Genomic DNA, 72089 nt, shown 5'->3' with positions numbered 1-72089 from the left:
CTAAAATAAACTCTAAATAATCGTAAGCACTCCTTAAAAAACGTTTGGAAAAATATATTCTAGTAAAGAGTGACTTCAAACGAAGAACATTGCTAATACACATTCGCAAAAAAAGTTCAGTCACGAGAAAAAAACAGTCAGACTGACTGAAACAATTTCTATAGAAAAATGCAAGAACTATGATGCCACTTCTAAACATTCCCATCATATTAAAGCCAAGGGTCAATTGACCCTATTGGTAATTTTGTTGCAAAAATCTTTTTAATTCTAGGGTTAAGACAAAAAAATTAATGGTAGCGCGTACTACTTTTAGTCCGAGCAACGGTAGCCTGCGTTATTTTGGATCCGAGTAGTGGTAGCGGTGATGCGCTATTTTCAAAGTAGCAGATGCCCACTTCTGACTGTATGAAGTGCCAAGTTTGCCTAAGCTTAAGCAATGTGAGAAACCGCGTTATTGCTCACCACAAAAAACATAATTCCGTTTGTCAAAGTGGTCTAACTTCATGTTTATAACAAGTAGTACAAAGAGATGAACCACTTTTCACAGTTTTGATAAAATTGTCCTATTTTGATACAAAATATAATTAAAACAATGTTACATTTTTAGATTCTGCACTTCTAAACAAAAGTTTGCTCATCTCCTCTATTTTTGTTGTTGTTATTTTATTGATTTCGTTTGTTGCTGTAGTGATACTTTTTCATGTCGAGCAGTCTTAAGTTTATGTGTAAAGTTTGTTATCATAAATATTTGCAGAGTATGATAGGCGTAGCCCATACCAGTGCCGGTCTTAGTGTATTTCGGGCCCTGTGCGGAAAATGATTTGCGGGCCCCAATGGCAATGATCCAATTCAGTAGCGTAGCTGGGGAGGCCTATTTTGAAAAGGGAGTGGGTGGTTTGACGGTCGGCGGCGAAGCCTGACGGCGTGATCGCCGAAGGTGACACCCAGCGGTGGGGGGTCTGGGGGGCCTTCCCCAGAAAATTTTGAAAAATTACTTTGAATTCGGGGCATTCTGAGAGCATGTTCAAAATTTGGGTATGAGTAGGCTATTACTGTAAAATGGTGCTGTCTGGTGGCATAGCAAAAGGATAAGATCATGCGTTCTTGGGCATTTTTTGGAAGTAAAGCTATGTTGAGTCTAGATGCAACCTATTTCATCCCCTGAAAAATTTGTACCCCGATTTCGCACCCTGAAATCGGAGTTAACAAAATCAAATTTCGTTCCCTGAAAAGATCGAGAGAAATTTGAAATGTTTGCGGCAACTCCGATCAGCAACTTCGGCTATGTTTTTTTTTCTCGATCTTTTCAGGGGACGAAATAGGTTGGACCCATTAAGTCTTTCTTGTTGCTAATTCCTTTGTTGAACTCACTTGTTGAATTTTTCCATTGGAAATGACAAAATTACTGCATTTTCTGAGTAAATTGCGGGCCCCCTGCGATCGCACGGTTTGCACACCCCAAAGACCGGCACTGCCCATACTGATTCCGAATCTAGTGCGAGGTACCCCTTGAAAAATTAACATATTGGCAGAACGTATGTGTTCATCAAAATTTAATTAGACATAAAAATTTAGCAAGCCCATCACGAAATAAATCGTACAAAAATACAAAAAGCTAAAAAAACAAACTTTGTATTTAGGCTATGCTGTAAACACCAAAAGATTCACCTTTGCTAATCAAACATTGCAAAACTAGCCTGATCTAAGTTATATGATAGCTTTAACTCGCAATACGACTAGATCCTGTACAAACAGAAGCAACGTTGACTAACACTAACAGTCGTGGTTTGTTTTGAAGAAATAAAAACTGAAGGGTCCAAATGCCTTCCTTCTTCACAGAAAGAAAGCGGAAACTCACAATATGGAGTCAATCATCTTACTGCGTCGTTACGAAGACAGAACAGTTTGTACCCAGTTAGAAATGTATTAATATCTTCGTGAACCCATTTATATCAAACGTTCACAACCTAAACTAACAAAACTCTGAGATTTCAATTATGAAAAATTGCAATCTAATATTAAACGTTTCTGTAGCGACACGGGGTTTTATGAGGACGCCCCACTCTAGTAGTGAAATATTTCACAGAAAGAAATATGCTAGAAATGTAAAATTTCTTGACTTTTAGTTTTTATTCTTTGCGAATTTTCTAAACCTACACTGGTCATTTTTCTACCTTCTTGCCCTTCATAATACGCATTTCGTCTCAGGTAGCTAGACATTTTCATGCAATGCTAGTTAGCCTATATGTTAATGTTAGTGCAATTAGGCTACTTTGAAATGTAAAAACACCCAAAAACGCAATATATTTATGAGCAAAAGTAATTGTTTGTTTAGTTTAGCATTACTTTATGTTATACTGTAATTAAAAAATTTCAATTTTGAAGCTATTTTTGACAAATTAGAATAAACACCGACTTTCTGACGTTTTTTCATCTCAAACACTATATTTCAATGAATTTGTTGGGTAAATATTTAATTCTAAATGCACAATACACATGTCTATTATCTTGAGAAAATTTTTGCCCTCTGTGATTTTCATAGCTCCCGTTATAGCGATTAATTAGCACGGGGCTAAGATAGCCCGTGACGTACTTTCCGCGTACGAAAACAGCTCGTACTAAGGTAGGGTTAAACCCATGTCTAGGACTGGTATCACAACCTTTTGCTGTAAGTGCCAAAAAACTGATGAACACAGGAGTAGATTTACAAAAAAAAAAAAAAAAAGTATAAAGACACATATGGGTTTCAACAAAGCCAAATGTCACGATTCTTTCTATCTCTTACTGGGAAAGAGACTTGGGAAAGATTAATGAAGTACGTACTTTGTTGGGATATCAAACATAAAACAGTCAAATAATTAGTCGAATAGTTCTAGTTGTGAGATGATAAATGAAAATTCTTGAAGGACTTTAACGAACGGTTCAGCCAACAAATAATCACAATTACTTTGAACAGCAATAGATTCCAACACCTGTAACTCTTGTAATTATTGACTGTAACGTAGTTCACTCACATCTTCTCATACAACTCTAATCTCGATCACAATTTCTAATAGCATCAACTCTCATCTACTCGTATTCAATAGTTTTAACTTCAATTCAATTCTCAATTTCAACAATAATCTCAGTAGGCTAATCATAATATTTACAGTATAGCCGGTTTGTTTTGACCAGTAACTTCGAGAAAATACGATACGTTAATTAAGTTATAAGAACTCATTGTTCTGGTCAAGTTTTACTACCCATAAACATCTTTGTGACGTCATAACAAGGTACTAGTACCTGACAAATTGCTCGATCTAGTCTAGTCAGAGAACCTTCGTCTTGTATGTATGCAAATTCTTCTAGAATCTAGATTCTAGAAGTACATTACAGAACAAGGATTTCGCCATCAAAGGTCACTATAGGACAGTAACCGATAATAACATTTCGTAAATTGAATACAATTAAAACAGTACGCTTGGTCAAGACCTATAATGTAGCCTACCGTGTGGGCTATAGCCTACCTATTGATTGTGACACCAAACTTTACACGAATATGGACAATGGAAAAGTTGATATCCATAGAAGCGATTAGGTTAGTTTGTTAAGGTGTCTGAGGACATCCCCGAAAACAAATAGAAAATTTTTAACGTATTCGTCATTATTTCAGCATTTTGATGCCAAATAATGATATGATGTTCAAAATGCCCGCTTTGTATTCATGGCGGTACGAGATCAAAACGTTTTGAAGGGGCAGAACATAAATTTGCCTAAATATGCATGCTTTTAAAGATAGGATTACCAAAATATAATGTATAGGCCTACAGTATAAGAAAAAGTGAGAACATAACAAGATTATCCGCTAGTAGGGCAACCAAAAGTCAATAAAGTCAAAAATTTTCTGCCTTGTTCAAAGTTTATAAAACGTCCATAAACTAAATTTCACGCTGACACGAAGAGAGGTTTCAAAGTTATTAAGTAAAAAAAAGTCAAATTTCATGGTTAGGTCAAAATTTTCTTTTAACCTAGTCTTTCTTCTCTCTATAGATACTGTTTTATTAAAGCTATACAGATAGTGATTTTTTGTTGCAATTTCTGTTGCTATTGTGACGTTATAATCTATTTGTTGCAATTTCTGAGGTAATAATATTGTTTCGCCCACTACTGTCGATTGAATATTAAGTAGGCTAGGCGTGGAAGACAAGGGCGTTGACAGGGGGGTCTAGTTGGTACTTTTGGACCCGGGCCCGGAATATTTAAGGGGCCCGGATTTAAAAAATTCCCCGCGACTTCAAACATTATCAAGATCTTGATATAATCATATCTAAAGGAAGTGCCATCAGAGGTTAAAACAGCCGTCAGATAGAAAAGTACCGGGCCCCCTTCTGGGTACCGGCCCACATCAGCTTTCTAGTGGTAAAATAGCCACTTCTGCCACCAAACAGTAAAATAAGAATTTAGTCTAGTATAGTAATTTTCCTAACCACGAATATTACCCGAAGCACGAATTTCAAAATAAACAGGCTAATATTTGTTCAAGTTCAAACACAAAAACTGAAATGCCACAAGTAAGAAGATTACTATCCCTATTTCGGCACTAAAACTTAGACCAAAACTGCTTTTCAGATTGCAGCCATCAGCAAATGTTTGACCTAGGCCCAAACACCTTTCTCAAATCAAATTGAAAACTTTTTGACAGTCTACAGCAGTGTTTCTCAAACTTTTTTAGTCCATCGCCCCTTTTTGTTATTGAAATAAAATTTCGCCCCCCTAAGTCTGTCAAGCAAAATAAACATTGATAATAGATTGATAGACAAATTTAGTTTTGGGAATTTAATCAACGAAATTGACAGTAACATGAATACCTACATGATAATGTTCAATGGGATGGATGAGCTTGGCGACTTTTACAAAGTTTTGAAACGTTTGGCGACATCTTCGTAAGATAGAGTCGAAGATCATCCCGTTTATAAACTAGCAAGCGATTTCTTTGCTTCGAAAGCATCAATGCCACAGAAAATCCCTTTTCAACCATATATGAAGTAGGAAGCGACAAAATCCACATTCTAGCCTCTTTCCAGAGAAGCTAATATTTGCCAGCAACCTGGCACCAAAACAAATCGTAGCCTATCGATCATTTCTGAATTTCACTCTGGACTCATCATCTGTTTGCATATCAATGAACTGCTTTTGAAGTTCCACTTCTACAGTATGTCTGTAGGTTCGGTAGAAAATGGTTGTACCACTCAGTTTGGAACATGGAGGTCCACGAGATCTGCAATGCGAAATTTCATGTATTTATAAAGCATGTCTAAATGTGAGCAGTATTTTTGCTGTTGTTCTTCTGTAATAACATTCTCGCTCAAATTGGGAAACTGAGTAAGACACTTTGACCTGCGCTTTTATCTTGTTGACGCATTTTATCACAATATTCAGTGATTCATGCAGTTCAGGACTGAGATTACGGGCAACCAAGTGCTGACGGTGAATTACACAATGTATCTAATAAGTTCAGGAATTGCTCTTTTCATCAGTGCAATGAACCCTCGATGCTTTCCAACCATTGTCGGAGCACCACCAGTTGCGCATTGTAGAATATTCTTCAGTGGAATCCCCTTCTCTTTGTAGAAGTTTTTCACTGCATTAGAGATGCTTGATGCCCGAATATCTGTAGGAAGACTGAGCACAAAAATCATTTCTTGTTCTCATATTATGAACAAAACGCACATATCCAAGCAGCAGCTATAGCCTACATTGTCGGTCAAGGTGGAATCATCTATTTGCAGTAAATGGTTTGCGCGTTGGACTGTTATTGGTGGTTTGATAAATTTGCCCCCGATCGCCCCTTTTGATTTTTTTGCCCCCCTGGCGCTCAAAATCGCCCCCAGGGGGGCGATTTCGCCCACTTTGAGAAACGATGGTCTACAGTGCTGTAAATTCTCTTCTGGTGAGCCTAGAATGACCAGTGAAACATCAATGGAATCGGGAAGTAATACTCTAGCGCCATGTGACAAATAAAAGTTCAAAAAACCAACCGCAAGATAGAGATAGTAAGTTTTGCGGTTCAAGAAATTTTAAGGTTGCGCAAGATTTGTTGAATGACCATGCTTAAACGACATCAATAAAAGTTTGTACAACCTTTATATTCATAGAGCTTCCGTAGAGAGTTTGTCTTGTTGAACCATAGGCATACGAAGCCGAGCAACATGATCAAGTTTAACATCAATAAAAGTTTGTACAACCTTTATATTCATAGAGCTTCCGTAGAGAGTTTGTCTTGTTGAACCATAGGCATACGAAGCCGAGCAACATGATCAAGTTTAACATCTTCAAGTTTATTACATTTACATAAACATAAAACTACGCAACAAATTAAGTATCGAACGTTTTCGACATCACAAGATGTCCTCTTCAGGAATAATATAGGCCTACATACAACTTAACTACATCTGAAAAAAATACAATGGTTAACTAAATCTATAAACAGAAAAAGACAAAAACTGCACAGTACTTCTGACTAGCTCAAACTCAACGATATAGGCTCCACGAGAATCAAAGGTAACTACATCAAAAGTTGTTAAACAGATCACATGATATGGTAGAAAGGCAAGGTGCGAGAAAACTAATTTGTAAATACAGAGAGCAAGAAAGACAAGCCGCAAGCATACAATTGTCTGTTCAAAAGTGTGCTTGCGGCACAAAGTGAACAGCAAAGTGAACAGACAATTGTATGCTTGCGGCTCGTCTTTCTTGCTCTCTGTATTTTAAAATTCGTTTTCTCGCACCTTGCCTTTCTACCATATCATGTGATCTGTTTAACACCTTTTGATGCAGTTACCTTTGATTCTCGTGGAGCCTATATCGTTGAGTTTGAGCTAGTCAGAAGTACTGTGCAGTTTTTGTCTTTTTCTGTTTATAAATTTAGTTAACTATTGTATTTTTTTCAGATGTAGTTAAGTTGTATGTATATTATTCCTGAAGAGGACATCTTGTGATGTCGAAAACGTTCGATACTTAATTTGTTGCGTAGTTTTATGTTTATGTAAATGTACTAAACTTGAAGATGTTAAACTTGATCACGTTGCTCGGCTTCGTATGCCTTTATATTCATAACTTTGTCGATAAAGGGGGCCCGAGAAATCCTGTCAACGGCCCTGGTGAAAGGCAGGTAACGTGGTCTTTGTTCTTGGTTAGGTGAATGCTCAAACCATTATAGTGTACATATAGTATTGAGTTTTAGCTTAGCATCCCATCGCGTAATACTGCAGAACCTTCTCAGTAATTTCGGGTTATTTAAAGACTCTCCATATTTATCTTTGGCAGTTTTTCGAGTGACTTTCATTACCTGTTCATTAGCTGTGGTGTAGTTGAGTTTTCCACAATTTTCTTTTATTTCATTAGAAAAAGAAGATATCCTTACCTAACGGTTTGCTTTCTACTAACTTAATATGCTTTATATTTTGCATTTGGGTTGCAAAAGCAGAAAGTTATTGGTCAAAATTAAGGTCAAAGTTTGTAAATTATAAAGTCAAAATTTCAAGTTTTTAGGTCAAAAAATTGGTTGCCCTAATTATGAGTAAATTAATCAGGATAGAACAACTAAACTCATCTCAACTGAACCTTGCTGTTGCATCCCTGCTTCTGCAGTTTGGCATGGTAGGTAAGAGTACCAATAGACCTACTGTTTTTAGGCACCACAAATAGAAAAACAACCACACTTAACGATTCAGTATAAAAAGCATAAGGTAGGCTACTGGTTAAAACTAGACCTGTGTAAACCAAGTGTAGGCTACTGATAAGATATATTGTAGGCTAGTGTACAACTGTACACCTCAAGGTGGAAACAATGGTTCCTGTCTGCAGTTATATGATTGCATAAATATGCAACAGGAGATATTGTTGTTTGTATTAACTGATAGGAATGTGTATAAGTACCATTTAGTGAGAATAACAGGGAACAAAATTTACCTACCTAATTTTCTAATCACATTCAGCATTCTCTGAAAGAAGCAAATTTGAAATTGAATAAATTTGTAATTGGGCAATGTATGTGCACTAGTAGCCTATAGCCTTATAGGGGGAAGGGTAATCGTTTCTTTTTTTCAAATTTAACTTTAGCCCTGGTTTTGGGATACAACAGTACATTCTAAAACCTCTGAAACTTTTTTTGAAACTTTTGTCCGACGCCCCCCACGCGGAAATTTCTTTTTCCGTTTATAATTGCTTAATACTATTGCATGAACGTCACTTTTTGTTTATGGAATTAATTCAAATATAATTCGCTACTGTACTAAAACACATTAAATATGTTGTAAAAATCCCTAAACCCTTTTCTGATCTTGGTTTCATCGTAAAACACTGAAAAGTGATGATTTCGATTTGTGCACATGACTACGAGCATGCGCAAAAGCGAGATAATTAATGCAAACAATTTCTATAAAACTGGTTGTAGTTGAATCGCCGTAAATTGACCAAAACCTATTTCTGAAAATTACATTTCAAAAAGTATAGTTGTTGTGTGCGACGCGAACACAACAGGTACGGTAATTGCGCCGGTGACGTCACGATTTTCCTAATCCACCCGGCAGGACTGAGCACTGTTAAAGCACGCCAACTTGAAGAAATCACGCGGCTTCCAATGGCTGCTTCGCAGCAATGAAGTTTATATCGTTTTTTTTTGTCAAGAAATAACACAACATAAAACACTAGTCGCAATTCAGCAAGCACAACAGTCGAACTGATAAACGTACCAAATTTGTTGACTAACAGTTCTCAATCCACGGTACATAAGTGTCAAGTTCCACTGGTTGGCCAATGACGCACTGAATAAATAAATTCGCGATGTTACCTTTCACAATTGTTACGTAGGCTACCGTACAACCATAACGCTAGGCCAATAATCCTTAGAAAACAAAAAAAAACGTGGCAATTCACATGGCCTAGTTAAGATCGGTTTACGAGTATTAATTGCCATGAGGCTGACGAATTATTAAGTCAATAGTTCAGTAGTAAACATGAATCCACAATTCACGACACAAATCAATCGATCATACAATTCAGAATAATAAACGTACCGGTAGTATGACCGGATCAGTAATGCCAAATGATGCACTTGCACGCGAAGGATTCTATAGTGATTGACTCTGCAATATTTAAGTTTGAAGTATTAGCCTAACAGCAATTTACGCACCCCAGAGATACGTTACGTTTGTTCACGGTAGAAAGTCAACATTCAGCTACACAAAACATTATTACATCACAAGTAGGCTCACCAGTAAGTTGAACTCTGACTCTCTGAGAGATAGCAAGCTGCAAATATGGAAGCAGACAGCCTATACGTAAATAGGTATTACCATAGCAGTTGTCAAACTTAAGTCCTGTGGAAATACATAACAGAGAAGCAGCTAGCAAAGCATAAACATCACTCAATCAATTTTCAGTTGCAAACTACAGTACTTAACAACTAACAATTCGGCTAGCTGGCAAACTAGCAGCAAAACGAAACGCCTAGAAAGTTCAATGACAATCTCGTGGTGAATGTTGCCATTTGCAAATCAGCGATAACAATGAAGGGGAAACGACGCTAGGTGGCGAATACACAAATTAACGGGAGTAATGCAGTAAAACGAAAGGCAGGCTTTTCAAAGACCTGTTGAAAATCTAACAATAGTAGCTTTTAGCTTGTTTTGTTATGATGACTGATAAAACGTTTTTGGCTTTTGTCTTCAAAAATTTACTTTGCATTTTCGATTCAAGCCTTCATTCTGAGATCCTTCTCTCAATCCTTTTCCATCTACTTGTTTATTTTACCTGCTGATTTCAGTTTAATGCCATTTGCAAATCAAGTAACCAGCAGCAAAGCGGTAAGATGGTCTGTTTTCCCAGCAGCTGCTTTTTGACTTCACTTCTTTAACTGAACCATTTTTTTCACTAGAAAACTTATTCGGTTTTATTTTTAATGGTGCGGCGATAAGACTCCGTGTTACTGGCTGTACAAAGTGTGCATGACTGTGGTATAATTGATTTTGCAGTTAAAACTTTTTCCAATACTTGTTTGTCGTATCCAGGCTTACACCTGGTGGTTGAAGATTTAGATTAAGTGGACGGGAAGGCATGGAAGCCAATCTTCGTGTCCACCTTCAGGCATGCCTTCAAGTGTCCTTTTCCAATACTAAACTTTGTTGAAAGACGGTTGCTTTTCTTGAAGATAAGTTACGGTAGGCTATTACCTGTAGTATCAATATTGGATGCTGTGTACATTCTATATTGCGGTTTCTGTTTTACCATTACCCGGATTGTTCGGTGTGTTTATCAACACATCCCGATTCAAGCAATCTTTTCAAAAATGTGGTAGCATTGACAGAGTGATTGACCATCAAATCTCAGCATCCGTGTTGGGAATACAAGGTCAACACTTCAACCCTGTTCGGCCTCTCTTGTCTACTCTAACAATAGTAGCTTTTAGCTTGTTTTGTTATGATGACTGATAAAACGTTTTTGGCTTTTGTCTTCAAAAATTTACTTTGCATTTTCGATTCAAGCCTTCATTCTGAGATCCTTCTCTCAATCCTTTTCCATCTACTTGTTTATTTTACCTGCTGATTTCAGTTTAATCACGTAGATTGACTTTCCTTTGGTAGCTTATGTATTTTCTGCAACAACCAATCGAAAACTTCAGGCTGACAATTGCTGCTTAAAGGCATACTAAATGAAATTTTCAAACGGGAATTTAAGCATTAAAATGCGTAAACTGAGCATTCAAGAATACATTTCAAAAACAATTACCGAAAAAAATTGTTTTCATTGGCACTGGCAAGGCCCAGAGTCCAATGTTTCATTTATTTTTAAGTTTTTCAAAATGACCAAAACGTGGAAACACTGCTCGAGAATACATCACTATCGAGTACAGCAATAACAAAAGCCACGCTACCACATCTGATGTTTTAAAATCAGATGTGATGTTTTGAGCAAACTTTCTGATGTTTTGATGTTGAAATCTGATGTTTTGATGTACATAGGCCTACATACATAGCCTACAGTGAAATCGCCCGCAGTAACAACTATTGTTCGATCAGCTGATTTTTAGTCTATAGTGACGTAGACTGTACAGTCGCACGCTTCGCTGCTCACTCCCATTCCCGTTTTGAAAGGTCTGACAAATGCACGCGCGGAATGCTGATCAGACCGCAATGGGGCAAATTTTATTGGAGAATAAAATCACTGATCGTATAAAATCACTGCGGAAGCGGAAGTATAAAATCACTGATCGTGCTCTGGCGGCTGCCAATGGTTCTCCCATTGCAACCTACGGTTACCGTTCCATGACAATAGAAAACGGTACTAATAAACCGGCAGCCGTGGCTGAGTGGTTAGCGCGTTGGGCTCGCAGTCGAGAGTCTGCATGTTCGACTCCAGCCATCCGCACTTGCTGTTGTTTCTCTGGGCAAGAAACTTTACGATAATTGCCTCTACCTAATGATCGATTTCGAGTAATGGGTAGTACCAAATTTAAGTCATAAGTAGAGTAGACAACCGGAAACAGACATTGCCGTCGGCTGCAGCGTGGGTCAGGTGTATGTCGGAAGGCGTACACCGATGCATAGCGCTCAAGTCCGCTTTCCCGCAATGCAGGATAAAGATAAACAAACATTTAAATGGATTTTTATGATTGCAGATGTGTCCCATAATATTATTGGTGTGGATTTTTTGGCTCACTTTTCCTTATCGCTAAATTCCGATCAAAAATGCTTGAGAGATCAAGAACAACAGTGTTTCGGATATCTGGTGGAAAAGATGATATGCAACATTCAAGCTCCACGACCATTTGTTCCACAAAACGACTTTATGAAGATATTGGCTAAGTACCCTGATTTAACCAGACCTCCAAACCGCAAAGAACCAACAAAGCATAAAATAGTGATTAGTGGGTACCCCTGTTCTGCTCGACCACGCCCTCTAACTCCCGAGAAGTTTCGTCATGCTCAGAAGGAAATTGATGATCTGAAGGAAGCAGGCATCATACGAAGGTCCGATTCACCTTTTGCTAGTCCTCTACATATGGTTTCTAAATCAAGCAAAAATGGGTCTACCTACAGGATGTGTGGTGATTACAGACAGTTAAACAAAATGGCAGTAGAAGACAAATATCCGGTCCCGAAAATCCAAACTTTGTTTCACAGGTTACAAGGCTCAACAATATTTTCAAAGGTCGACCTGGTTAAGGCATACCACCAGATTCCGCTGGAGGAGGAATCTATTCCGATGACTGCAGTTACAACCCCGTTCGGCCTTTTCGAATACTTGTTCATGCCCTTTGGTCTTAAAAACTCGAGTGCTACATTTCAACGATTCATCGATCATGTTTCGCAAGGCCCAATGTAATGGCTTACGTAGACAATTTAATAATATTTTCCTCTTCTGCAGAAGATCACAAACATCATCTCGAACAACTTTTCTAACGCTTAGATTGATTTGGAGTAGCCATTAATCCATCAAAGTCGGAATTTGGTTTGCAACGTCTCAACTTTCTTGGACATATCGTAACACCGGACGGAATTCTTCCCTTAGAAGAGCGTGTAAAGGTCGTCAAAGATTATCCTCGTCCTCAAAAATGTAAGCAATTGCGTTCATATCTTGGATTTATCACCTACTATCACAGATTTGTGGAGAATTTGTCAAAATATTTAGCCCCGTTATACGACTTGCTGAAGAAGCCCAAAAACAGAAACCAGGATCTTGTTTCTTGGTCTGACGAAACTAAAGAATGTTTTGAAAACAGTAAAGAGTTGTTAGCAAATGCAGCACTACTAGTGTATCCTGACAATAATAATTTGCCAACAAGTATTCAAGTGGATGCAAGTGACGTTGCCATAGGTGGAGTTCTACAACAAAAACATGATGAAACCTGGAAACCAATTGCTTTCTTCTCCAGGAAACTAGATGACACACAAAAAAGGTACTCTACTTTTGATAGGGAGCTTCTGGCTTCTTATTTATCCGTGCAGCACTTCTATCACTTGGTGGAAGGTAAGACGTTCACCTTATTCACTGACCACAAGCCACTAGTCGCTGCATTTTACTCCATATCTGACCCAATAATTGCAAGGCGAGCACGACAAATGAGTTTCATTGCGGAGTTCACGAATGATGTCCAGCATATAAAAGGAAAAGCTAATTTTACTACAGATGCTCTGTCACGAATTGAAATTGACAATGTTATATGTAGACAGGAAGGAATTGACTATGCTGCGATTGCGAAAGCTCAAACAAAAGACGCCTATATTCGTGAAGTGCTAAACAACCCACAAAAGTCCAACCTGAAACTGAAGGAATTTCCTTTTGAGAACTGCGATGTGGCCTTGATCTGCGATACATCTATGCCAAAAGTAAGACCGATTATTCCTCTCGATTTTCAAAGACTTGTTTTCGACAAGATTCATAACTTATCACATCCTGGTGTGAACGCAACTCGATCGTTAATTCAACAACGATTTGTATGGAACCTCATGAAGAAAGAGATCGCTTTTTGGGTTAAAACATGCCGCACATGTCAAAAAGGAAAAATCATTAGACATAATAAAGCAAAGCTTCAACAATTTACCTTACCGTCTCGTAGATTTTCCAATATTCATATCGATATTGTTGGTCCACTTCCACCCAGCAACGGTTACCGATACTTGCTTACGGTTATCGATCGATTCACTCGTTGGTACACAGCTACACCGATGAAAGACATTACAGCGGAATCAACCGTCGAAGCATTTCTACATGGCTGGATCCAATATTATGGGGTGCCGTCATCCATCACCTCAGATCGTGGTGGCCAGTTTATCAGTAAACTGTGGCATGACACTATGAAATTCCTGGGAATAAAGCATATTACGTCAACAAGCTTCCATCCTCAAAGCAACGGAATGGTCGAAATTGTCCATAGAAGGCTTAAAGATGCCCTTCGTATGCAAAAGAATCCAGACACTTGGCATCAAAATCTACCTCTCGTTCTACTGACGACACGTACCACTCTGAAGGAAGAATTAGAATGCTCACCTGCAGAACTTGTTCATGGTGAAACACTGAAGTTGCCTCAAGAATTTAGGGAATCCCCGAATCAGATTGTGGATACTCACCAATTCGTTCGCAAACTAAAAGAATACTTCGCCAGCATCCGCCCTACACCTCCACGCGTTCACAGTAAAGTAACTTCATATGTGGACAAAAACCTCTGGACTTGCAAGTATGTTGTAGTTAGAAACGACCACCAACAGGCCCCACTACGTCCCCGATTCAGCGGACCATACGAAGTAATCAAACGAAATGAAAAATATTTTATACTTTTGATAAACAGCAAAGAAAAATCCATTTCTGTTGACAAACTGAAAGTTTTTTATAAACCAACCGACGAACCAGAACGGAGTGTCAGCAACGGGCAGGATGGCAGCAATGCTCACCCAATCTCATGCTCTCGGGAAGAGGATACCTGGCAAGCTGTTGTGCAGACACGTGCTGGTCACGTGGTTGTGCCGCCATCAAGGTACAAACCATAATCCATTTGTATATTATCCTGATTAATATTTTCTCTTCAGGAAAGTTGCATGGCCGTTTGTAGTTGGTGGATCGATTGGTCTGGCTAACTCCGATAACGAACGACACTCTGACCTGATAAATACCCGGCCGCTCGCTGACCGGCGACGCCGTTACGGCGGCGCCGCCACGAAGGAACGATTGCCGGCGCTCTCGGAGGGAAAGGCGCCGTTCAGCCGCACGAGAATGAGCAATAACAGGTATGTAATGCCCTTAGATGTTCGGGAGCACACGCGTTCTACACTGGTCGGATCAGCCGGAGCCTCTTCGCTCGACATCCCGGCTCAATAGGACCGGGAAATCCAGCATCCCCGCACCGCCTAGGCACAAGTCGTGCACCCCTGGTTAAGAACCCTTGATCTAGAGTCTAGACGTAACACATCACTGCGTTTTGTCGAAATTGCCTCCTCTCTTGAAACTACTTGCTGGATCCACCCCTTCACGTTTTCGCATGGTAACGAAAAGGGTTATTAGGACTTTTGCTTTCAAAGTGACAAAGTGTAATTTTTTGTACTGATTTGAATAACCGTGTTGAGTCTTTGTCAACTTGTTCATCAAAACAAGGGTTGTTTTCAATTACAGTCTCTTCGATTTCGTTTTCTCTTTTGCAAGCGTGTATGTTGGATTTGATTTCGCCCTCCGATTGCTGGCACCAGTTCTTGCGAATTCTCTTTAAGCTTTTTGATCAAACTTGTAACATTTTATCGTGATTTTTTTCTGTATATTATTTCGTTGTCTTGTTTTGCATACTCTGTTACTTTTTGCTTAATAGACAAACTTAAGAGTTGATTTTTTTCTTCAGCCATGTAGAATAAGAAGCTGTTTCCTCTCAATACAAAATCCAAGTTTAACATCGTTTAGGTGATCCTCAGTTATGTTATTGTCGCTTTCTTATGTGTTGCATTATTTTGTACATCATTCATTTTTTTTGTCGATTCACCATTTTTGTTTGGATGATCACATGGTTCATCTGGGTGAGGGCTGGTGTGACGTTTGGCTTCGATCACCGCGAACCCGCGCGAGAAACTAAATTAGTCTCGCGCTCGCCTTCAGATGATCTCACATTTTTTGTAAGTTACGCGTTTCATTTTTTAACTACGTTGAGAAAAATTCATCAGTTTTTAGTTTGGTTGAGGTAAAGAATGGTCGTTTGTTTGCTTGTCACTAAAGTTTAAAAAAAGGAAAAAATAAAACAGAAGTTGCACAATTGTTTCTATTTATTTTCATAGCGTCAAAACTTAGAACTAAGAAAACAGAGAAGAACAAGCCGTTCGCGCACAATGCCAGCATTTATGGTAAAACAATGCCCCAAGATCATTGGATCCAGGTGCAGTCTTTGTTCAGAAAGTCCACAGCGGTTTTTACTTCTTTTAAAGTTATCAGCTGCTCCGCCTGTTCCGCTGTGTCTTCGTCAATTTGGCATCTCCCAGAATGTTCAGGTGTCTTGTTCTTGATAGTTGATGTCTTCCATACCCCATAAGGAGTGATAGAAACTGTGTACTTCTTTGAGTATGTCGTCTTTCCTGGTGAGAGTTGTGTTGTTTTTATCGTGTATCTCAGTGATATAGCTGCTTGTACAATCTTGTTCTTCTGGTTTCAACACGCTTTTGGAGGATTCTTCATCGCTTATTGGAATTGTTCTGGGTCTGATTTGAGATCCGATTGCTTTATAGTCGTAGAAGTTATTGATTTTGTCCAAGAAGTCTTGTCGACGCTCCTGCAGTATGTGATCCGGTGAGCGTCCAGGGTGTGGCGGCTGTGGCGCATGTTTTTGGCGTGATTGTACTCTTCTCTTCGCTTTAGCTTGACAAGTTGTTTTTTTTTTTTTTGCGCAACTTTGTTACCTGACTCATCATTAATCCGTCCGCTCCGGGAGCTGCCACATACCCAAACAATCAGCAGGCACACCATACTTACATGGAAAATATCTACCAGGGAGGCGAGGGACTTGCTCTGACCGAAGGACTCACCGCGGTAGATGGTAATCTGTAGGTGTAAAAAATGGTGGTTATTGGCTGCCTCAAGCTTATCTACCTGTCTCAACTTTCCTCTTGCTTATGTTGGAGCAGACTAGGAGATGGCGACTCTAGATCGAGAACTAACGCGTTTTGGTAGAGAATTGGAGAATTGATTGCAATTTAATTTGAGTTTGTTTGTGTGTGTACTTCTTCTTGATGCCCGCTTGAGGATGGGCACCGGCGTGTGAAAAAGAGCCACTGCAGTCTGGCATTTCATTTGGCGGAGAAGCCAGAGAGGGGTTGCCAGATAAAGAGTAGCTTTCGGTGACCTCAGAGTTGTATGCTTTGTCCCTGAAACCAAAATAATGCTGTTTATGAAAAAGTATTTGATGAACGATTGCATCAAAAACTTTTCATAAGTCTAAAAATTACCCGCAGTTTTATTTTTTTCTTTCAATAGCATTCGATATTTTACTAATGAGATATAAGGCTGCGAGATTGGTGGAGTGATTTCGTCTAAAACCAAACTACTGGTCACAAAAAAGAAGCTGTAATATTCGAGAAAATCAACAACTCTGTTGTAGGCTACATTATTTTTTCAAGTTATTTTGAAAACGAGGATAGCAAACTGATAGAGAGATAATTGCTACAATCTTCTGCTCTACTATTTTTGAATATTGGTATTATTTTGGAAGTTTTGAACACTTCGATAAATTATCCATTGCTTAACGACAAATTAAATATGTGAGATAGAGCAATAGACAGAATGCTTGGCGAACTTTTCAAAACTTTTGTGTTTCATCCATACCACAACTAAGCTTAGATTTGAAGTTGCTAAGTATCAGCTGAACTTATTGAGGAGTAGCCTAGTTTGGTTTCAGAAAATTGACTGAGAAAATGTGTTGGAAAGGTAATCTGAAAATTTTGCTTGTGCTGGTGGTATATTGTTAGCTTAGAAGCTATTGATGAAAAATATTTGTTGAAATGACCGGTTTTGTCTTTATTTTCTGTTAGTAATTTTCTTTCAACATAGAGGTGGTTTGCCGAATGTATTTCTGCCTAATGTGTGATTCAGGGTATTCCATGAGGCTTTTTAAATTGGTTTTGTGCTTGAGGAGCACAGTTCTAAAGTGATTTTGTTTTTTAAGTTTAATTAGCCTGTCATACATATTTCCCACTCCATTGTAAAGTATGAACAAATACGAACAAATATATTGAACAAATACGAGCTATAATACTTGAAGTTAAGTTTGCCTACTCTTTCGTTATTGGATTAGCATCGTTGTTGCCCGCCTCTGCATTATCACTACGTCATTTAGCCTTCACATGCAAAAAGGTCGCCCACCCTTGGTCTATTGTGATTATAATTTAATTAGTGTCTCTGCAGTTATATTGTAGTTAATGTTATATTGTTGTAAAAGTTGACTTTCACATTCTATTCATGATAAAGAGCTAATAACAGTGTAAGCAGCAAAGCGGTAAGATGGTCTGTTTTCCCAGCAGCTGCTTTTTGACTTCACTTCTTTAACTGAACCATTTTTTTCACTAGAAAACTTATTCGGTTTTATTTTTAATGGTGCGGCGATAAGACTCCGTGTTACTGGCTGTACAAAGTGTGCATGACTGTGGTATAATTGATTTTGCAGTTAAAACTTTTTCCAATACTTGTTTGTCGTATCCAGGCTTACACCTGGTGGTTGAAGATTTAGATTAAGTGGACGGGAAGGCATGGAAGCCAATCTTCGTGTCCACCTTCAGGCATGCCTTCAAGTGTCCTTTTCCAATACTAAACTTTGTTGAAAGACGGTTGCTTTTCTTGAAGATAAGTTACGGTAGGCTATTACCTGTAGTATCAATATTGGATGCTGTGTACATTCTATATTGCGGTTTCTGTTTTACCATTACCCGGATTGTTCGGTGTGTTTATCAACACATCCCGATTCAAGCAATCTTTTCAAAAATGTGGTAGCATTGACAGAGTGATTGACCATCAAATCTCAGCATCCGTGTTGGGAATACAAGGTCAACACTTCAACCCTGTTCGGCCTCTCTTGTCTACTTGATGGTGGTAGTGCAGCTGTACGAAAGCAGCACTTTCGCATGTGTTACAGTGACACTTGCAAGCTAACCGTGTAAAGAGGTTCCATCGTGTTGTAATTCCGGATTCTAATTGCCATCAAAGTGTCATTATCCCCGCACTACTATCGACCACTTTCACTGAACAAATAATGGCGATGTTATCGCTTTGACGTAACTGTTCACTCAACATAATTTAAAGTTGAAAAGCTGATGTGTTTAAACGACACAAGATTTTTAACCGGATCTATTCGACTATAAAAACACCAAAGGCTCGAACCATCCATCAGAAAGACGCTAAGACAAGCGTCGCCTGTTTCGGTTTTATCAGTGCGTTACAAAGAAGAGCTGTTTGATTAATCTGCTGATCCGAAGTTCTCTTCAATGCCGACAGGAGCTATTCTGCTCTGTATATTTGCCTTGGCCTCTGTCCCCCACAGGTGAGAGAATCACTATATTTGACTTTGTGTAATGTCACTAAGTGTTCTCTGTATTACCACAAAGCAGAATGAAATTAATCTAATATGACAACTCATTGACGTGACCATGACGGTGAAATGTCGTATGCTATTTATGAACGTGTTCGTACCAAAATTCGTACTGTACAGTATAATCTAACAATTGTACTAACAGTTGGTTTGGATTAGATTTTATGTTTTAATATTTTAATGCTTTTTTTGTTTTTAGTGCCAATGGCTACTCTACAGGTGAGAAAAAAGTATTTATTATGATTTTTAAACATTGCTCATCCAAATACCAACCATTGAAATTGCATACATCATCAAATTTTCAAAGTTTTTGTTAAAAGAAGAGCCACGACGTAATACCTTATCTTGGTTGGTGGAGCGGCACCGCTTCTGGTTGTCACTTCATAATATGCCAATGTCAATCGAAAAAAAAAACACTGTAGCCTATCAGGAAATACAGTTTCCAGAAAACCTATGTTTTTGCCATAACACTTCAATTTGTTTGTGGATTTCCTGGTTTTGGTATGTACTGTATTTGATAGATAAGATGTAGTTGTCGGAACGTATGTTTCACCGCGTCCTGTGCGAAGAGAAAAACTGTTCTTTGTATTGTTTTCTTTGGCGTCTCTATTATCGACATAGGTAGTCCTCATGTTCTCATCTCCAAAGATCATTATCTGCGATTATTTTATAATCAACCAAACTTTAATTATTTTTTTTAAATCTTTTTTTAGAAGTTTTTGATCTCGGCTTCTGCAGCAATCTCCCCACCCCTAAATATGGGGAGCTCGACTGCATCGAAGAAGACGGAGCACTGTAAGTTTTATGCTGTATTTCAGTGACGACAGATGCTTTATAATTTATTAGCGTTGAGTTGGCGTCGCATTTAGGACATAAAACTACTGGGAGGTGAGCAGCAACACACGTAGCTACTAACTTGTATCCAGTCAATGTTCTTTCATAGCCTATTGCCAACAAAATATACTTAAAGAGTATTTTCGAAGTACACTGTATTCTCTTCAAGTACTTTCGAATACGGTAAAACAAAGAATAAAATTTATTTTTATGAGCTATTTCTCAGTTCACATTATTTGAGAAAAGTTGATTAAATTGTCTGTGTTCAAATATCTTACCAGCATGAAATGCTATTTCATACAGAAAATGTACGGCGTCGTGTCGGACTGGTTATAAGTTTGATGGAATGAAAGCCGGTCGAAACCTCGTCTCTGTTTGCAATACCGCTGATGGAAAGTGGAGCAAAACAAAGTTCCCACAATGCATCGGTGAGTAAAGATGCTGATGATTAGTTGATTAAGATTTATTGCTGATGAATGCGAAACCTCATGCAAGGTTGCCATTATTTTCCAACACTTGTCAGATCGCCTTTTTTCCAACCGAACGTACCCCCCAAGTAACAATTTTCAATTACGCGCGTTTCACATTTGTATCAATATAGGCTAATCATGATAAGCCTGGTTTCATAACAATTTACACTTTGTCGTACAATTAAATAAAAGTCGGAAATCTTAGTGTGATGTAAAACTGCCGGATTCTTGCAGAGGCTAAATGCGAAGCAATGGATCCTGAAAACGCTTTCGAGCCAGATTGTTCGGAGGCAGGGTCTCTCCGAATTTGTGAGCTGAAATGCAAACCGAAGTACAGGCCAAGCGGAGCTCACTTGTTCGCCTGCAATCGGGAGACAGGGGAATGGAGCCCTTCGCTTTCTGACGCCAACCGGTTTCCATCTTGCATCCAGGGAGCCAAAAAGTAAGATTACTGCTTCAACCTCACGATGAAGTTCCGTATGTGATCTAAAGTAGTTTAAGCAATCAACATATCTGCGTGACCAGCCATTCAGCGTGCGATTTGAAATGTAGTGTAGTTCAGCATGCTTAAGTTCCCGGGGGCATTGAAGTTGAAAAGATAATTTAACTTTACTTCTGTTTTAACTTGAACTTGTTCGAATTTCTCTGAAGTCTTGCAGCTTCCATTACGAAAATATTATTTTCGTTACAATTTTATGATTTGCATATCTTCTTTTTCGGATGCTGCTACAGAAGTTGTTTTTATTCATTCCCAACGTGACATAGAATAAAGGTTTAATCTTCGAAGCGTATATGAATTTTATGCAATTAAAAATAACGTAAAAATAAAAAAGAATAGTATGCGTTCTATTACATTCTTAAATTTCACAACGATGTTTCCAAACCTTTTATCAGAATAAGCTTCAGGGAGCAACGAAGTTCACATTTTTATTTTATTTTAGATGCAAGACACTTCGTCCCCCGGTAAATGGATTTGTGGCTTGCAACGTCACCGATGATGAGCAAAGGTGTTTCCCTTCTTGTCCTCCAGGTCAGTATTTCGACTAGGCTACAAACAATAAATACGCTTAGCGTAACTTCTTGGTTACGACTTGTCAAGAATAGTGACGTACGGGACTGTAGATATAAGTTTATTGTATACTTGAATACTTTCATTAAGGTTTTAATTTAATAAAACGTTAATTTAGTGCAGTGGTAGAAAATATGGCTGTGGTCAAAACAAGATTGAGATTTTGATACGTCTGAGGCATTATCACAATGAAAGACTTACAGGAGGACTGGCCTGTATTTTATTTCTTTTGTTGTACCAATCACAGCTAAATCACTAAAATTATACCCCCACAAATTTATTAATCTTGGTAAAGCAAAATGAATGACATTATCAGTTTATGCTGTAGCATAGCGTCTAAGAGGCACGAGGCGGCAGTAAAAAATTTAATATTATCTAAAAAAACATTTCACTAGGTTGGTTTGTAAATTTCTTGAATTATGAAGTATCAAAGTATCAGAGGGAGAAGGGTAGGGGGTCCAAGTCACTTAAATTCATGCACTTTAACCTGAATGCATATGAAAGAAATAGCAGTGACATTCCAAGAATACGTCACTAATGAAATTGGTGTTTTTAAAAACATTGTTACAATAATGTATTCGCCAACGGACTTATGACATTATTATGGTATTTCGTTCATATCAGAGTATTTTCGTTTTTCAACTTTTAGTTGTCAGCGGAAATCAATAAGTTCAAAATAAGTGGAGTAGGCCTAAAGGTTTGCTGTTTTGCGACGTGCAGACTTTGCTGACATTAATGATAATCTTATTTTAACGAGTATCTATATTTCTGAAATTTTTATCCTACTGGATATTGAGGTTAGTCTAACCACTCATTGAGCGTGATATCTGAACTTTTTTTTATCTTTTTATTGCTAAAATGGCTTTCTTACATGGGTTATATCATATATTTTTCTTACAGTGGAAATTCTTATTTATTTTTGTTTAAATCAAAGTTAAGGAAGACATAAATTTTTGTTACTCTACTCTTGAAAAAGTATGAAATGCAGAAAAATATTACAACGCAGAAAGCGTCAAGAAATGCAAAATGAACGCACTTGCATGTATACTAGGCTAAAGTGCTTTTTCACGATATATGAACTAGGTTTTCAGGTAGGGATGCTTCAAACAAAACACAATGTATTTCAAAATTTTTCTTTTTGTCACATAATTTCTTTGCCTTAATTTTCTTTGCGTGAAATTTCTCAAACCAATACAATCTATTGTCCGTTTGCTTCAAACACCTCTAGTTTATAGCGATTTGCTTACGTTTGAGGAAATGCAACAAACTTTGTTTTTAACAAAATAGGTTTATCGAAAAATTGTAGATCACTGCGCCCAACTTGATTTTGTCAGTGGTCATTTGAAGATTTATTTGCGAGCTAATAGCGTCCTACGCCTACGCCATAAACCATGAGGAAAAACTTTTTTTCATCAGTGGCGTACTCAGAAAATTGTCATGTGGATGTTGAAAAAAAACAGAAATCTAGCTAAAAAGATTCATGATAACCAAGTTCACTATACGGCAAAAACAAATCTGGACTGACGAAAGATTAAAAATGTAGATTTATAATAATATACTCATATACATACTAATAATATACATCAGAGTTGCAAGATTGTTCCGTAAATTCAACTCTTCATTAAGATTTTTGATTGAAAACTTTTCTGTTTTTGGTTTAGTGGGCAATGTAGCGTATATAGTCTAATCCTCGGTTACAATTGCAATTCACTGTCCCCCAATAACCTATCACACGCAATTGGTGTGGTAGTAGAGGTTTGCACTGGCTTTTGGAACATAGTTTTCTAGTCATTTGCAATGACAAATTCGTATTATTTTTTTATGGTGTCATCGAAAACACAGTCTGTGTAGCAGCAGTATTACCAAAACACAGCTGATGTCAATTTTGACACTTTTGTTGTTAGAGGTATATACCCACTGATAAAAAAATATAATTATCATAATTTCTAAAAGCACAGATTAAAAGTTAAGCTTGTACAAATAAATTAAGCCACTGAAACTCTCGTGACGGTAGAAGAACAAACAAATGCTAAATTCACCTGCCGCCGATTATAAACAGGTGTGTTTCCTAAAATTTTGTTTGGCGGGGCCTATTAGGCTAAAGCTTAGTGCGTTATTATGGGCAAAGTATATGTAGTAGGCTACAAGATGTCGGTGTAGGCTAGTGGACAGTACGATACAATTAGACAATCAACCTACAATCGGAAATACGAGCCATAACGTGAAATCTCCCCTCCATTTCTGCTCCCATTTTTGCATGGAAGTTTGGTTGCAGCAGGCTATAACTCTGGTACAACAATTTCCAACTTCTTATCAGAATCTTCATCGTTAGAGGCCATTATTCTGCTTCTATTGTCGATCAGAGCTTAAATAAATTGATAAACGATCCGCTCAATGTGACAATTTGCTACTAGGCCCACGAAGTTTATATTCCCGGTCTTGAGAGTTTCTAACAAAATGGTTGACTGTCGAAGACAAACAAAAGCGCCAGATCTTCTACGAATTTCTTTGTGTTTATTTTAATGCAAAGAACTCTGAGCATAGCCCGATCTATTTTCATAATACTTTTTCTTTGTGCATCGGTTGTAAAATGTTCCAATAGCCTACTAGGAAACTATTCCACAGACCATTAACAGCATGATGTGAGAACACAACCCAGTGCACAGTGAAAACATTCCCCCTTTCCAAACTCAGCATCGAACTCTGTTGCAATGCTGCACACTTCCCAATGCAACTACGGGGGTCTCGAGTAACTACTGTAAATTTTGTCACAAAATGCCCTAGTTTATAATCCGTCCATAGAATATATTGTTACAGATACGATTAATTTTAGCCAATCGTTCAAACAATGCAACAAAATTATGTTTGACAATGGGTTGAAGGGAGCGACTTCAACAAAACACGATAATGTGTAGGTCTACATTCATCCGACCTTGCAAGTATAGAGTGAATAATGTATTTCTTCTGTGTTTTAGGAGGGGGGTCGCCCCAATCTTTTGCCTCCCTCCTGGATTGACTAATGTTACAAACGCAGCGTCAGTTGTGAAAGAAGTCAAATGTTGCTTCAAATAAGCTTCAGTGAAGCCATTTTCTCTCAGCCTTTTTATAATGGCTTCATAAACAGAAACCTAATCTTGGCCATCGAGTTAAGGTCATAAAAAGCCAAGTTAATTAAAAGTAACTAATTATAGAAAACAGCTAACTATGGAAAACAACGCTTGTCACCCATTTATCTTCGCGATTTTTATAGTTCTGCTGTGAGATTTTTATAGTTCTGTTCAAGGCTCAATAGAAACATTGTTGTTCAGATAAAAGATCTGACAAATAAAAATTTAGATGAGCTCCCTCAGAGCCCCTTCCCCTTCATCAAGCTTTTTTTTTTCTATTTTGGGGGCTGAGCTATCCAGAACAACCCCTCAAATGCAACCCTGATTATAAAGTGTCAATTTCGACATATCCGTCGTCCAAGTGTTAAAGTACAGTATAGGACTACTTTTTTCCTGAAATCAATATACAATATTCACAGTTTCCCTTCAAAATTGACGTGGACCACCAAGGGAATCAGTGGACCTCAGATTTGGAACCACTGTTGAGATCATTTGGATATAATAAAACAATGGTTTAGTACCACTTTGTTTTCCTTAATTTCGAATCTTTTTGTTAGGCGATCCCAAGCTGCAATTCGAGAGTGCATCACCAAACACAAATAATTTAGTAGCCGATATGAACGGAAAATGTGAACGTAGGCTACCTTGAATAGGCTTAATTGCTTTTTCTATCCAATCTCTTTTTTTTAAATACCTAAAATATAACAACCATTTAATTCAGGAGTGTCCAAAGTCTGGCCAGCGGACCAAATCTGACCTCAGATACGTTTTTCATGGCCCGCTTCTGTTGCCTCACAATGTGTTATTTTTGGCCCGCAAGCACACAGAAATCATACCAATTCAACTTCCATTTAAAAGGAAATTAATTAGCTTAAAGACAGTATTTTCTCACAGACAAGAGATAAGGAGGGAGAAGAGTTAGAATCATTATTGCGCCATAATTGCGAAACCTATCAACTACTTATTGTCCTGAATAGCACAGTATAGTAATGAGTGATAAGCGAGCATTCATTCATATCTTTGCTAGCGAATTTAATAACAAATTTTTGAAATGCGAACGTTTTGCAAAGAAAATGTTGAGCTTGCTCGGCTCAACGTATTTGTGAAAGCAGACGTTCTTAGTTATGAACTTACACCAGAACCGCTTGGGATCACAACTGAGCGACCTTCGCATACATGATGTTTTATGCGTGCTTACCACTAACCTCGAACCAAATTTGACCTTGGTGTTGAAATCGACACGTCAGTTTCATCCTTTACATCAACACAGCTGTTATTTACAAAATTTCTGGTTGTTTCAATTTATAATGGAAAAGCTAATAACTTATAGCCTAACTTATTACATCCAGTGACATGTAAATTATGCAAAACAATACTTAAACCTGCTTATTGCTTTGTTTTATGAAAGCGATATTAAATAACACAATATTACAATATAATGTGTATTCTCCGAGTAAAACAGAATTATCGGAGATTGTTGGCTTGCAGGCACTTCCGCATTGTCAAATTGACCGGCCTGATGAAACATTTGGACACCCCTGATTTATTCCATTGCTCTACTCTATTATCGAATTGTTTAAATTTGGATCTAATTTTAATTTGTGTAAAATGTTTGTTATCTTATTACAACTCTTGCATATGTAATTCTCGTGATGTATTGTTACAAAAAGACAAAATTATAAAGATATGTGGAAGGCCTTCATCCTGCAGTGGAACAACAATAGCTGATAGTGATGAATGATGATGATTGTTACAAAAATAGGGCTGCAGAGTGTAGCAGGACTAATGACATATTCGTGGCCAATGCGTTATGTAAATAACAGCTCTACGGTAGCCCAGTAGTTTTTGAACAAAGATAGCACCCGTTGACTTCTGAAGCGTTATCGGTGGCCCCTATTTTAGTCAGCCAAAGGCTGCACTTCCGTTTGTACCCACCTTAATCCAGCCTTTGCAATGTGTAGCCTAAAACTGTGTACAATGCATTATGCAGAAGTTCTAGGCTAACAGTTTTCATTGCACAGTATACTTTAAGATTGAAATTTTAAAGTGAAAAACATAATAAAATATAATGGACACTCAGTTGACTTTACGTGATTGTAATTGCTGTAAATTGGCTAAATTTCTTTAAAGGTTTTGAGTTCTCCGTGAACCTTCCTATGTCTGGCTACTATCGATGCCATCCTTCCGGTAAGTGGCTCCCAGGAGACTCCATACCTGATTGTGTCGAAAAAGCTGATGCGGTGAGTAAAAATTGCAAAGCTGTACAGTAACTTATAAGTCTGCAAACTAAAAAGTGTGTGGCATAGTTTTGCAAAAAATATTATTTAAAATTTATGATGACTATATTTGGCTACTGTAGCTCTGTGGTTCTCGACCGTTTTGTTTTGGCCGACCCCTTTGGAAACCTTCATCACTTTGACGAAATAAAAGTATCCTCGTTTTAAAAGCATTCTCATATAATTATATATTTTACACATTAACCTACAATATTGTAGCTCGACTGAGATAAAACGGTAAATATCATTTTCATATTACAATACGGTATTAAAAGTGATTGATGCCCTTCGTAATTACGTGGAAATCAAGAACGTATCGGGAAGTGCAACTTATACCATCTTGGTTTTTAGAGTAGGGTGTGTTATGAAAAAGTGTTGCCAAATTTTCTAAACATTTTCCAACAAAAAAGCGATTTTTAAAAAAGTAGCTCAAAAATTAGTCGATTATTTCTAGTTAAACCTCGACTAAAATTTTCAAATACTTCACGAATTATCTAAATTTCCCAAGTGATCTATTGTCAACTTATCAATCAAATGTAAACCAGAATACTAAAAAAAATAACTAATCAAAGTGCTGGTGTTGATAAATTTAAACCAATTATCCTTACAGAAACAACAACTCAAAAATAAATTAAAAATCTAGTAAAGTTCACACTCATTACTTGATTCATCCAGTGATACTATCTTTAAGTAAGCTGATGATGTTGCACAACAGTAGTTTATTTAATAAATTCATGTTTTTTCAGGTTGTAGCCTAATTACTTAGTAAAATATCAACATTGTTGCAATGATGAGTTTATAAATTATAGTTATAATGTTTTTGGAATTTTGTGTTTGTATATTTTCTGAATTCCATTAACAACAAACAAGCATTGATTTACTTTTGAGCGAGACAAGAATAAGGTTCATGTTGAAATAAAAAAAAACTGGCAACACCATTATTTTACGCATTCTACTCTGAGAAGGTAGTTTCGCATCCCGCACTTCTAGAAATACCTGCGTAATAGATTTTTGAAATGTCAAAATTACTTTATCTTTGAAAAGTATGTTCTGTATTGTCACATTCCACAAATAAATAAGCTAATGCTCAAACCTACAACACAAATAAATAACAAACAAGTTTTGAAAATTGCGAGTAGAATGTTGTTCATGGTAGCTCGAAGCAGCAGGTTTTTGTCTGATTCTCTTCAGGAGCTATCGTGAGAATGGACAGTAAGCTATTTTGTTAATTCCTTTAGGTTAGATACAACATTCTTAATCACAGAAAGTTTACAACGTTAAATAATACTCAACCTTTTTGTCATAGTTTCTGTAACCCAAGATCATACTGTGAACGCATGGATCTCCGGTTAAATTTGATTGTTCAGCCGTGGCCATGCCTTCTTGGATCTTGTCCTTCTATCTAATGTAATAGGTATTGTTGTTACAATTTTGCTCAGGTGAACCCTATTGGTGTTGGGCACTTCACTGGAGTATACACAAATGTGAAAGCTCCTGTGGATCAGACTGGAACCTGTTTCACATGGGGCCAGCATCATTATCGTACCTTCGATGGAACAATCTTCAGGTTTCGTGGCTCGTGCACATACGTTCTTGCTAAAGATATTGCCGATGACACATTCTCTGTTCATGTGGTCAATGACGACAACTGCGATGGTTCGAAGACAGCTTGTACAAGGTAATTCTTTTTTACTAATATTTCTCGTCAGAATGACAGGAGCATAAGTTTCAAAAATCATCTCTAAAACATTACAGCTAAATTCAAAACAAGAAACCCGTTAATTAGTAGAAACACGATAATTAGTAGAAAAACACGAAACCAGTTGTATAATAGAATTTTATCCCGTCCTTCCCGAACTGCTACCATTCTTTATCCATGGGGCTATTAAAACACACCAATCGGGCCAAATTGCGAAAAACTGATGATCATTTGATTTTAGACCGTCCATGGACTGCACTACCAGATGGTTTCAACCCAGGTTACCTATACGGAAACATAGTTAAAAAATAAAAGACAACGAGCTTTTAGTTTGAAAACGCCAAACAAAACTACTTTGACTACCAACAAAAAACTTGTACATAATTTTTTTCTTCCAAGAAATACATTAGAAATGCTAGAACTATGGTAGAAAGTTCAGTTTATTGTACCATAAACGAGTAAAGCCAAATAACTCTACAAAAATAAAAACAACTAAATTGAACGTTTTCGACATATCAATGTCTTCAATGTGAACGTTTTCGACATATCAATGTGTCCTGATCATTGTGCCGTCTCATTGGCCATGACCGAGTGGTGAGAGCCGTGGTACGACACTCGAAATGACGTTGGTTCGACACCGCTCAAGAGCATGTGGCTGTGTCTTTGGCAGTGCTTGAAGGTAGACACGAAGATTGTATTTCTTGCCTTCTCGTCCACTTAAACTAAATCTTGAACTACCGGATGTAAGCCGGGATACGACAAAAATTGTTATCCTCTTCAGAAACACCAATAATGAAACTCAGCTACATCCAACGAGCAACAATACTACAGTTAGATTAAATTAATGTCAACTAGCATTGTAAGCGATATCACTGAACAGTACAACTTAAAAAGCAGGTACAGTAATTAAGTGGAAACTACACAAAACGGTGAAGAAAAGATCACATCTGGTGTAATAAATAGGCAAACATACAAGAATAAATGATAATGCGGTTGTAACTAATGACATGGCAGCACCATCTGCCGCTCTTGGATTTAAAAAAATGTCACTCCCTGTTAAGCTTTTACATCCCGACTTTCTCAAAAGTATACTGAATAAAGTTTCCCGCAACACGGAAAAATATCAATTCAAGATATAAGCTAATGCACAGGCAAAACACCGTAGAATAAAAAAAACAAAAAAAAAACAACACACTAATTTATCCTTGGAAGGCCAGATTATTGTTTGTACTGCATTTTATACACCTGTAGTCCTATTAGCTATGAACGTAGTGTTATTGGTTTGTTTTCATAAGCAAATTATGTGTAAATTTGCAGACCTTTTGCTAAAAGAAAAATCATAATTAATGTCTTGAAAAACTTCTCAGACAAAATCATTTCCAAAAAGACAGGATCGATATAGCAAACAATCTAGCCTGGCCTATGCTTTGTCCCATAGTAAGCTTGAATCTTGAGTAAAAGTTTATAAACTTAGTTTTTGAAAATTTTCTTCTGACTTGCGATAGAATATGTTATTTCGCCTACTTCTATAGTAGAGTTAGACTTTTGGCCTCAATTAATTTATTTTGGTTAGTCCGAGAAAAAGATACGTTGTCAGACAATTTTCAGCCAGTATGCCACTGGAAAGACTTTCTTTGATGACAGGGTCACACTTGGCAATGAATACTGCTTTCAAAGAGTTTCCTTGGTTTTTCGAGTGGCTGAAGAATTTTAACATGGCCACGATAAATTATGTTAACCAAAGAACGAAGTGACATCAATTTCTTCCGACTTCTTTATCAAAGGATTGTGCAACTTATTGTCGACTCTTGGCCGAGTGATGAAAGCGTCTGCTCGGCGCTCGAAAGGACTTGGGTTCAACACCGTTCCAGAGCAAGCGGCTAGGTCTCGGCAAAGACTAGTCAATGGGCTGCCAAAATAAAGAGAACAGCTGACTCGAAGATATTTTGTCCCTTTGCTGCTTTTAGTTGTATCTCAGTTATCGCAATGAGCGAAAAATAAGACATGATCATTTTCTTTTAGAATTGTTTGATCGATTCGGAGTCGCATTGCAAGTCCATTATTTTTTTTTGTGGTAAATTCATTATTGGCTTATATTTTGCCTCCCCAACAATTTGCCTTCCTTGAATATCTCCACAACACCCATGAGTAGTTACGCCACTGGTTGCAACATACTCACTGTATCAACATATCTCACCAACAGATTGGTAATTAATTAACAATTTAATTAAGTACTCCGAAAGCTTCCAGCGCTAAATAAAATTTTAACCGCAGATCCGTTATCATTGTATATGGCGAAGACATGCTGAAGCTTGAGATTGATCAAGAAACACTAACAGCTGAAGCTTTTGGAGGAAGCAAAAAACTTACTCTACCGGAATATATTTATGGATTGTCAGTTGAACGGGTCGCCAGTTACATCATTGTCAAAGTAAGTTTCTTTTCTTAAAAAGGCGCATTCTCAAATATACTTCAGTTTAGACCATTAGTTATGCATGAAGAAGAACTGTTTTTACATTAAACTTAAACACATTTGCTGCAGGATAATGGAAACAACCTGTACGTGAAGTGGGATGGAGGGCAGCAGGTGTGGGTGCACGTAGATGAGGATATGTATGGTAAAACTGCTGGTCTTTGTGGAACTTTCAACAGGTTTGTACAAGCTGCTGTAATTCGCAACTTTGGTCTTCATGTTTTCCTCAATCCTGAAGCGAGCTGATAAAAATTATAAAACTATGGGCTGATGTTTTAAAATGTTGTTGTGGTGTTGAGTGAAAAGCAAAAATATAATACTGTATATTCTAAAATTTTACTTGGTCTTATTTTTTTTTCGGGAAGATTGTTTATTGGCAGCAAAAAAACAAAGGTGACATTATTGTACTTTGGTTTTGACTTGTTAAGAGCAACACTGGACAATAAAGTTATAAAAAATCACTCAGTCATAATTATGCAGGTAGGACAAATTATTTTGAGAATGCTTTAGCAATTTACTTTTTGCTACCAAGTCCTAACGTGGAGTTAGGCAAGAAACTGTATTTGTGATGGCCAATTACACGGCTAGCATTAAGCTGGCCATTATGGGTCTTTACTATATACCAATCCATTTAACTTTGTGTAACTTTTCACAAACAAACTTGTTGCACAGAGACTGTTCTGATGATTTCACCATTTTTGATGACGATAAACCAAAGGTAGTCTCCGATGTGACTGTGTTTGCCAACAGCTGGAAGGCTCTTGCAACTTGCAGAGAGGCGGGAAGCGAACCATTTTGCTCTTGGGGATCCGGAGCTACTATGTCTGATAGACTCTTAACTGGTAAGTAATTGTTATTTGTTATTGAGTCACAATTTTTAAAGCATAAAATTATACAGGCCAAGCAATTGCTGCATAGTTTTATTAGTCGAAGTCAACTTATTTTCTTTTTATTTCTAGGCAAAGCTTTGGAGATGTGTGGAGCAATTATGGACACAATATGCAAAGACGTTGTTGATCCATCCCCATATTTTGAATCCTGCAAAGAAGATGTTTGTTTTTACAGCGCCAAAGAAAGCTCAGTGTGCCCTTCCATGGCTGCTTACTTTCGCGAATGTACTAGACGCGGAGTGCATATTCAGTGGAGAACCGAAAGCTTGTGTCCAGTCGAATGTCCACTAGGTAGGAGCAAACATAAGTAGGCTATAATCTGTTCGCTACCACTCAGTCAACTATGTTGTCAAAACGTAAACATTCAAGGCATCATAGTCATAACACTGACTCTCAGCGCAAGCGGTAGGATTGTCAAGCTGATGAACGAAAGATTGTTAATTCGATTTCTAGCGACGAAGTTATGATCAAATACAGTACAAATGAGAAAAGGATTAAAAAAAATAAACTTACTTTAAATAAACTATAAAATTTGGGAAACTATTGCTAGGCTATGTAAAAAATGGTACCTGAACAAATTTGTATTATGTAAAATTACAAAGGATATTATTGTTAATTCTTAATCCAAACTCTGATCTAATTCTGGATGTTTTAAAACATACATACAGTAGCCTACATACAAGCAAAAGACCAATATATAATAACGCCATTTCAGCAGTCAATAATTTAAGATGTTCACGTTCAGTAGGTAATACAGAAAGTGTTTAAATCTCGATCGGACTTGCATTATGCTTTGTTGTTAAACAAAATAGAACGGCGTTTTTCTGTGATTTAGTTACTTATCCCTGAGTCGATATTTCCACGCTCTGCAAGAACAAGAAAGGGCAAAAATAAGTATCGATGGTACAACTTTCGTCAGTGAATATAGTAGGGTACAGATTCAGGGACAATTCTCTATACTGAAGCACTTGTTACAACAGTACTGTAACAACTTGGAGTTAATTTTGGTGACCACCCTTACGTTAGATGTTGAAAGCCCATGGAAGTTTGGAAAAGCACTAATATTAAGCACTAGATTGAGTTTTGCTTTTAGCAGCATTATCGATGTTTACTTCACAACTGTAGTTGCAAACAACCTGGTTTAGCCTGATGCTGTGAGTTCGCTGTGAGATAAAAACCGCTAATACCACAGCGAACCCGCAACATCTGAAGTATTAATATTAATGCAATAGATTGAGTTTTGCTTTTAGCATCATGATCGTTGCTTACTTCACAGTGTAGATACTGACGACCTGTTTTAGCCTGATGCTGCGAGTTCGCTGTGGTAGTGTGGTAATAGCGAAATGCACTAGATATCGGAACACAGTTCCCTAGTCATGTATGACAAATGGTATTGAAGTCAGTAGGTCGTTGTTTTATGCGGCTTGTTTGACTTAAGGCTGCTGTCTTGAATGCTGTCTGTTGAGTTTCTGTGTTGTCAGGCGTTTTGCTGTGAAATTTTGTTGACAAATGGTATTGAAGTCAGTAGGTCGTTGTTTTATGCGGCTTGTTTGACTTAAGGCTGCTGTCTTGAATGCTGTCTGTTGAGTTAATAGATTAGCGCCTGCCTAATTAGTCAGTGATTCAAAGCCTCTTCAAGTATGCGAAACTGCCAGGATTAAGCTCTACAAGAAACTTTCCCAGTCCGAGGATAAAGATTCAATCAATCAATCAATCAATTAGTGCCAATAACGCCTGACAACACATAAACTTAACAGGCAGCATTCAACACAGCAGCCTCAAGCCAAACAGAAGAGTCGCATAAAACAAAGACCCACTGACTTCAACATCATTCGTTATAGGTTATAGCACATGACTATGGAACTGTCTTCTTAAAACTATTGCAAATCGTTATTACCACAGCAAAATTGCAACATCAGGCTAAAACAGGTCGTTAGTATCTACATTGTAAAGTATTAAAATTAAGTTTTGAACAAAGGTTGCTAATAAAAGGTTAAGTATTCTACCACGTATTTATCTATCACAGTAGGCTACAATCTGTTTTCTAGGAATGGTGTTTGATCACTGTGGCAGCTCCTGTCCTCTGACGTGTTCTGGTCGAGAGTACAATTGCGAAGATCGCCACTGCATTGACGGATGTCACTGCCCGGATTGCACCTATCTCCAAGATGGGCAGTGCGTTGAAAGGTCCGAATGCCCTTGCCAGTTTGGTGATAAGGTAACAACCAGTTTGCCTTCCCTTAGATAATATTGTCTTGCTTTATTATTCAGTTGGTTGATGTAATTACGAACTTGTATGTTGTCAGCCAGTGAACACATTGTTCATAAACGCAATAAGTATTATACGAAAGTCTGCGGGATAATAGCTACAGTAATTATTCGATATTTTTCCCTTTACCCCTTCGTTGGGTGGTGTTTCCACTGAAGGTCTTGTTTTTTTTTACTTTACTCTCCCCCCCCCCACTTCAAACAATCTCATTATTTGTAAGTTTATTAGAGTCCGCACTAATTGACAACATTGAAAAACGTAATATTGATAAGATCATCAGTGATTATTAATCCTCGGGCACTTTCAGTCTATTAAATTTGGTCCTCTTGGAAAAATAGATATCTTTGTTTTTTCGGCCTACTTTTCGAACTATAACGTTGCTTGTTAATTTTAAGTCTTGAACTAATTTTTAGTGAGATTGTAAGCATGTAGTCGAAGATAACTGAACCTACTCCAGTGAAATATAACCGAAATTTTTGTGTCAGAGTTACATGCCAAAGAGTAAAATTCGAAGAGATTGCAATCAGTGCGTGTGCGCACGCGGAAAATGGGTTTGCACGAAAAACACTTGTGATGGAGTGTGTCGGACTTACGGCGACAGGTAAGTTATTCGAAATTACGTGACTATGTCACAAAATTATTCAGGAGAAAAAAAGCAACGCATGTTTTTGAATTGTAATATTGTTTGAGAATGTCTTGCACCAAATATGTTAAAGTCAAGTTCTGGTGAAAGGTTTGTTACGTTTTGAACCGCTTTACATGGAGTATTTATTTTTGTTTCAATCCAAGAAGAGTTTCCATAGCTCCAACTTCACTGACGATTACTATGACGTAACCGATTAATCGGACATTATTGTCACACTAATCCATGTTGTTACCGACCTCACTGAACTGCTTGGCCCGAATAATCCATCTTTGAACTGTATTTAGTTGAAAAGCAGTGTTCGCATACAATTTTTACCTAACAAATTCGCTTCCCTTAAATAAAAGTAGTTCGAAACAATTTTATTTTATTTTTTCATATTGAATATTCTTTGTCTTATACAAATGCACCTAAAAGAATCGAGTGATGTCGGTATAATAAAACCTCTTTACGGCAGGCACTATGAGACATTCGATGGTGCAGAGTTCAGCATGAGGGCCGACCAAGACTGTTCCTACATACTCGCCCGATCAAGCGGAGTTCAGGATATTTCATTTGAAATCGTCATTGAAAACCACAATTGTTTGTGAGTGTTCAACTTTCACGGCCACATGCGCTTTGTTGAGACTGCGAATAGCTCTTTTTTTTCAACGTAGGCCTATAATTGTTGTACAAAACGATTGTTAATAGCTTAATATTCTTGCACGGTTGCGACAAGTTTAAAACTCTTGTTTGTTTTTATAGCACTAAATCAGAGAGTGGATTGAAGCAGTGGAAACAGTGCTCAAGAAATCTCGGTGTGACCGTAAATGGCATCTCGGTCAAATTGTTGTCTGGTGGTGTTGTTCTCCACAATGACGCTGAAGTCAAGCTGCCCTTCGTTAAACATTCTTTTGCAGTTGAAGACGTCACTTCACAATTTCAAAAAGTATGTGGAACGGATACATACGTAGTACTAGGATACAAAGTGTAGGCTATATAAAATTTAAACTGGTGTAACGGTCCAAAAGTTACCAAAGTAACTATCAGTATGCCAAATTATTCGATAATAATTTATTGGGGAACAAAAGGTGAACTTTTTTAATGAATCAAGAATTTTTACAGTAGGCCTATGTGTAATTTGTGTACTGTGTATAACTGTTGCAGTGTGCGCTATAGGCTATACTGTAGGCCTATTACTTTTTTATGTCAAACTAGCCACTAACACACCAGCCGGGATTAATTTTAAAATTTGCAGGCAGAGAAAAGGTCATTGGTTTTTATTTGAAGAAGGCTTGAACTATCGCTGAGTTTTGCGTTCATTGAGACTATAGGCCTACATAGTTCAATATGATAGCATGGACAGCTGGAAGCACATATCACAGCAAAGCACATCCACATGTCACAGCACAGTTGAAAGCAGTGAAAGATAAGCTGTCTGCTCTCATGAGTGTCTTGTCAAGAGAAAGCCGCCCTTGAGCGGTGCGTAACCGATGTCGTTTGAGCCTCCTGCTAGTGGTCTCACTACTGTGCGATGAGGTCAAATCCTCCAACACAACAATTGAATAATGCCATTCAAAGTACAAACCAACAAAATGTAGCAAACTCAAACGTTTCCGTTACAGAACTTTACCCCTTCATCAGGAAATAGCTTTATACGTCTAAAGAAAAATAAATTAATAACAATAAAAACTTATGTAAAGGTGGGATATCGTACATCAAAGTATACTCCCACCAAGGTGAGCGACGAAATTACTACAACCTGCGTGCAAGCTGTAATGACAACTTTGTTTCGCAGAATGTGGTTGCAATAGTAAAAGAACAGCTACAGTAAAGAGAGAAAGGCGTTTTCAATTATGTATCTCATATAGGTTACCATTTGGAATGGCATGACAGTTCTTTGGGACAAACATACCCGCTGTTTTATTCGGGCTAAGAGTAACATGTGTAACCTGATCGCCGGTCTTTGTGGCAACTTCAACTCTATACAAGATGATGACAAATGGGCTCCGGACGGCATAACCCACGAGGACGTATATGAATTTGCCAGCTTATGGCAGGTGAGTTTTGCTCTTTATTTCGCAATAGCATAGCAACCATGCAATGAAGAACATAAATGTTTCGTTTGCTTTTCTGAAATGTCACAAACTCCTCTAAAATCTTTTATTTTGTTATTATTAGTCTACCTCAACCCAGGATCAACGTCACTGTTGAGAGTGATAATAAAATGTTAGAGACATAATCAAATTTGTCATTGTCAAAAATTACAAACCCTTAACAATACAATTGGACTGGATATTTTAATTTCAATGTATTATTTAAAAGAACTCAACCGGTTACCTTCGGTGGATACAACCATTTTACTTTTTCGCATGTTTAGACATCAACATGCCCAGGAGCACCTAGGTTCGATCCTTTACCTGAGCACCCATGCAAAGTATACTCCATCAACAAGCCTAGCGCCAAGGAAATTTGCGGAAAATTGCGAAGTCCGCCATTTTTGCAGTGTCACGACGTTATTGAATATCAGGTCTGTTCGATGACGCATTGTTACAGAGTTGTTGTGCGTTGTTGTCAAAAATTATCTGAGGATGAATGTGGGTGCTGACACAATGCAAACAATACAGTTAAAGGAAAAGCGTGTGATAAAAAGTGTGAAAAAATCTTTCGGTCAATTAAGCTGTATGCAGTTGTACTGTACTGACAAACTGGTGTACTGTACTGACAAACTGGTGTACTGTATATTATGTAAGGCTTGTGTATTTTCTTTTCAGTTTTTCTACTTTATAAGATCATAATTTAAACAACTCAACTTTTCCGCAATTAATTTACAACTATTCTGCTATTTTCCTACAGGAAAGTTAAAATTGGCAAATTTTTGAAAATGAAGTCTTGAACTGAATGTCTTTCTAAAACTTATATCTTTGTGTTTGTATTGGAGCATGCAAATGGCCACATAGCTTAAGATTCGTTCAATGAAGCCAATGTTGCATTCTAAGTTAATTTTAGGAAAGCACTTTTTATCACATAATTTTACTTAACCGGAAGTATATTAGAAACAAATTTATTGGAAGCCCCAACACTTTGCTGGGTTTCGACTTATGCGACTACAAGTATTTACACTACCACGTGCAGTCGTACACGTTATTTTATAGCGGTTCAGTCAAATACAGTGGTGCAAATAACTAAGTAAATTAAACTAGATAAACTTATTAACACTTTTATTTTAGTCCTATTACGATGCCTGCGTGTTTGACTTCTGCAATTCGCCTACGCGAGAAATGGCCTGTAATGTGTTCGCCACATATGCGCTTGCTTGCACAAAACAAGGCGTTGTCTTCGATTGGAGAGCAGACACAAATTGTGAGGTATGCAATAGTGAACACCTGATGTTATCTCCGACAGTTCAGTCGACGCCTAAACGATGTCACCAGTGTCTCTATTTTACAATTTTACCGCTTTTCTCTTGTGGCTTGCTAGCGTTCGCTTGGTTTAAATGGTTGAAGTAAGCTTAACCGATGTGTTTCTTATGCGAATTAGTAAAACATCATTTCCAAGTGTTTTCTTACATTTTGCAATAGCTTTTCTCTTTACATTGTTGAAAAGAAGAATTTTCAGGAGACTTGCACCGCCGGAAAGGTGTGGTCGGAATGTGGAGGATCTTGCGAAGCTTCGTGTGGTTCCATCCATGAAGAAATTCCGTGCAGCGAGGAATGTGTTCCAGGATGTGCTTGCCCAGATGGCCAGGTGCTCAGCTACGAGGGAACGTGCATCACTTCATCAAACTGCCCATGTTTTTTCAACGGGGAAAAATATATGCCAGGAGAGACCCATATGTTGGTAAGTTAAAACAATTTCCAGTTTATAAACCACGAAGACATTGTTTTAAGCAAGACAAACGGTTTCAGTCTTCGTAGTTGAAAAGTTTGTAGCTTTGTATTATGTACTGGTTTCAATGAAAGGAGGTATATTCTATAGAAATGCTTAGATCTTACATGTAAATCCTATTTTTCATCTGACCACTTTTAAAACAGAGTCCTGCCTTCTGCTACTCGTTTGTTGCTTAATTTATATTTTTGTAGTCGTGAAGCTAGCATTTACTACAAACTCATTGCATAGGATTGCAACGTGTGCGAATGTCACAAAGGCAAATGGGAATGTACAGACAACTACTGCCCAGTCTCCGACCAGTGCTCTGATAATGAGGTTCGTCTGTTAGTTTGTCGTGCAACGTGAGCAACGACGTGGTCGCGTGGTATCTTTTGCTGCACTGGATCTGTACACTAATTTCAATTCGTTTGTTTTTTTATCGTCGTTGTGCGTGAGTTTCATGGTAGAGATAAAATGATGCTTATATTTTATAAATTTAGCAAATCTTCATTGCATTGAAGTTGAGTAACCAAATATTATTAGAGAAAAATCAGTAATATCAAAACTTATTCTATAAAATTATAGTTTTTTTGTTTCCAACATTAATGCATAACATTTTAAAGCTTAACCCTATCTGTAGCGACACGGGGTTTTATGAGGACGCCCCACTCTAGTAGTGAAATATTTCTCAGAAGGAAATATGCTAGAAATGTGAAATTTCTTGATTTTTAGTTTTTGTTTGCAAATTTTTTAAACTTACACTGGTCATTTTTCTACATTCCTTCTCTTCACAATAATCATTTCGTCTCAGGTGGCTAGACATTTTGGTGCAATGCTAGATAGATATAATTTAATGTATTGTAAGTGCAATATAAATGTTAGTGCAATTACTTTATGAGCACAAGTAATTTTTTGTTTAGTTTCGCATTACTTTATGTTAAAATTCAAAAATTTCAATTTTGAAGCTACTTTTGGGAAATTAGAATAAAAACCGACTTCCTGGCGTCTTTTCATCTGAAATACTTTATTTCAATGAATTTGTTGGGTAAAAATTTAATTTCTATGCGCACAATACACATGGCTATTATCTTGTGAAAAATTTTGACTCTGTGATTTTCATGGCTCTCGTTATTAGCGATTAATTAACACGAGGCTAAGATAGCCCGTGACGTGGTTTCGGCGTACGAAAAAAGCTCGTATTAAGATAGGGTTCATCGCAACAAAATTATCAAATCTTCAAATTAAGATAATTACTCTGACACCATTTGCTCATACTTTCCTGCTGTTATTTTAGGAATACGTCCAGTGCAAATGGGAAGAACAGATCACGTGCTTCAGCATGCATCTTCCTCACGACGAACCAACGAAACCGGATCATTGCTACTCTGGTTGCCAATGCAAAGAAGGTATATGCTGCTATTGACTTTATCAACGTTGCTACTGCAGATCTGTTTGTTATTGGAAAAACTTTGACAAACGGCACTTGGCATATAGATCACCGAAAAAATACACAAAGAAAAATAGAAAATGCTTAAAGTATAAATACTAAATAGGTGACAATATAACCAGGTTGGCAAGGTTTGTATGTTTAACTAACAAAGTATGTTCGTATGTGTAAGTATTGTCCCCCTCGATATCTCAGTGGTTAAGCGCCCGACTAAAGATCAAGCGACGCTGGTTTAGCTCTCGGGTTGTGCGTTGGAGCAACACCTTTATGGACTGCTCTCCATTTAACGTTAGCCTACCTAGTGAATGGAATAATTCCCAGGCAACAACACTTCAACAAGCGGAAACTTCACTATGTCAATCTCGATAACCGGACCTGCGTGAGTGGTGCAAATCCTCTACAAGTAATCTATACAAAACTGCAAGAATAACCTATTAAAGGCTTTGTCAGTCCAAGAATAAAGGTTTAAAACAAAACCAAATAAAATGCAACACGAAATTTGATTAGCTGATGAATGATGGAGTGTTTAAATTAAAAACGTTTCTCCAATCAAAGTCAGTCATGGCTACGTAGAGATACGGCCTCATTTAATTGCGCAGACTTTACCCGGTTTTTCCAGCATTTGGTAACTTTCTGAATAACATTTTCTAAAAATTAAGTTTTAACGTCTGTTTAGTGTCTTTCCCAGGTGACAAATTGGGTTTTAACATCATCAGGTTTAGAAAAACAAAGACAATTTGATTCATAAAATTTCAGTCGAACTGTTAATTCCTTTCAAACAGTCTAATTGACTTTTTCAACTTACTTTTTCTCATTTTTGATTGCTTTGCCAAGGTAAAAAAAGGTTTTATATCAGTACAAGTTAGCAAAAAGTAAAAAAAAATGATTGAATTTCCGTCAGATAGTAGAAGTAGCGGAAGTAAAAATCCACAAAATGTGACTAATCGGGCCTCATCTCCAGGTAGCTATGACTCAGCGCCTATCCGTGCATTCGGACTCACGATGACTTTAGTCACAAGTTGCCTTACTGATTGGCGTTTGTGTTTCTTTTATCCAGGTTTTGTTTTCGATGAAAGTTCAGGACAGTGTGTAACTGAAGAACAATGTCCTTGTGTGTATGGAGGCCGAAGTTACCGTGAAGGAGAAGAGATGCACAAAGACTGCAACACTTGCCAGTGCACAAAGGGAGTGTGGAGCTGCACCGACAAAGTGTGTCAGGGAGAATGCCACGCTTACGGTGCCATGCATATTTCAACATTTGATGGCCACTACTACAAGTTTGGACAGGTGAAATGAAATTCAGAATCCTTTGTTTCATGCGATAGTTTTATTTGTACTTTGAAAGTTTTTTTTTATGTAAGTTCACTCTGAAGAAAACTGGACAACTATTTTTTATGTAAACAAATTTTATAAAAACTCAGAATTTTGCAACTCAGAATATTGCCCATCACAGAGACAAGCTTCTCCCACGATAACGATAGGAAAGATGCATAGATCCCTTATTTTTGCACCAAAGGATCACTATCTTACTTCTTTTAGTAGTAGCCTATCTGGCACGGTTTATCTCAATTGTTCTCCTTTTACCATTGTTGAATTCTCAGAATTGTGAATACGTACTTGCCAAGAACAGCGATGAGAATCCACACAAATTCCGTGTTACAATCACTAATGTGCCATGTGGTTCTTACGGGACCGTGTGCAGGTGGGTGCCTGAGAAGATATAGTGTGTCGGGGAAGGTGGTTTAGTTTAGTTGGGTGCATAGGAAGACTACTGTTTTGATTTAATAACTACACATTGGTTCACGAGATTTATGAAGTATTTTGCTAACAAGTGCGTTTCCAATTGATTATGCATCGATGGGATTAGAGATAATAGTAAAGCACTATTTAATAGTCAACACGAGCTTAGTCAACCGTAGAAATTCTTTTTTTTACAGTAGTCATTACACTTTAAGATCAACGATGTATAACAGAGTATAGTAGTGATGAGGTAGACGAAGAAAATCTTTCAAATGTCAAAGTTTCAAAGTTTTATGTTTTACAAGTTTGTTCAAGTTTTTCATCCTCAAACTGGCTACTGCAAATTTTAGGTATCGTTTGCTTAAAAAAGCCTCGTGACTATCTATTAAAATATCGAACGTTTTGCAAATCGTCACCGTTATTGCCAGTAGCACACATCCTTTATAGCTTTTCAAAGAACATACCATATGACTTTTTGATGATGTCAACATACAATCACGATTCTCTCTATCTCTTATACGTAAAGAGACGTTAGAAAGATTATTGATCTCTTCTTCTTGACGTATTGACGTATTCAATGAAACACCAAACGTTAAACAGTTAATTAATGATTGAATAGATCTACTTTTGAGGTTGTAGATAGAAATCTTTGAAGAACTAACGCATGGTTCAACACTTCCAACAGATAAACAAATCCAATCCTAAACAGCGATAACTTCGACAAGTGCAAATCCGATCCACGATAATTGCGACAGCAACTTCTCAATCGATCACAACTTTTAGATTCGACTCGTACACTACTTTTACAATCGACTGCTGTTATATTTACTTCGATCTCAACTTGTACAAATACTACTCAAACTACGCGACTATTTATAACCGTTTACTTTTACCAGAAACCTCTCAAAACTGCGGTAATATTACGTCAGAAGAGGTAATTCTTCCAGTCAAACTTTTCAACACGTAAACATGTCTTTGATGTGATAACAACATACAACAACAACAACATAATACAACAACATGTCAACAACATCATGTCAGAATGTTTGATCAGGTTAAAGACGTTTCAAGAAATATAACAGTGCAGAATCTTCTAATACAGTGGTTCTTAATCTTTTTGTCTTGGCGGACCCCATTTCGTGCCTTCAAAGCAGTCGCGGACCCATAATTTTTTTGTTTGATTGTTTGGTTTGTCGCGTCTCCTAATCGAAACAACTGAAGAGTCCAGGTGCAAAACGATCAAACTACCAAAATCAACTTTTCGAGTAAACTGAAAATTAAGTTTGAGATTGATTGTTTTGTGGCTGAACCCTGTTATTTTTAAAGCCTTATTTTGAGAGATGTTGATCGTTTTGCCGCAAAAAAGGCTACTACATACAACTTTCGATGTCAACGCAACGGGAGATGGTAAAATAATAGAATGTTTGCGACTTTTACAAAGAAGTTTTCCTATTTTCATGTGTAATCAATATTTCGTTGTAGTCACAGACTCACAATCATGGCAAACCTGTGATTGCTGATAGATTGTTGATTAACGTTTGCATTTCCCAAAGTAGGCAACGATCAACAATCTGCTGTCTAAAAATATTTAAGTCGAACATCAATATGCTTGTAAATGATGCAACTCTTTTTTACGAAAATTATTTTAGTTGGAAAAACGAATCTTTCTGCGACATTGATTGATTGATAATTTGATCTTTATTCTGGGAAAGCCTTCTTTGAGAGTCTGATCCTGGGAGTTTCGCATACTTCTAGAGGCTTTGAACTACGGACGCAGGCCTGGTCATCGAGATTTACATAGTAAAGTTTCCGATTGTTGTTGAAGTATTGTTGCCGGAGAATTTTTACTTCCGCTTGGTGCCGCTGAACGGAAAGCAGTGCTGAAATGCGTTGCTCAAGCGCACATCCCGAGAGACGAGCAAGCGCCGCTTGATCTTGAGTGGGACCAATTAGCTAACGAGGCGGACATTGAAATTTCAAACGCCTCACCAGGGCGTCGCAACCCATAGTTTGAGAATCACTGTAGCCTAATACACAAATAAAGCACTACCAATTTTTAAATGTTGTAATTTATCAATCGTGCTGCAAACGAACCCCTTGAATACGCTTCGCGGACTCCCGGTTGATAACCGCTCTTCTACAGTGGGAAATTTTACAATAAAATTGAGGAATGCTTGGGTGAGAGGTTATTTTAGGAAAGCGAAACGTAAACAATAAAATGGACACCTTCTGAGCTACGCATCTTTAGTGTGACAAATAGCCTACCTTTGCATTTATTAAAATATGTATGAATTTGTATTTTATTACAGTAAATCAGTGACAATGACGATTAACTACGGCACAGTTGAAGAAGAAAGTCTTACATTGATTCGAGGAAAACGCGTGGAAATCAGTCGAAGTTCAGGATTTACTGCTAGATTTGCTGGACTCTACGTGTTTATTGACACGAAAGTCGGCGTCACTCTGCAGTGGGACAAAGGAACTTATATCATTGTCAAGTTGTCTGGAGAACATTCAGGAAAGGTCGAAGGTTTATGTGGGGACTACGATCAAAATTCACAAAATGACTTCAAAACAAGCGGTTAGTTTTGAATGCTTTTTGATAAACTATTTTGCGCAGTTTCATTTATTTAAAACATTACTCTCGAAATCGTCTTGTTCTAAACTTGTTTAATGTACTTCTGAACGTTGTTGTGCAGGTGGACTGGAGACTGGTGACCGGTTGGTCATGGCAGAATCATGGCAAATCGGAATATGCAAGGATCCTGTTAGCGTAGATGACGTTGACGGTTGTCAAAACAACCCCACTCGACGATCATGGGCTGAAGCCCGTTGCTCTGTTTTAAAGACAAAGTTTGCTGATTGCCACGCCCACGTCAACTATGAACCTTTCTATGAGCGATGTGTTTTCGACACTTGCGCCTGCAACACTGGTGGCGAATGCGAGTGCTTCTGTACTTCTATCGCTGCGTACGCTCAAGAGTGCAACCGCCATGGTGTACATCCGTATTGGCGTTCGCAGGACATGTGTCCTATCCAGTGTGACGGCTATCGCATTTACAATCCATGTGTTTCGGCTTGTCCCGTTACCTGTGATAACTACAATGCAAAAGATAAGGTATTGGCTTGATAGCTACGAACTGTAGGCTATAGGCTACAGTGTATGTTTTGCTTTGTGCAACAAAATTCATACTGCGAATCTACACTTTTATCGACAAGTAAAACATAACCAAGACGATCATATTGAATATCTGACAGTGACTTTCTGAATGCTTGCAGGTTGAATCGCAGTGTCCCGACTCATGTGTAGAAGGATGCTCCTGCAAGGGCAAGTTGATCTATGATCGTAAAGAGAAGTGCTGCATCGAGCGATCTATGTGCATCTGTCAAGTGGTAGAAGGTGTCGCATATGGCGAAGGTGATAAGATCTACAGCATGTCGGATGAATGCAAAAGCTGGTGAGCGTCTAAGGGAAAAAATAGCACTTCACTGTGGTGATCATACTGTTTCCTTATTTTAGTCTGTTTCTAACTCGTTGTTGTTGTTGTTTTATTTATTTTTTATAAACGATACTTGAATTGAAGTTATTTTCAAAAGTTTACCTGGAACACGTTTTGACAAATTCACTGCAGCGATCCACAGCAGCCGCAGACATGCCAAACTACTAGAAAGTGTCAGAAATCATACATTTAAATATCTATCAATATATTGTAGGTTTGTTTGTTACAATTTAGTTTCTTGTTTTGCTTTTTATACTAATAAGTTGTTTTTTAATTTTTAGTTATTGTATGGATCACGCTATCCATTGCTTAGGCCTCCCCTGTCCGGAAAGTTACACGCCACCGGCAATGCCTTGTGTTATGAAATTTTGGGAAAGATCAGAGGCGAAGAAATATAATCCTTTCCTTCTGACGCCAGACCAGCGAACGTGCTCCATCGAAGTTGAGAAAGCAATAGGTTAGCCAACCAGTAAGGTAGTCTGGCGTAGTCAGAAACTCTTCTTTTGAGACATGCGTTGCTACTTTACGATAATTGGATTTAACGTTTGAAAGTGCAAACGTATGCCAAATTGGGTACCCGCACCTATCATTTCCTATGCATTGTATTTCTGAAGATCCAAGCACGTGTGACTATTCTTACAGTTTGCTTTAATATCTGTTTTCATCATAACGCCCTTGCTACGTGAGTTATTAAAACTATGTTAGGTTACAATGTTCAAAGCTATAACTTACGTCCATAACTATGAGACCTTTTCTTACTTTTGTTGATTTCCCCTCTCAATGTAACACTAACGTAATTTTGTTTGTTGTCAAACTACTCCTTCAAATGTTAAGTTGTCAAATTTAAGCAAAACAACCTAGTTCTGTCTATAAAACAAAATTTGACAAATTTTCTGACATTTCAAACAATGGATTTTCATCGTTTTTTGTTTTCATATAGCCGAGCCGAGGGTTTTGTTTGTGCTAGCACAAATGAACTTTTGGTTTTATAAAATTACCTTCTCTCTAGTATGCTTTCGTAAACAACTGTGTGGTCAGCTTTGGCATTAAATCTTTGTGGATCGCCTTACACACGCACAAATGTTTAAGTCTTGAATAGAGAAGGACGAGCGGTTTTATTTTGTAATCCTTCTTCTTCCACCATAAAACTTTGCATCCAACTTCACCGTCCATGAATCTGCTTTAGGACACGACTTTTAAGCACTATTTAAGATATTGATACAGAACCTGATGCTAAACTATTTACAATTGTGTAGAGGAATGTCCATTGGAGCAGCAAAATAAGTGCGGCTACAGATGCAGCGACTTGTGTCATTCTTGGAGCGCTGCGCAATACGAATGCATTCACGGTGCTAAAGATGAATGTTGCTTTACTTGTGACCATTCCCCAACGAAATGTTCTGCCGGTCAAGTCCTTCGTGACGAAAGTACCTGTGTGCCTCCACAAGATTGCCCATGTTTGCTAGCAAATGGAAATATCTTAGCGGTAAGCATGACGTATCGTAATTTTCCTCTCTTAATAAGTTACTGTTCTACTCTTAAGTGGTGTGACAGAGAGAGAAATGTGTCTACGAGTTGAAGATAGCCATTCTAACTACAGTATAGGCTGCTGATGAACATAAGCACACGTATTTTTAAGCACACCATTTAAAAAGCATTGTCTCACAAACAGCATTTGAACTTTTAAACAGCCTGGAGACAACTGGGATTGCCGGGTTACTTGCGTTCGTTATTATTGTTGGAACAACGTGCTAGAAAAATCTGTTTTGAGCGACTGCACACCGGAGATCAAGGCTAAGCTTCCAGTTGCTGTACCCGAACTCGCAGAAGCCGACTCTGATTCACATTATCAGAGCTACTCGTCTCTATCTGTAAAATACCCAGAACCTACCATTCAAAAAGATGAACAAGCAGAAGTGGTTGTTAATTTGCCAGCTGTTGTGGAGAAGGTTCGAAAATTACTGAGCAATCAATGTACAGTTTTTAAATATAATTAATCAAACGTTTGCAAACGAAATTCTTGGGGTCTTGAAATCTTTTTGAAATTTGTGATGAAAAATCACGGCAAGCAATGTTGTAATGCGCATAAGTCTGGGTTGCCTAACTTCTTAAAAAAGTTTGTGATTAAAAATCTGTTAAACGTGTCAGGGGTTATCAAAAATTTGGTTAAAAATATAAGCTAATGTAGCCTACATCTAGTACCGGTAATGTTGATGGTTTGAATACTACAAATTTAGGTATAATTATTGTAATAAATGTGCTTTTTCAGATTAAAAGTGTAAAGTCTTACGTCACTGAGATCCCAGAAGTTTCTACACTTGATTTGAAGAACGACATTTATAACGTAGACACGGCGAGTTCTTTAGAGAAGGCGCTTGCCCCCGTCATCAGTCAAATCTCAGGCGAAAAATTTATTGAAGATTCAACATCAACAATTTTGCCCGACAAATCTGTTGATATATTGACTTCATTAGTCCCAGCAACTGCTGTGACCGAGCTGGACATGTCTGACCTGTTTTCTGACAAAAAGGTAGTATCACCTCCTCCTCCGCCCCCTCAATTGATGGCTTTGCTTCCCGAGATGCTTGAACCTTTACCATGTACTGAACCGGACTCTTCCTTCTCTTACGAGATTGTCAGCGAGAAGCCAATGTGTGTTGACGGAGAAGGTAATTGATAGTCTTTCATTTTCAATACTAAACTCAATTAGCAACCAGAGGCATACCGATTGGGTAATCTACTTTTAAATAGGCCCACCCATTGTCAATGTTGCAGGATGATTTTGAGTAAAAATAATATAATTATACTTTAATAATAGCGATTGAAACTAAGAGGAAACAAAAGAAATCAACGATACCAAAACTTGCGATTAGTTAAATCTTTCCCCAAATGGGAAGCAAAATTAGACCAGTTCGCTGGCAAAAATTATGGAACTGGAAACCTTGGGATATTGTCAGGCAATGTCGTCATTTTCATTGATTGGCAGCCATTTTCAAGGGTTGTCGGACCATAACTGACACTTTAATGTGCAAAACTTGTTTAATAGGAACTGGCAACCCTGACAATGCTCGATAATGCCTACAAACTGTGGCAGACCAAGCAAACGTTTAATTGTGAACCTTCGTATTGTGAAGATTCTCATCACTCTATAGCAGGGCTTCCCGATTGGGGGTGCTCGCACCCCCTGGAGGTGCAAGTAGCTGTTGCTAGGGGTTTGAGAATCCACCGAGGAAGAAGAGCTATACCGTATATAGAGATGGATTTTGTTTAACGAGGAAGGTGGTGATTATCTCTCAGAGCATTCTATGTTGGCCTATACAGCACAAAATACACAACAACAAGAAAATACCACAAAACGGCTGTGGTCCGAACGTCACGTGATTAGTGGCGGGATAATGCGATAATATTGTGTCAGCAATTTTCTCATTGTTGGCACTTTCTCATCGTACACATTGGGAAAGAACGCGTTTTAAGCGAGAACGAAGTTTTTCACGTTGTATACTGTGGATAGACTTACGAAAAGGAAAGTGTCAGCTACTATTCAGGCTATAACTAGTCGAACAGATAATTGCAAAGGGGCAGGAGAAAAGTAAAAGACCTTGATTAACGCCATTGTGTTCTCAGTTTGTGTTATTTCTTTATTTATTCGCTTTTTGTGTGATTGCGTTGTTGAAGGCTGCCCTGTTTCCTATTCGTTGGCCGGTGAGCTGCTTTTCTGCGTTGTTTTCGTACGTATTTTGATTTTTTTCTCAGAACCACTCCGCTTAAAAACAGGGGTGCGAGATTGGCTTCATCAATCCCATGGGGTGTGAAGTGATAGACGAATCGGGCAGTCCTGCTCTATAGTCTATAGGTCTACATCTCGGTCAATTGAAAGCTTTCTTCAACCAAGTTTCTCTCACGAAACAAAATTTAGACGGATAGTTTGACTTTTCATGAAATATCTATGATGCAAAGCAGTAGTCAGATCACACAGGCTTTTTGGTGAATTAAATTGGATTAGAATGAAGTTTTTGCTTGTCGAAGTGTTTCCTTCTACAGTATAAATCATTTCTCCCACTAAGTGCAGTTTAAAGGAGAGTTTTTCTTGAAATACGTTGTACAAGAGTTGGATCAATCAATCTAATTATTGAGCTAAATTTACATTTTTTCATGTAATTGTAATTGATGCATTTTTATTTTGTGTAATTTTAATAGTAATTGTATAAATTTTTAGCTTAATCACACTTTGAATTACATTGATTTTGAGATCTGACCGGCACAAAATGAAATAGGCTAATCATGACATCATTCCTCCATTACAATTACTTGGCAATCTGAAAAGGATGGAGGTGTATGACGTGCTGCCTACAAATGCCTGCTACTTCAGCCAATGATTATTTGGGACTCAAAGTAGGCTAACATCAGCCCTGTCAGAATAAATATTTTCAATTGCTGGTAACTTTTATACTGCAACAAGAAATTTACTTAGACCAAAACTTTTTTGCAGCCTAATGTTAATCGAGTGCAATTCAATAGTTTTTGAGCAAGTGAAAATATAAATGCGAACCAAAATTTTGTAATTCATTAATTAATTACATGTTTCAAAGTAAATGTAGTTTGATATACAGTATTTGGCATGAAGTAATTGTAATTTAATTGAACTATTTAAGAGAGTAATTTTTGTAATTAACAAAATTGATCCAACTCTGGTATAGAACGCGCTTCCAAGAGTTAAACCAGTATTACTGATCTTGCCATTTTTTTTTGTTCTTAAAATGGTTTACTAGCAAGTAGGCTACAGTATTTGTTTTACAGGTATTTAAAACTAAAATCCAGTTGACATACTGTTGTGGTAAGCACTAGCGTGAATATTCGTTTCGTGTTGACCAGTGGTTCTCAACCGGGAAGAATTCCTCCCGAGGGAGAAATTTCATGATTTCAAAGAAGGAATTTTAACTGTTGAAGCAGTTTTATTTTTAAGCAAACATTGGCTTTTATTTAGTTACACTAGCCTACTTTGTGTTGTACAATTGTGCAACTTCACTTATTTTGTCATATTTCGATTTATGTATGGCATTTAAAATTTTTTAGTCGTGTAAACTGTAAGGGATTGTTTGTATACAACTAAAAACGGCTGTGAAGTTTCTTGTGTCAAATAGCATGACTCCGATTGGAGTTAAACTTACATTCTGGCTTTGCAGCTTACAGAAGCAGACACTCTTTTCTCTCAATTGCGTGGTTGAACCGTCAACTTCATTGTTCCGCTATTCAACTAATAGTGGTTCTCAATCTTTTAGAGATTGCGTACCACTTAGCAACTTTTACTAGCGCTGCGTACCACCCATTAGCGTAGCCAGTAATTTTGAAAGGGGGGTGGGTTGACGGCCGGCGGGCGAAGCCCGACGGCGTCTTTGCCGAAGGCAACACACAACGGCGGGGGATCTGGGGGCTACCCCCAGAAAATTTTGAAAAGTTACTTTGAATTTGGTGCCTTCTGAGAGCATTTTTAACAAAAATGTGGTTTAGCAAAGTACCACTTGGAAAGCTCCCGCGTACCACTAGTGGTACGCGTACCACAGATTGAAAACAACTGAACTAATAGAACTGTCCAGACTTGCTTTTGAGGGGATGGGCCAGGGAGAGAGTTATAAAAAGTGTCTTTCACTACTGTCACATGTTTATCATAAGAATAATCATTTTTTGTTCTGAAAAGAAGTCGAAAATTGCTCTAGCAAGTGTGTTTTTATAAAAACACACTTGTCGTTTGCATCCTTTGAGACAACCTAAGCAATATCTCTGGTGGTTTATCTAAACACGCAACAACTTGACTAAATTGATACTCTAGCATAAGTGCAAAATTGATGATTGCTAAAAAGCAACACTTCGGTGGATGTTTTCAAATAGCTCTTTTTACACACTGCGTCATGAAGACATTGATTGTGACATATTTTAAAGGTAATGATCGTTCCTTCGGAGAGACATGGATAAAGCACAACGAACCGTGTAAAGTATGCACTTGCTACGACAGCCAAGAAGTGCAATGCAAGACGCGGGAGTGCGAGCCACGGTCTCAGTGTCCCACTGGTTTTCGAAGTGAACTACAATCGGCTGACGACTGCTGTTCCATATACCATTGTGTCAAAGGTGACTGGTGATGAAGTCCCACTGGGCATTACGGTCTACCAATAACCTAAGCCATCGTTGTATGTTTCAGAATAGAGTGAAAGTCTTTTTCCATGTTTTTACAGTACTAAACACACCATTTATCGACAAGATGTGTGAAAAAGCTGTTCGTCATCATTGCAGGTGACAAGATGCAAGATCCATCTGTAGCTTTTAAGACGCAACAACTAGCATTTGTAATGAAAAGAATTTTTTTATGAAAATTACATCGCAGTAAGACAAAAGGAGTTTTACGGGAAACAGCAAAAACTAAACTTTATTTCCAAATGATAATTCGTCAAAAAACTGACTGAAGGCCGAGGTTGACTTTATTTGTTTCGTGACTGATTTCGTGTGAAGCCAGCGCATACTACAAATACTCGTTTTAGTCTCCCTTTACAGAGAGGAATAATGTGTTTGTCAAGCTGAGATTTGAACTTTTTTGTTTTGACGAAATTAAAATAGTATCAAGAAAAGTAAAGTCATAATTTATGAAATAAGTACCCGTACCGAATTACTTTTGAGAAGTACAGATAACTGGAACCGAATTACTTTTAAAAGCAAGTACCGAGTAGCCTACTAGGGAAAAACTACTTTCAAAGTACAGATGCTCTTATCCTTAACTGCAAGTAGCACTTACTTTACGGTAGTATCTAACATTCTAATAAATATAAGTATGTTGCGAAAGCATAAAACACTCTTTGTTTATTAACTGAACAGACCTTAGATGTAGGAAAAGATTACTTGTTGGGGTCAGAAAATTCTTGCCCAAATAAATCATTTTCGCATAAATAATTTTTGCGACAAATCATTAACTACATTAAATGTTTCACTGCTACCAGTAGTTTGATATATGAATGTACTTTGTCACATTTCTACAGATATTTAATGTACTATTGTTATGATTATTTGGCCTGAGTTTTGATCATATTAGAAACTAAACAAAGGTCTGAAATTTTGTATCTAAACTTTTAGCAAATTAGTCCAAAATTTGAACAGGTTAAAACGTATTTTTGAAATATTACAAATAAAATTATGTACAGGCTTTGCTTACAGTATGCAACTATGCATTAACTTTTGCATTTTTAATGCACTACACTTTTGCTATTATTACCCCACAAAATCATCTACTGTAAGAAAGAAATCTCAACAAAAATTTATAATTTGTACTCATTTTTTTTTAGAAAATCTGTACGAAATCTTACGAGGTTAAAATCTATTTTTGAAATCTTACAAACTAAAACATGTAAGCTACTACTTCAGCTTAACATGCATAGAATTTGGATATTTTAATCTTCTTCGTTTGAAACTTTGTTTTTCGCCCCTCCAAGAGTCGAGGGGCTCTGTCTTTCACCAATCTTGAGTGGTGGCGGTGACTCGGTATAGATGTTTGAGCAATAATTGTCGAGCAGCCTTTGGGTTGATTGATCATCCAGTTCGCCTATACCATGCACACCATTTGGCGCGTGATAAATGGCGCAGTTGCTGATGGTGTGGTCTGCTGTGTATTCCTCCTTGCAGCACTCACTAATAGCGGAGGGAGTCATCCTCCACTTGTGTACATTGGATCAAAATGATCCGACGCAAGTGCGCATGCAATCGAGTCGCACTCAGGTCTTTCTTGGAAAAAACATTTCAGTTGGATAGGGGCTGGTGTCGGAGATGATTCAAGTATTGTGGTCCTTCTTCCACTTCAAGCATCATCGGTGGTCCTCCCAGGTAGCGCCTCTAATGATTGGTCTTCAGCAGTTTCTATGAGAAGTTGTGCGCCTCTACAAATAGGTATCTCGATTTCCATCGCCGGAGTTGCTCAGTTACAGACTCATAAAACCATAAATCCAGGATGGCTTCTCGAAACGAAGCTGAGCCTAGGATCAATATCACAATCTCTAAAGGGTATCACCATCACATCCCAGGGTAGTGTGAATAGGCAGGAATGAAGATTGTTTTTCTTATTCACTTGCGATTTCCATGCAGATAGATACAGATAAATTCAAACACACAATCTCGGTAGGTAAAACAGATTTCATGAATGGCGAGACACGCCATACAAAGTAGCACGAAATGAGAATTATATCATTGCAGGCAAAAGTTAAATCTATGATAATTTCAGATACCTGCGACACTACGACGTGCAAACAAAAAGCACCCGTTTGCGAGTATTATGAGACACTACAGATCACGTCGGTGGATGAATGTTGTTCAAGTTACAAGTGCATGTGCGATCGAGAAAAGTGTCTCCCATTAGGCAATCCACCGTGTCCAAAAGGCAGCGAAAGGATGGAGATTGACACAGAAAATTGTTGTCCCGTCAGCAAGTGCACAATGAAACTGGACAAACAAAAAGATTTTGGTCAACTGCAAGACAAAACATTACAAGACTTCCCAACAAACACAATTTCACATACATCTCACACAGATTCATTTTTCCCAATGAAAGAAATAACAGCAATGCAAAAACACAACATTGGAGTGCTGAAGCAATACACACACCCGGCTTCAAAGGAAACAATGGAATACTATGAAATCGGAGACGTTCCGGAAGCACCACAATTTGCACCATACAGACCAGACGATAAAATAATTGGCACTCCAGTGTTAACTCAAACTGGAAATTATGTTGACGGCCTACCTGCACCATGTGTCAGCCAGCCATTTGTACCTACCCCATCGGTAATTCCTCAGCCATGCGCAGCACCAACTGACGGTTTTGTTGATGGAGTACCTGCTCCATGTGACACACCTGTGTATTACGAAAGCGGATACGTTCCAGAAACAGCACAACTTGCACCATGCGGTCCAGACGGTAAAATGATTGACACTCCAGTATCAACTCCAACTCGAAATTATGTTGATGGCCTACCTGCACCATGTGTCAGCCAGCCATTTGTACCTACCCCATCGGTAATTCCTCAGCCATGCGCAGCACCAACTGGCGGTTTTGTTGATGGAGTACCTGCTCGATGTGACACACCTGTGTATTACGAAAGCGGATACGTTCCAGAAACAGCACAATTTGCACCATGCGGACCAGACGGTAAAGTAATTGGCACTCCAGTATCAACTCCAACTGGAAATTATGTTGACGGCCTACCTGTACCATGTGTCAGCCAGCCATTTGTACCTACCCCATCGGTAATTCCTCAGCCATGCGCAGCACCAACTGGTGGTTTTGTTGATGGAGTACCTGCTCCATGTGACATACCTGTGTCCTACGAAAGCGGATACGTTCCAGAAACAGCACAATTTGCACCATGCGGACCAGACGGTAAAGTAATTGGCACTCCAGTATCAACTCCAACTAGAAATTATGTTGACGGCCTACCTGCACCATGTTTCAGCCAGCCTATCATTCAGCAACCAATGATAATTCCTCAGCCATGCGCAGCAACAACTGGCGGTTTTGTTGATGGAGTACCTGCTCCATGTGAACCACCTGTGTCCTACGAAAGCGGATACGTTCCAGATACAGCACAACATGTACCATGCGGACCAGACGGTAAAATGATTGGCACTCCAGTATCAAATCCAACTGGAAATTATGTTGACGGCCTACCTGCACCATGTTTCAGCCAGCCTATCGTTCAGCAACCAATGATAATTCCTCAGCCATGCGCAGCAACAACTGGCGGTTTTGTTGATGGAGTACCTGCTCCATGTGAACCACCTGTGTCCTACGAAAGCGGATACGTTCCAGATACAGCACAATTTGCACCATGCGGTCCAGACGGTAAAGTAATTGGCACTCCAGTATCAACACCAACTGGTGGTTATGTTGACGGCCTACCTGCACCATGTGTCAGCCAGCCATTTGTACCTACCCCATCGGTAATTAATCAGCCATGCGCAGCACCACCTGGCGGTTTTGTTGATGGAGTACCTGCTCCATGTGACTCACCTGTGTATTACGAAAGCGGATACGTTCCAGAAGCAGCACCATTTGCACCATGCGGACCAGATGGTAAAGTAATTGGCACACCAGTATCAACTCCAACTGGAAATTATGTTGACGGCCTACCTGCACCGTGTGTCAGCCAGCCTATCGTTCAGCAACCAATGATAATTCCTCAGCCATGCGCAGCACCAACTGGCAGTTTTGTTGATGAAGTACCTGCTCCATGTGACACACCTGTGTATTACGAAAGCGGATACGTTCCAGAAACAGCACAATTTGCACCATGCGGACCAGACGGTAAAGTAATTGGCACTCCAGTATCAACTCTAACTGGAAATTATGTTGACGGCCTACCTGCACCATGTGTCAGCCAGCCTATCATTCAGCAACCAATGGTAATTCCTCAGCCATGCGCAGCACCAACTGGCAGTTTTGTTGATGAAGTACCTGCTCCATGTGACACACCTGTGTATTACGAAAGCGGATACGTTCCAAAAACAGCACAATTTGCACCATGCGGTCCAGACGGTACAATAATTGGCACACCAGTATCAACTCCAACTGGAAATTATGTTGACGGCCTACCTGCACCATGTGTCAGCCAGCCTATCATTCAGCAACCAATGGTAATTCCTCAGCCATGCGCAGCACCAACTGGCGGTTTTGTTGATGGAATACCTGCTCCATGTGAAGCACCTGTCTCCTACGAAAGCGGATACGTTCCAGAAACAGCACAATTTGCACCATGCGGTCCTGACGGTGAAATGATTGGCACTCCAGTATCAACTCCAACTGGAAATTATGTTGACGGCCTACCTGCACCATGTGTCAGCCGGTCATTTGTACCAACCCCATCGGTAATTCCTCAGCCATGCGCAGCACCAACTGGCGGTTTTGTTGATGGAGTACCTGCTCCATGTGACACACCTGTGTATTACGAAAGCGGATACGTTCCAAAAACAGCACAATTTGCACCATGCGGTCCAGACGGTACAATAATTGGCACACCAGTATCAACTCCAACTGGAAATTATGTTGACGGCCTACCTGCACCATGTGTCAGCCAGCCATTTGTACCTACCCCATCGGTAATTCCTCAGCCATGCGCAGCACCAACTGGCGGTTTTGTTGATGGAGTACCTGCTCCATGTGACACACCTGTGTCCTACGAAAGCGGATACGTTCCAGAAACAGCACAATTTGCACCATGCGGTCCAGACGGTAAAATGATTGGCACTCCAGTATCAACTCCAACTGGAAATTATGTTGACGGCCTACCTACACCATGTGTCAGCCAGCCATTTGTACCTACCCCATCGGTAATTCCTCAGCCATGCGCAGCACCAACTGGCGGTTTCGTTGATGGAGTACCTGCTCCATGTGACACACCTGTGTATTACGAAAGCGGATACGTTCCAGAAACAGCACAATTTGCACCATGCGGACCAGACGGTAAAGTAATTGGCACTCCAGTATCAACTCCAACTGGAAATTATGTTGACGGCCTACCTGCACCATGTGTCAGCCAGCCTATCATTCAGCAACCAATGATAATTCCTCAGCCATGCGCAGCACCAACTGGCGGTTTTGTTGATGGAGTACCTGCTCCATGTGACACACCTGTGTCCTACGAAAGCGGATACGTTCCAGAAACAGCACAATTTGCACCATGCGGACCAGACGGTAAAGTAATTGGAACTCCAGTATCAACTCCAACTGGAAATTATGTTGACGGCCTACCTGCACCATGTGTCAACCAGCCATTTGTACCTACCCCATCGATAATTCCTCAGCCATGCGCAGCACCAACTGGCGGTTTTGTTGATGGAGTACCTGCTCCATGTGACACACCTGTGTATTACGAAAGTGGATACGTTCCAGAAACAGCACAATTTGCACCATGCGGTCCAGACGGTAAAATGATTGGCACTCCAGTATCAACTCCAACTGGAAATTATGTTGACGGCCCATCTGCACCATGTGTCAGCCAGCCTATCGTTCAGCAACCAATGATAATTCCTCAGCCATGCGCAGCACCAACTGGCGGTTTTGTTGATGGAGTACCTGCTCCATGTGACACACCTGTGTCCTACGAAAGCGGATACGTTCCAAAAACAGCACAATTTGCACCATGCGGTCCAGACGGTACAATAATTGGCACACCAGTATCAACTCCAACTGGAAATTATGTTGACGGCCTACCTGCACCATGTGTCAGCACGCCATTTGTATCTACCCCATCGGTAATTCCTCAGCCATGCGCAGCACCAACTGGCGGTTTTGTTGATGGAGTACCTGCTCCATGTGACACACCTGTGTATTACGAAAGCGGATACGTTCCAGAAACAGCACAATTTGCACCATGCGGACCAGACGGTAAAGTAATTGGCACTCCAGTATCAACTCCAACTGGAAATTATGTTGACGGCCTACCTGCACCATGTGTCAGCCAGCCATTTGTACCTACCCCATCGGTAATTCCTCAGCCATGCGCAGCACCAACTGGCGGTTTTGTTGATGGAGTACCTGCTCCATGTGACACACCTGTGTATTACGAAAGCGGATACGTTCCAGAAACAGCACAATTTGCACCATGCGGACCAGACGGTAAAGTAATTGGCACTCCAGTATCAACTCCAACTGGAAATTATGTTGACGGCCTACCTGCACCATGTGTCAGCCAGCCATTTGTACCTACCCCTTCGATAATTGCTCAGCCATGCGCAGCATCAACTGGAGGTTTTGTTGATGGAGTACCTGCTCCATGTGACACACCTGTGTATTACGAAAGTGGATACGTTCCAGAAACAGCACAATTTGCACCATGCGGACCAGACGCTAAAGTAATTGGCACTCCAGTATCAACTCCAACTGGAAATTATGTTGACGGCCTACCTGCACCATGTGTCAACCAGCCATTTGTACCTACCCCATCGGTAATTCCTCAGCCATGCGCAGCACCAACTGGCGGTTTTGTTGATGGAGTACCTGCTCCATGTGAAACACCTGTGTATTACGAAAGCGGTTACGTTCCAGAAACAGCACAATTTGCACCATGCGGTCCAGATGGTACAATAATTGGCACACCAGTAACAACTCCAACTGGAAATTATGTTGATGTCCTACCTGCACCATGTGTCAGCCAGCCTATCATTCAGCAACCAATGATAATTCCTCAGCCATGCGCAGCACCAACTGGCGGTTTTGTTGATGGAGTACCTGCTCCATGTGAAGCACCTGTGTCCTACGAAAGCGGATACGTTCCAGAAACAGCACAATTTGCACCATGCGGACCAGACGGTAAAGTAATTGGCACTCCAGTATCAACTCCAACTGGAAATTATGTTGACAGCCTACCTGCATCATGTGTCAGCCAGCCATTTTTACCTACCCCATCGGTAATTCCTCAGCCATGCGCAGCACCAACTGGCGGTTTTGTTGATGGAGTACCTGCTCCATGTGACACACCTGTGTATTACGAAAGCGGATACGTTCCAGAAACAGCACAATTTGCACCATGCGGACCAGACGGTAAAGTAATTGGCACTCCAGTATCAACTCCAACTGGAAATTATGTTGACGGCCTACCTGCACCATGTGTCAGCCAGCCTATCATTCAGCAACCAATGATAATTCCTCAGCCATGCGCAGCACCAACTGGCGGTTTTGTTGATGGAGTACCTGCTCCATGTGAAGCACCTGTGTCCTACGAAAGCGGATACGTTCCAGAAACAGCACAATTTGCACCATGCGGTCCAGATGGTAAAATGATTGGCACTCCAGTATCAACTCCAACTGGAAATTATGTTGACAGCCTACCTGCACCATGTGTCAGCCAGCCATTTGTACCTACCCCATCGGTAAATCCTCAGCCATGCGCAGCACCAACTGGCGGTTTTGTTGATGGAGTACCTGCTCCATGTGACACACCTGTGTATTACGAAAGCGGATACGTTCCAGAAACAGCACAATTTGCACCATGCGGACCAGACGGTAAAGTAATTGGCACTCCAGTATCAACTCCAACTGGAAATTATGTTGACAGCCTACCTGCATCATGTGTCAGCCAGCCATTTTTACCTACCCCATCGGTAATTCCTCAGCCATGCGCAGCACCAACTGGCGGTTTTGTTGATGGAGTACCTGCTCCATGTGACACACCTGTGTATTACGAAAGCGGATACGTTCCAGAAACAGCACAATTTGCACCATGCGGACCAGACGGTAAAGTAATTGGCACTCCAGTATCAACTCCAACTGGAAATTATGTTGACGGCCTACCTGCACCATGTGTCAGCCAGCCTATCATTCAGCAACCAATGATAATTCCTCAGCCATGCGCAGCACCAACTGGCGGTTTTGTTGATGGAGTACCTGCTCCATGTGAAGCACCTGTGTCCTACGAAAGCGGATACGTTCCAGAAACAGCACAATTTGCACCATGCGGTCCAGATGGTAAAATGATTGGCACTCCAGTATCAACTCCAACTGGAAATTATGTTGACAGCCTACCTGCACCATGTGTCAGCCAGCCATTTGTACCTACCCCATCGGTAAATCCTCAGCCATGCGCAGCACCAACTGGCGGTTTTGTTGATGGAGTACCTGCTCCATGTGACACACCTGTGTATTACGAAAGCGGATACGTTCCAGAAACAGCACAATTTGCACCATGCGGACCAGACGGTAAAGTAATTGGCACTCCAGTATCAACTCCAACTGGAAATTATGTTGACGGCCTACCTGCACCATGTGTCAGCACGCCATTTGTACCTACCCCATCGTTAATTCCTCAGCCATGCGCAGCACCAACTGGCGGTTTTGTTGATGGAGTACCTGCTCCATGTGACACACCTGTGTATTACGAAAGCGGATACGTTCCAGAAACAGCACAATTTGCACCATGCGGACCAGACGGTAAAGTAATTGGCACTCCAGTATCAACTCCAACTGGAAATTATGTTGACGGCCTACCTGCACCATGTGTCAGCCAGCCTATCATTCAGCAACCAATGATAATTCCTCAGCCATGCGCAGCACCAACTGGCGGTTTTGTTGATGGTGTACCTGCTCCATGTGACACACCTGTGTATTACGAAAGCGGATACGTTCCAGAAACAGCACAATTTGCACCATGCGGACCAGACGGTAAAGTAATTGGCACTCCAGTATCAAATCCAACTGGAAATTATGTTGACGGCCTACCTGCACCATGTGTCAGCCAGCCTATCATTCAGCAACCAATGATAATTCCTCAGCCATGCGCAGCACCAACTGGCGGTTTTGTTGATGGAGTACCTGCTCCATGTGAAGCACCTGTGTCCTACGAAAGCGGATACGTTCCAGAAACAGCACAATTTGCACCATGCGGACCAGACGGTAAAGTAATTGGCACTCCAGTATCAACTCCAACTGGAAATTATGTTGACAGCCTACCTGCATCATGTGTCAGCCAGCCATTTTTACCTACCCCATCGGTAATTCCTCAGCCATGCGCAGCACCAACTGGCGGTTTTGTTGATGGAGTACCTGCTCCATGTGACACACCTGTGTATTACGAAAGCGGATACGTTCCAGAAACAGCACAATTTGCACCATGCGGACCAGACGGTAAAGTAATTGGCACTCCAGTATCAACTCCAACTGGAAATTATGTTGACGGCCTACCTGCACCATGTGTCAGCCAGCCTATCATTCAGCAACCAATGATAATTCCTCAGCCATGCGCAGCACCAACTGGCGGTTTTGTTGATGGAGTACCTGCTCCATGTGAAGCACCTGTGTCCTACGAAAGCGGATACGTTCCAGAAACAGCACAATTTGCACCATGCGGTCCAGATGGTAAAATGATTGGCACTCCAGTATCAACTCCAACTGGAAATTATGTTGACAGCCTACCTGCACCATGTGTCAGCCAGCCATTTGTACCTACCCCATCGGTAAATCCTCAGCCATGCGCAGCACCAACTGGCGGTTTTGTTGATGGAGTACCTGCTCCATGTGACACACCTGTGTATTACGAAAGCGGATACGTTCCAGAAACAGCACAATTTGCACCATGCGGACCAGACGGTAAAGTAATTGGCACTCCAGTATCAACTCCAACTGGAAATTATGTTGACGGCCTACCTGCACCATGTGTCAGCACGCCATTTGTACCTACCCCATCGTTAATTCCTCAGCCATGCGCAGCACCAACTGGCGGTTTTGTTGATGGAGTACCTGCTCCATGTGACACACCTGTGTATTACGAAAGCGGATACGTTCCAGAAACAGCACAATTTGCACCATGCGGACCAGACGGTAAAGTAATTGGCACTCCAGTATCAACTCCAACTGGAAATTATGTTGACGGCCTACCTGCACCATGTGTCAGCCAGCCTATCATTCAGCAACCAATGATAATTCCTCAGCCATGCGCAGCACCAACCGGCGGGTTTGTTGATGGTGTACCTGCTCCATGTGAAGCACCTGTGTCCTACGAAAGCGGATACGTTCCAGAAACAGCACAATTTGCACCATGCGGACCAGACGGTAAAGTAATTGGCACTCCAGTATCAACTCCAACTAGAAATTATGTTGACGGCCTACCTGCACCATGTGTCAGCCAGCCTATCATTCAGCAACCAATGATAATTCCTCAGCCATGCGCAGCACCAACTGGCGGTTTTGTTGATGGAGTACCTGCTCCATGTGAAGCACCTGTGTCCTACGAAAGCGGATACGTTCCAGAAACAGCACAATTTGCACCATGCGGACCAGACGGTAAAGTAATTGGCACTCCAGTATCAACTCCAACTGGAAATTATATTGACGGCCTACCTGCACCATGTGTCAGCCAGCCTATCATTCAGCAACCAATGATAATTCCTCAGCCATGCGCAGCACCAACTGGCGGTTTTGTTGATGGAGTACCTGCTCCATGTGAAGCACCTGTGTCCTACGAAAGCGGATACGTTCCAGAAACAGCACAATTTGCACCATGCGGTCCAGATGGTAAAATGATTGGCACTCCAGTATCAACTCCAACTGGAAATTATGTTGACAGCCTACCTGCACCATGTGTCAGCCAGCCATTTGTACCTACCCCATCGGTAATTCCTCAGCCATGCGCAGCACCAACTGGCGGTTTTGTTGATGGAGTACCTGCTCCATGTGACACACCTGTGTATTACGAAAGCGGATACGTTCCAGAAACAGCACAATTTGCACCATGCGGACCAGACGGTAAAGTAATTGGCACTCCAGTATCAACTCGAACTGGAAATTATGTTGACGGCCTACCTGCACCATGTGTCAGCCAGCCTATCATTCAGCAACCAATGATAATTCCTCAGCCATGCGCAGCACCAACTGGCGGTTTTGTTGATGGAGTACCTGCTCCATGTGAAGCACCTGTGTCCTACGAAAGCGGATACGTTCCAGAAACAGCACAATTTGCACCATGCGGTCCAGACGGTACAATAATTGGCACACCAGTATCAACTCCAACTGGAAATTATGTTGACGGCCTACCTGCACCATGTGTCAGCACGCCATTTGTACCTACCCCATCGGTAATTCCTCAGCCATGCGCAGCACCAACTGGCGGTTTTGTTGATGGAGTACCTGCTCCATGTGACACACCTGTGTATTACGAAAGCGGATACGTTCCAGAAACAGCACAATTTGCACCATGCGGACCAGACGGTAAAGTAATTGGCACTCCAGTATCAACTCCAACTGGAAATTATGTTGACGGCCTACCTGCACCATGTGTCAGCCAGCCTATCATTCAGCAACCAATGATAATTCCTCAGCCATGCGCAGCACCAACTGGCGGTTTTGTTGATGGAGTACCTGCTCCATGTGAAACACCTGTGTCCTACGAAAGCGGATACGTTCCAGAAACAGCACAATTTGCACCATGCGGACCAGACGGTAAAGTAATTGGCACTCCAGTATCAACTCCAACTGGAAATTATGTTGACGGCCTACCTGCACCATGTGTCAGCCAGCCTAACATTCAGCAACCAATGATAATTCCTCAGCCATGCGCAGCACCAACTGGCGGTTTTGTTGATGGAGTACCTGCTCCATGTGACACACCTGTGTATTACGAAAGCGGATACGTTCCAGAAACAGCACAATTTGCACCATGCGGACCAGACGGTAAAGTAATTGGCACTCCAGTATCAACTCCAACTGGAAATTATGTTGACGGCCTACCTGCACCATGTGTCAGCCAGCCTATCATTCAGCAACCAATGATAATTCCTCAGCCATGCGCAGCACCAACTGGCGGTTTTGTTGATGGAGTACCTGCTCCATGTGACACACCTGTGTCCTACGAAAGCGGATACGTTCCAGAAACAGCACAATTTGCACCATGCGGACCAGACGGTAAAGTAATTGGCACTCCAGCATCAACTCCAACTGGAAATTATGTTGATGGTCTACCTGCACCATGTGTCAGCACGCCATTTGTACCAACCCCATCGGTAATTCCTCAGCCATGCGCAGCACCAACTGGCGGTTTTGTTGATGGAGTACCTGCTCCATGTGACACACCTGTGTATTACGAGAGCGGATACGTTCCAGAAACAGCACAATTTGCACCATGCGGACCAGACGGTAAAGTAATTGGCACTCCAGTATCAACTCCAACTGGAAATTATGTTGACGGCCTACCTGCACCATGTGTCAGCCAGCCTATCATTCAGCAACCAATGATAATTCCTCAGCCATGCGCAGCACCAACTGGCGGTTTTGTTGATGGAGTACCTGCTCCATGTGAAGCACCTGTGTCCTACGAAAGCGGATACGTTCCAGAAACAGCACAGTTTGCACCATGCGGACCAGACGGTAAAGTAATTGGCACTCCAGTATCAACTCCAACTGGAAATTATGTTGACAGCCTACCTGCATCATGTGTCAGCCAGCCATTTTTACCTACCCCATCGGTAATTCCTCAGCCATGCGCAGCACCAACTGGCGGTTTTGTTGATGGAGTACCTGCTCCATGTGACACACCTGTGTATTACGAAAGCGGATACGTTCCAGAAACAGCACAATTTGCACCATGCGGACCAGACGGTAAAGTAATTGGCACTCCAGTATCAACTCCAACTGGAAATTATGTTGACGGCCTACCTGCACCATGTGTCAGCCAGCCTATCATTCAGCAACCAATGATAATTCCTCAGCCATGCGCAGCACCAACTGGCGGTTTTGTTGATGGAGTACCTGCTCCATGTGAAGCACCTGTGTCCTACGAAAGCGGATACGTTCCAGAAACAGCACAATTTGCACCATGCGGTCCAGATGGTAAAATGATTGGCACTCCAGTATCAACTCCAACTGGAAATTATGTTGACAGCCTACCTGCACCATGTGTCAGCCAGCCATTTGTACCTACCCCATCGGTAAATCCTCAGCCATGCGCAGCACCAACTGGCGGTTTTGTTGATGGAGTACCTGCTCCATGTGACACACCTGTGTATTACGAAAGCGGATACGTTCCAGAAACAGCACAATTTGCACCATGCGGACCAGACGGTAAAGTAATTGGCACTCCAGTATCAACTCCAACTGGAAATTATGTTGACAGCCTACCTGCATCATGTGTCAGCCAGCCATTTTTACCTACCCCATCGGTAATTCCTCAGCCATGCGCAGCACCAACTGGCGGTTTTGTTGATGGAGTACCTGCTCCATGTGACACACCTGTGTATTACGAAAGCGGATACGTTCCAGAAACAGCACAATTTGCACCATGCGGACCAGACGGTAAAGTAATTGGCACTCCAGTATCAACTCCAACTGGAAATTATGTTGACGGCCTACCTGCACCATGTGTCAGCACGCCATTTGTACCTACCCCATCGTTAATTCCTCAGCCATGCGCAGCACCAACTGGCGGTTTTGTTGATGGAGTACCTGCTCCATGTGACACACCTGTGTATTACGAAAGCGGATACGTTCCAGAAACAGCACAATTTGCACCATGCGGACCAGACGGTAAAGTAATTGGCACTCCAGTATCAACTCCAACTGGAAATTATGTTGACGGCCTACCTGCACCATGTGTCAGCCAGCCTATCATTCAGCAACCAATGATAATTCCTCAGCCATGCGCAGCACCAACTGGCGGTTTTGTTGATGGTGTACCTGCTCCATGTGACACACCTGTGTATTACGAAAGCGGATACGTTCCAGAAACAGCACAATTTGCACCATGCGGACCAGACGGTAAAGTAATTGGCACTCCAGTATCAACTCCAACTGGAAATTATGTTGACGGCCTACCTGCACCATGTGTCAGCCAGCCTATCATTCAGCAACCAATGATAATTCCTCAGCCATGCGCAGCACCAACTGGCGGTTTTGTTGATGGAGTACCTGCTCCATGTGAAGCACCTGTGTCCTACGAAAGCGGATACGTTCCAGAAACAGCACAATTTGCACCATGCGGACCAGACGGTAAAGTAATTGGCACTCCAGTATCAACTCCAACTGGAAATTATGTTGACAGCCTACCTGCATCATGTGTCAGCCAGCCATTTTTACCTACCCCATCGGTAATTCCTCAGCCATGCGCAGCACCAACTGGCGGTTTTGTTGATGGAGTACCTGCTCCATGTGACACACCTGTGTATTACGAAAGCGGATACGTTCCAGAAACAGCACAATTTGCACCATGCGGACCAGACGGTAAAGTAATTGGCACTCCAGTATCAACTCCAACTGGAAATTATGTTGACGGCCTACCTGCACCATGTGTCAGCCAGCCTATCATTCAGCAACCAATGATAATTCCTCAGCCATGCGCAGCACCAACTGGCGGTTTTGTTGATGGAGTACCTGCTCCATGTGAAGCACCTGTGTCCTACGAAAGCGGATACGTTCCAGAAACAGCACAATTTGCACCATGCGGTCCAGATGGTAAAATGATTGGCACTCCAGTATCAACTCCAACTGGAAATTATGTTGACAGCCTACCTGCACCATGTGTCAGCCAGCCATTTGTACCTACCCCATCGGTAATTCCTCAGCCATGCGCAGCACCAACTGGCGGTTTTGTTGATGGAGTACCTGCTCCATGTGACACACCTGTGTATTACGAAAGCGGATACGTTCCAGAAACAGCACAATTTGCACCATGCGGACCAGACGGTAAAGTAATTGGCACTCCAGTATCAACTCGAACTGGAAATTATGTTGACGGCCTACCTGCACCATGTGTCAGCCAGCCTATCATTCAGCAACCAATGATAATTCCTCAGCCATGCGCAGCACCAACTGGCGGTTTTGTTGATGGAGTACCTGCTCCATGTGAAGCACCTGTGTCCTACGAAAGCGGATACGTTCCAGAAACAGCACAATTTGCACCATGCGGTCCAGACGGTACAATAATTGGCACACCAGTATCAACTCCAACTGGAAATTATGTTGACGGCCTACCTGCACCATGTGTCAGCACGCCATTTGTACCTACCCCATCGGTAATTCCTCAGCCATGCGCAGCACCAACTGGCGGTTTTGTTGATGGAGTACCTGCTCCATGTGACACACCTGTGTATTACGAAAGCGGATACGTTCCAGAAACAGCACAATTTGCACCATGCGGACCAGACGGTAAAGTAATTGGCACTCCAGTATCAACTCCAACTGGAAATTATGTTGACGGCCTACCTGCACCATGTGTCAGCCAGCCTATCATTCAGCAACCAATGATAATTCCTCAGCCATGCGCAGCACCAACTGGCGGTTTTGTTGATGGAGTACCTGCTCCATGTGAAACACCTGTGTCCTACGAAAGCGGATACGTTCCAGAAACAGCACAATTTGCACCATGCGGACCAGACGGTAAAGTAATTGGCACTCCAGTATCAACTCCAACTGGAAATTATGTTGACGGCCTACCTGCACCATGTGTCAGCCAGCCTATCATTCAGCAACCAATGATAATTCCTCAGCCATGCGCAGCACCAACTGGCGGTTTTGTTGATGGAGTACCTGCTCCATGTGACACACCTGTGTATTACGAAAGCGGATACGTTCCAGAAACAGCACAATTTGCACCATGCGGACCAGACGGTAAAGTAATTGGCACTCCAGTATCAACTCCAACTGGAAATTATGTTGACGGCCTACCTGCACCATGTGTCAGCCAGCCTATCATTCAGCAACCAATGATAATTCCTCAGCCATGCGCAGCACCAACTGGCGGTTTTGTTGATGGAGTACCTGCTCCATGTGAAGCACCTGTGTCCTACGAAAGCGGATACGTTCCAGAAACAGCACAATTTGCACCATGCGGACCAGACGGTAAAGTAATTGGCACTCCAGTATCAACTCCAACTGGAAATTATGTTGACAGCCTACCTGCATCATGTGTCAGCCAGCCATTTTTACCTACCCCATCGGTAATTCCTCAGCCATGCGCAGCACCAACTGGCGGTTTTGTTGATGGAGTACCTGCTCCATGTGACACACCTGTGTATTACGAAAGCGGATACGTTCCAGAAACAGCACAATTTGCACCATGCGGACCAGACGGTAAAGTAATTGGCACTCCAGTATCAACTCCAACTGGAAATTATGTTGACGGCCTACCTGCACCATGTGTCAGCCAGCCTATCATTCAGCAACCAATGATAATTCCTCAGCCATGCGCAGCACCAACTGGCGGTTTTGTTGATGGAGTACCTGCTCCATGTGAAGCACCTGTGTCCTACGAAAGCGGATACGTTCCAGAAACAGCACAATTTGCACCATGCGGTCCAGATGGTAAAATGATTGGCACTCCAGTATCAACTCCAACTGGAAATTATGTTGACAGCCTACCTGCACCATGTGTCAGCCAGCCATTTGTACCTACCCCATCGGTAATTCCTCAGCCATGCGCAGCACCAACTGGCGGTTTTGTTGATGGAGTACCTGCTCCATGTGACACACCTGTGTATTACGAAAGCGGATACGTTCCAGAAACAGCACAATTTGCACCATGCGGACCAGACGGTAAAGTAATTGGCACTCCAGTATCAACTCGAACTGGAAATTATGTTGACGGCCTACCTGCACCATGTGTCAGCCAGCCTATCATTCAGCAACCAATGATAATTCCTCAGCCATGCGCAGCACCAACTGGCGGTTTTGTTGATGGAGTACCTGCTCCATGTGAAGCACCTGTGTCCTACGAAAGCGGATACGTTCCAGAAACAGCACAATTTGCACCATGCGGTCCAGACGGTACAATAATTGGCACACCAGTATCAACTCCAACTGGAAATTATGTTGACGGCCTACCTGCACCATGTGTCAGCACGCCATTTGTACCTACCCCATCGGTAATTCCTCAGCCATGCGCAGCACCAACTGGCGGTTTTGTTGATGGAGTACCTGCTCCATGTGACACACCTGTGTATTACGAAAGCGGATACGTTCCAGAAACAGCACAATTTGCACCATGCGGACCAGACGGTAAAGTAATTGGCACTCCAGTATCAACTCCAACTGGAAATTATGTTGACGGCCTACCTGCACCATGTGTCAGCCAGCCTATCATTCAGCAACCAATGATAATTCCTCAGCCATGCGCAGCACCAACTGGCGGTTTTGTTGATGGAGTACCTGCTCCATGTGAAACACCTGTGTCCTACGAAAGCGGATACGTTCCAGAAACAGCACAATTTGCACCATGCGGACCAGACGGTAAAGTAATTGGCACTCCAGTATCAACTCCAACTGGAAATTATGTTGACGGCCTACCTGCACCATGTGTCAGCCAGCCTATCATTCAGCAACCAATGATAATTCCTCAGCCATGCGCAGCACCAACTGGCGGTTTTGTTGATGGAGTACCTGCTCCATGTGACACACCTGTGTATTACGAAAGCGGATACGTTCCAGAAACAGCACAATTTGCACCATGCGGACCAGACGGTAAAGTAATTGGCACTCCAGTATCAACTCCAACTGGAAATTATGTTGACGGCCTACCTGCACCATGTGTCAGCCAGCCTATCATTCAGCAACCAATGATAATTCCTCAGCCATGCGCAGCACCAACTGGCGGTTTTGTTGATGGAGTACCTGCTCCATGTGACACACCTGTGTCCTACGAAAGCGGATACGTTCCAGAAACAGCACAATTTGCACCATGCGGACCAGACGGTAAAGTAATTGGCACTCCAGCATCAACTCCAACTGGAAATTATGTTGATGGTCTACCTGCACCATGTGTCAGCACGCCATTTGTACCAACCCCATCGGTAATTCCTCAGCCATGCGCAGCACCAACTGGCGGTTTTGTTGATGGAGTACCTGCTCCATGTGACACACCTGTGTATTACGAAAGCGGATACGTTCCAGAAACAGCACAATTTGCACCATGCGGACCAGACGGTAAAGTAATTGGCACTCCAGTATCAACTCCAACTGGAAATTATGTTGACGGCCTACCTGCACCATGTGTCAGCCAGCCTATCATTCAGCAACCAATGATAATTCCTCAGCCATGCGCAGCACCAACTGGCGGTTTTGTTGATGGAGTACCTGCTCCATGTGAAGCACCTGTGTCCTACGAAAGCGGATACGTTCCAGAAACAGCACAATTTGCACCATGCGGACCAGACGGTAAAGTAATTGGCACTCCAGTATCAACTCCAACTGGAAATTATGTTGACGGCCTACCTGCACCATGTGTCAGCCAGCCTATCATTCAGCAACCAATGATAATTCCTCAGCCATGCGCAGCACCAACTGGCGGTTTTGTTGATGGAGTACCTGCTCCATGTGAAGCACCTGTGTCCTACGAAAGCGGATACGTTCCAGAAACAGCACAATTTGCACCATGCGGATCAGACGGTAAAGTAATTGGCACTCCAGTATCAACTCCAACTGGAAATTATGTTGATGGCCTACCTGCACCATGTGTCAGCCAGCCATTTGTACCTACCCCATCGGTAATTCCTCAGCCATGCGCAGCACCAACTGGCGGTTTTGTTGATGGAGTACCTGCTCCATGTGACACACCTGTGTATTACGAAAGCGGATACGTTCCAGAAACAGCACAATTTGCACCATGCGGATCAGACGGTAAAGTAATTGGCACTCCAGTATCAACTCCAACTGGAAATTATGTTGACGGCCTACCTGCACCATGTGTCAGCCAGCCTATCATTCAGCAACCAATGATAATTCCTCAGCCATGCGCAGCACCAACTGGCGGTTTTGTTGATGGAGTACCTGCTCCATGTGAAGCACCTGTGTCCTACGAAAGCGGATACGTTCCAGAAACAGCACAATTTGCACCATGTGGACCAGACGGTAAAGTGATTGGCACTCCAGTATCAACTCCAACTGGAAATTATGTTGACGGCCTACCTGCACCATGTGTCAGCCAGCCTATCATTCAGCAACCAATGATAATTCCTCAGCCATGCGCAGCACCAACTGGCGGTTTTGCTGATGGAGTACCTGCTCCATGTGACACACCTGTGTATTACGAAAGCGGATACGTTCCAGAAACAGCACAATTTGCACCATGCGGACCAGACGGTAAAGTAATTGGCACTCCAGTATCAACTCCAACTGGAAATTATATTGACGGCCTACCTGCACCATGTGTCAGCCAGCCTATCATTCAGCAACCAATGATAATTCCTCAGCCATGCGCAGCACCAACTGGTGGTTTTGTTGATGGAGTACCTGCTCCATGTGAAGCACCTGTGTCCTACGAAAGCGGATACGTTCCAGAAACAGCACAATTTGCACCATGCGGACCAGACGGTAAAGTAATTGGCACTCCAGCATCAACTCCAACTGGAAAATATGTTGATGGTCTACCTGCACCATGTGTCAGCACGCCATTTGTACCAACCCCATCGGTAATTCCTCAGCCATGCGCAGCACCAACTGGCGGTTTTGTTGATGGAGTACCTGCTCCATGTGACACACCTGTGTATTACGAAAGCGGATACGTTCCAGAAACAGCACAATTTGCACCATGCGGACCAGACGGTAAAGTAATTGGCACTCCAGTATCAATTCCAACTGGAAATTATGTTGACGGTCTACCTGCACCATGTGTCAGCCAGCCTATCATTCAGCAACCAATGATAATTCCTCAGCCATGCGCAGCACCAACTGGCGGTTTTGTTGATGGAGTACCTGCTCCATGTGAAGCACCTGTGTCCTACGAAAGCGGATACGTTCCAGAAACAGCACAATTTGCACCATGCGGACCAGACGGTAAAGTAATTGGCACTCCAGTATCAACTCCAACTGGAAATTATGTTGACGGCCTACCTGCACCATGTGTCAGCCAGCCATTTGTACCTACCCCATCGGTAATTCCTCAGCCATGCGCAGCACCAACTGGCGGTTTTGTTGATGGAGTACCTGCTCCATGTGACTCACCTGTGTATTACGAAAGCGGATACGTTCCAGAAACAGCACAATTTGCACCATGTGGACCAGACGGTAAAGTAATTGGCACTCCAGTATCAACTCCAACTGGAAATTATGTTGACGGCCTACCTGCACCATGTGTCAGCCAGCCTATCATTGAGCAACCAATGATAATTCCTCAGCCATGCGCAGCACCAACTGGCGGTTTTGTTGATGGAGTACCTGCTCCATGTGAAGCACCCGTGTCCTACGAAAGCGGATACGTTCCAGAAACAGCACAATTTGCACCATGCGGACCAGACGGT

At 40.6% G+C, this 72089-nt stretch overlaps 1 protein-coding gene across 1 annotated transcript; it reads left to right on the top strand.

The window, feature by feature from the left end:
• Window positions 1-18980: 18980 nt before the first annotated feature.
• Window positions 18981-44436, top strand: LOC145769001 (von Willebrand factor-like). Its single transcript, XM_082580602.1, has 25 exons — window positions 18981-19036; window positions 19284-19303; window positions 19798-19879; window positions 20222-20346; window positions 20623-20830; window positions 21330-21418; window positions 26695-26804; window positions 28280-28518; window positions 30814-30970; window positions 31082-31191; window positions 31685-31854; window positions 31972-32193; window positions 33951-34120; window positions 34657-34772; window positions 35272-35400; window positions 35559-35742; window positions 36665-36853; window positions 37174-37323; window positions 38024-38161; window positions 38412-38633; window positions 38913-38999; window positions 39958-40069; window positions 41168-41397; window positions 41712-41812; window positions 44160-44436. The coding sequence occupies exons 1-25, from the start codon at window positions 18981-18983 to the stop codon at window positions 44434-44436; spliced, it is 3693 nt and encodes a 1230-aa protein (XP_082436728.1).
• Window positions 44437-72089: the final 27653 nt, after the last annotated feature.

Source organism: Aplidium turbinatum, chromosome 4 (genome assembly GCF_918807975.1).
Source record: "Aplidium turbinatum chromosome 4, kaAplTurb1.1, whole genome shotgun sequence".
In the NCBI taxonomy this organism is placed as follows: domain Eukaryota; kingdom Metazoa; phylum Chordata; class Ascidiacea; order Aplousobranchia; family Polyclinidae; genus Aplidium; species Aplidium turbinatum.
Note: the sequence above shows the minus strand (reverse complement) of the source record. Positions and strands in the feature narration are given on the sequence as shown.

Excerpts from the sequence above, each read along its gene's own strand:
- LOC145769001 (XM_082580602.1), top strand. The coding sequence starts at position 18,981 with ATGCCGACAGGAGCTATTCTGCTCTGTATATTTGCCTTGGCCTCTGTC. Across the intron at positions 34,773-35,271 it reads TGTCGGACTTACGGCGACAG|GCACTATGAGACATTCGATG; the intron begins GTAAGTTATTCG and ends TCTTTACGGCAG. Across the intron at positions 37,324-38,023 it reads ACGACGTTATTGAATATCAG|TCCTATTACGATGCCTGCGT; the intron begins GTCTGTTCGATG and ends CTTTTATTTTAG.